Source organism: Colletes gigas, unplaced genomic scaffold (assembly GCF_013123115.1).
Source record: "Colletes gigas isolate AHSC1104 unplaced genomic scaffold, ASM1312311v1 Colletes_gigas_Sc00033, whole genome shotgun sequence".
In the NCBI taxonomy this organism is placed as follows: domain Eukaryota; kingdom Metazoa; phylum Arthropoda; class Insecta; order Hymenoptera; family Colletidae; genus Colletes; species Colletes gigas.
Window position 1 is genome coordinate 2,059,125 of NW_025106662.1, and position 71,430 is coordinate 2,130,554.

General features: G+C 35.1%; 6 protein-coding genes and 1 pseudogene across 13 annotated transcripts; 4 read left to right on the forward strand and 3 right to left on the reverse strand.

Moving 5' to 3' along the window:
• Nucleotides 1-3,456: 3,456 nt before the first annotated feature.
• LOC122402103 (phosphoribosyl pyrophosphate synthase-associated protein 2-like) lies at nucleotides 3,457-5,636 on the forward strand. 4 transcript variants are annotated; one of them, XM_043404642.1, is made up of 6 exons: nucleotides 3,457-3,652; nucleotides 4,008-4,097; nucleotides 4,166-4,574; nucleotides 4,645-4,917; nucleotides 5,033-5,179; nucleotides 5,287-5,636. In XM_043404642.1, the coding sequence occupies exons 2-6, from the start codon at nucleotides 4,021-4,023 to the stop codon at nucleotides 5,443-5,445; spliced, it is 1,065 nt and encodes a 354-aa protein (XP_043260577.1). In that variant the 5' UTR covers nucleotides 3,457-3,652; nucleotides 4,008-4,020; the 3' UTR covers nucleotides 5,446-5,636. The 4 variants fall into 4 exon arrangements, with proteins under 4 accessions (XP_043260577.1, XP_043260576.1, XP_043260579.1 ...); XM_043404641.1 differs by lacking the exon at nucleotides 3,457-3,652 and adding an exon at nucleotides 3,660-3,858; XM_043404644.1 differs by lacking the exon at nucleotides 3,457-3,652 and adding an exon at nucleotides 3,660-3,858 and having other exon boundaries at nucleotides 4,174-4,574.
• Nucleotides 5,637-6,003: 367 nt separating this feature from the next.
• LOC122402136 (dynein axonemal assembly factor 5-like) lies at nucleotides 6,004-9,773 on the forward strand. The gene is made up of 6 exons (XM_043404701.1): nucleotides 6,004-6,709; nucleotides 6,794-7,030; nucleotides 7,092-7,287; nucleotides 7,365-7,671; nucleotides 7,751-8,675; nucleotides 9,637-9,773. Exons 1-6 carry the CDS (start codon nucleotides 6,004-6,006, stop codon nucleotides 9,771-9,773), a joined length of 2,508 nt encoding a protein of 835 aa, XP_043260636.1.
• Nucleotides 9,774-16,992: 7,219 nt separating this feature from the next.
• Nucleotides 16,993-23,406, reverse strand: LOC122402079 (enhancer of polycomb homolog 1-like). The gene is made up of 10 exons (XM_043404594.1): nucleotides 22,998-23,406; nucleotides 21,916-22,054; nucleotides 21,586-21,827; nucleotides 21,102-21,358; nucleotides 20,876-21,011; nucleotides 20,479-20,781; nucleotides 20,085-20,236; nucleotides 19,865-19,999; nucleotides 18,814-19,785; nucleotides 16,993-17,399 (listed from the first exon to the last, which is right to left on the reverse strand). Exons 1-10 carry the CDS (start codon nucleotides 23,148-23,150, stop codon nucleotides 17,279-17,281), a joined length of 2,610 nt encoding a protein of 869 aa, XP_043260529.1. The 5' UTR covers nucleotides 23,151-23,406; the 3' UTR covers nucleotides 16,993-17,278.
• Nucleotides 23,407-24,549: 1,143 nt separating this feature from the next.
• Nucleotides 24,550-26,443, forward strand: LOC122402129 (glyoxylate/hydroxypyruvate reductase A-like). 4 transcript variants are annotated; one of them, XM_043404690.1, is made up of 5 exons: nucleotides 24,550-24,750; nucleotides 24,893-25,010; nucleotides 25,336-25,716; nucleotides 25,798-26,162; nucleotides 26,244-26,443. In XM_043404690.1, the coding sequence occupies exons 2-5, from the start codon at nucleotides 24,914-24,916 to the stop codon at nucleotides 26,373-26,375; spliced, it is 975 nt and encodes a 324-aa protein (XP_043260625.1). In that variant the 5' UTR covers nucleotides 24,550-24,750; nucleotides 24,893-24,913; the 3' UTR covers nucleotides 26,376-26,443. The 4 variants fall into 4 exon arrangements, with proteins under 4 accessions (XP_043260625.1, XP_043260624.1, XP_043260627.1 ...); XM_043404691.1 differs by having other exon boundaries at nucleotides 24,553-24,689; XM_043404689.1 differs by having other exon boundaries at nucleotides 24,550-25,010.
• Nucleotides 26,444-42,547: 16,104 nt separating this feature from the next.
• Nucleotides 42,548-43,930, reverse strand: LOC122402130 (translin-like). Of its 2 annotated transcripts, none has more exons than XM_043404694.1 (5): nucleotides 43,739-43,930; nucleotides 43,360-43,438; nucleotides 43,061-43,282; nucleotides 42,911-42,990; nucleotides 42,548-42,852 (listed from the first exon to the last, which is right to left on the reverse strand). In XM_043404694.1, exons 1-5 carry the CDS (start codon nucleotides 43,808-43,810, stop codon nucleotides 42,616-42,618), a joined length of 690 nt encoding a protein of 229 aa, XP_043260629.1. In that variant the 5' UTR covers nucleotides 43,811-43,930; the 3' UTR covers nucleotides 42,548-42,615. The 2 variants fall into 2 exon arrangements, with proteins under 2 accessions (XP_043260629.1, XP_043260628.1); XM_043404693.1 differs by having other exon boundaries at nucleotides 42,564-42,852; nucleotides 43,061-43,276; nucleotides 43,339-43,438.
• A 7,022-nt stretch (nucleotides 43,931-50,952) lies between these two features.
• Nucleotides 50,953-54,900, forward strand: LOC122402186 (regulator of telomere elongation helicase 1 homolog). The gene is given in 12 exon segments (XM_043404781.1): nucleotides 50,953-51,301; nucleotides 51,375-51,798; nucleotides 51,884-52,139; nucleotides 52,283-52,543; nucleotides 52,618-52,928; nucleotides 53,002-53,208; nucleotides 53,296-53,458; nucleotides 53,539-53,796; nucleotides 53,871-54,110; nucleotides 54,184-54,256; nucleotides 54,259-54,677; nucleotides 54,760-54,900. Coding segments are annotated over 12 exon segments (2,886 nt in total). The 5' UTR covers nucleotides 50,953-51,168.
• Nucleotides 54,901-55,770: 870 nt separating this feature from the next.
• Nucleotides 55,771-60,528, reverse strand: LOC122402112 (annotated as a pseudogene).
• Nucleotides 60,529-71,430: the final 10,902 nt, after the last annotated feature.

Here is a 71,430-nt window from a genome sequence, read left to right on the forward strand (position 1 = left end):
ACGGTATTCCTGGTTGAACATGAAACGTGTGTTGAAATGGACGGGACGCCTATCGACCAAGAAAATCAGGATGCTGATTTGAACTGGTTGTGGGTAGATGAAGAGGAGGAAAATAGGACACCGAATAATCCAAACATATACGAACAAGACGTTGTATGTCATTCGAATAAGGAATACATCCCATTCGAATATAAAAGGAAAGCTGTGGCGTACTGGAACAGCGGGAAGTCGAAGCGATTAAAATTAGACACCGTACGTTCCAAATTCCGTCACGTGAAATCCGAAAGAATGCTTCGTGAATGAGCTTTACAAGTTGAACAGGGTGGCACAAAAAAGGAAAAGATAAAACGTATTGCAGAGTATACATTTAATAAATTTATGGAAGCTCGGCAGTTAAGAGTAATTGTGCATGAAGTAGATCTACGGCGATGGGCTTTACAAGCGAGGGACATAGAAAATTTACAAACATTTAAAGCCGGATATACTTGGCTATATACTTTTAAAAAGATGTTTAGATTAGTGTCCAGAAAAATTACCAGATTTGTAACCACAAATATGGTAAATCGAGAAGACGATATTCATTTGCAATGCAGCGCATTCGTGAATGAAGTAAAATCATATATAGCCCGAAATGAACCACACAATGTTTACAATTCCGATCAAAGTGGTTTTAATTTGGAATTACATTCAGGGCGCACTTTGGCTGAAGAAGGTATAAAAATCGTAGAAGGAGGTGTTCAATCAGTGTCATCCACCACTCATAGTTACACCATCCAGCCAACCATTTCAGCTGATGGACAATTACTGTCACCATTATTTATTGTACTGAAAGAGAGTACAGGACATTTCGGACCGATTGTGGAACAACATTTATTTCGCCCTGACAATGTATATCTTGTAGCTTCAAAGTCAGGCAAATTAACTACGGACCATTTCAAGACCTGGTTAAGAGAGATTTACTTCGCAAATACTGGGGCCGCAACAGTTCTAATTCTTGATTCCTGGTGTGGTCACTGTAAGAAGACGGTGAACGAAGTTACTCCCGAGGGTAAAAATGTAAAACTTTTTATAATACCAAAAGGTGGAACAAAGTATGTTCAACCACTGGATGTTTACGGTTTCCGCACTTGGAAAAATTTCGTCCGCCGATTTTCCGATATAGTTCTCGTTTTAAATCACGACATGCTAGGAATAATATAATTAAACTTCAATCTCTGGTCCACAATCAATTTTCATCGCCAAGGTTCCAAAATTTTATTAAATACTCCTGGTATAAATCCGGATATATAGATGAAAAGCCAAATGCATTCCAGAATCCTGTTGAGTACTGCTATTCTGTTGAAAATGAGCCAACATGTCATAATTGCGGTGACGTGGCAATAATTAAATGCGCATGGTGTAAGAAATCTTTATGTTTCAAACATTTTTTCGACGAGTACCACTATTGTCGGAACTATATAGAATAATTGTTATACACACTGCATATATTTATAATTTATAAATCGCTCCACCTTTGCCACGATGTCATAGGTGGGCAATAAAAATAATTAATCCTTTCGTTGCTGTTAAGAAACTTGTTACTGTTATTATTACACGCTACTTATTACTGTATAATTTAGTGCAAGCCTACAGTGCTTCATTAAAATCAAAGTTAGAACGGCTACTACCATAATGGATGTGCGCGCAAGATGTAAATCATCAAAATCTGCAAAACTGTAAGAGGCAATTTTAAAATATTACATACCAATGGATTTGGAATAAAATGCTCGTCATTTTTTGTCAATATGAAAATTTCAATAAAATGAAAAATTAAGTTAATAAATTTTTTTTGTTATAAACAAATTGTATTTTTTGTACATAAGAAACCATCAACCTCGCCCATTAACAATTTTTTTGTATGTCTTTCCGTTTTCGAGATAGCCGTTTCGAGCCAAAACTTCAAGGGGTGGTTTCACCCCTTAAACTCGAGTTACCGCAGCTAAAAAAAATACGTGTTGATTATTTTTGGCTGCTTTATAAGGGTACAAAGTTTCATCAAAATCGAAGCCAGACCGTTCGCGATGGTTCCTTGTTGGCATACGATACCAAGACTCGATTAAAAAATTATAACTTTTAAATTTCAAAAATTGACCTTGAAAAAAAAATTTTTTCTTTAAGGTTACATTTGTTTTATCAAATAGTAAAACTTTTGCCAGAAGAATTTTTTTACATATTCACAAATAGAGGCGGTATTCAGGGTGTTCGGCCATCCGTGGGAAAAATTTTAATGGGAGATTCTAGAGGCCAAAATAGGACGAAAATCAAGAATACTAATTTGTTGATGGAGGATTCGTTAAAAAGTTATTAACGTTTGAAGTTCCGCCCGTACTGAATTTTTTTTCTAAAAAGTGGGTAGAATTTCGAGTGTATGTCTAATGACCAAAAATGATTGCAATTGACCCCTGCAACCAAAAATAATTTTTCCAAAACGATTTGAAATCTTTTTTTTCGCCGAAAAATATAGGCACCTACCCCCCTGTCGATTTCTCCAAAAAATTCGTTTTTCATTTTTAATAAATTTGTTTGACGCTCTACAGAAAAGTTGTCTAATACATTTTTGTAGGTACTCATGAGCTCTACTTCAGTAAAAAGTTTCATTGAAATATATTCACTATTGCAGGAGTTATAGCTGTTTAAAAATGGGACCATTTTTATGGTGTTTTCTTCACTTTACGGAGTTAAGGAACAACTTTTCGAACATTCTTGGTATTTCTCAATATTCTCCACTAAAATACGCGTTGTTTGCATTTCGAAACATTGAAATCCTCCAATCCGTTCAGAAATTATGATGTTTTAAACGTAATTTCATCTGAGTTTTGTGAAAACTTAGTTAAATCGATTCTAAGACGAATAGGAGCTGTTGAAACTAGTCGTAGTCGTTTCAAAAAATATTGAAAGAGAGATTATGTCACCTTCTTAACTGTTCTATTAGCTATACTAATAATCTATTTTTCACGTATGTACGATTTTTAGTGACTCATGATTTCAATACGTTATTCTCAAATACATTTAATGTGTTACATTGCATATTAAATTAAGATATATTAATGTATTTATTTCCAAATTATCTTCATTCTAAATGTGTAATAACAATTTCCCAAGCATAAATCTAGGAAGCGGTAAATCTTATAGCCTGTGTATGATTGTACATGACACACTGTAAAACCAATACAAAGACAAATTCCTTTAACACTTAACTGCCACGTCACCCATATATGGGTGACAGGATTTATCACTATGATACTAGAAAAATTAATTCTCAAGTTAAGACGTTGAGGGGAATAAATTTGGATAGAATTTGTAAATTATAACAAGATTGCAAAAATAAGTACTGAAAAAAATTCTAGGTTATGTAGCTTACAATGGATTAAAATCAAAATTTTACTTTTGCAGAATATTGTATGGTATTGATCTGGCAGTGAACGTGTTAAACTGTCTAGTTTATAATTATAAAACACTTCGTCGGTAGTAATACTCTATATTGTCCATGAAACAGACTAATAGAGTGTAGACATTTGATGACGGCCATATTAGCAAGGTCTAAAGTACGCATGTAGCAGAAAGCTCGCGCCTCGCGCCCCTCTAACTTGAGTATCACTAAGCTGTTTAGGAGGTCAGTAAATCGATCAAAGCTAATGCGAACAAGGTTTGGAGAAGTAATATTGTGTTCGGTTCTTCGTTTGTTTTTATCAAGTGGTTATATATAATTAATGAGCTTACTCAAATATTAAAATACAAATGTACAATATTACAAGTGCTGTATAATACGTAAATTGACATTAATGTTTAATTTATTACAGTTACTTTATAAATTATAAGGTACTCTTCATATAAACTATCTTATTGCGTTAATTGATTATAACTGTACTTTCTTTTACACTGCACTAACAAAAGAACTTTAGCTAAGTTTTTAAACAAGAAACCATATTACTTTCAAGATAAATTACTTTTATCATTTGATTTTTCAGAAGTGACTGTAAAATGGACAAATTAGTATCGTCGGATATTGTACTCATAGCTGGTAATTCTCATCCAGAGCTGGCTAATCTTATTGCCAAGTAAGTTTTCATGAATATGCATTGTTAATATTTTATTATATTGTACGTAATATTTTCCTTTTAAAAAGCCGATTAGGTGTCAAGCATGGAGGATGTTCTGTATACCATAAATCGAATCGTGAAACTATGGTTGAGATTGGAGATTCTGTACGTAGTAAAGATCTTTATATTATTCAAACTGGAACAAAGGATGTAAACAACAACATAATGGAACTTTTGATCATGGCGTATGCATGCAAGACTTCTTCTGCAAAAAATATTGTTGGTGTCATTCCATATTTACCTTACTCTAAGCAATGCAAGATGCGTAAACGTGGTTGCATAGTTTCTAAATTATTAGCAAAAATGTTGTGTAAGAGTGGTTTAACTCATATAATTACAATGGATCTACATCAGAAAGAAATACAAGGATTTTTTGACGTTCCTGTGGACAATTTACGTGCTAGTCCTTTTCTATTGCAATATATTCAAGAATGTGTATGTAAACAATGTGACTAGTTGTACCTTTAACAAATTTAATTTTTGAACTATATATTTGTCTAATTAGATTCCAGATTATCACAATTCAGTAATAGTTGCAAGAAATCCTGGCAGTGCGAAAAAAGCAACGAGCTATGCAGAAAGATTACGTTTGGGTATAGCAGTAATTCATGGAGAGCAACGAGAAGCAGAATCAGATATGAATGACGGACGCTATTCTCCTCCTGCTTTGGCTTCACGAACAATGGAGGTTGGGGTTGGTGTCCCAATGCATCCTGCGAAAGAAAAACCACCAATTAATGTTGTAGGAGATGTGGGTGGACGTATAGCTATTATGGTGGTACGTAAGTTTAGATATACTAACTCTACACTAGAATGAATTTTAGGATATTAGATTAAAAGATAAAGAAAACTTTCCAAGGGGGATATAGGTTTGAAAAGCTACTTATTTTTAGGATGACATGATAGATGATGTTCAATCATATGTAGCTGCAGCAGAAGTTCTCAAAGAAGGAGGAGCATATAAAATTTATGTTCTAGCCACACATGGTCTTTTAAGCTCTGACGCTCCAAGATTAATAGAAGAATCTCCAATTGACGAGGTAACAACATCTAAGAGTGTTATTGGTAGACTATGGATGTCTATGCCAATGCATGTTTTTATAGAAAAATTATTTATATTCGTAATATTATGTAACTATTATTGTAGGTTGTTGTGACAAATACAGTCCCTCATGATATTCAAAAGATGCAGTGCCCAAAAATAAAGACTGTTGATATCAGTATCCTGTTGGCAGAAGCTATTAGACGTATTCACAACAAAGAATCTATGTCATATTTGTTTAAAAATGTCACTTTGGAAGATTAAAAAGTCCGATAAAACAATGTGTCTTAAATACAGTGAGTTTCTGTGTCCAGGGACCATAATCAAGACATATCCATTAAGTTTTTTTATTGTCTTAAATAGAAATGAACATACTAGTCTATTTTAAAGATAATTGAGTTGTTTAAAAATTTCTAACTAGTTTCATCTATCACATACATACATTTCCTAACCAACGAGCCTGTGTAAGATACGTTGAAAAATATTGGGTTAACTTTTAATCCAGTGTTGTAAACTATACAATTTATTTTTCATATTCAAGAAACGATAAATGTGTTTCAAGATGTGAAGATCATAAATATATTATTCTAGACTCTAGAATCTAGAGTGTAAAATAATAATGTAATTTTAAAAGAAAATAGAATAGTTCTTTTTATTCCCTCTTATTTGAAAATGTAATTATGTCGTTGATAATCATTCAAATAAAGATAAGTGGATCAATAAAAATGTTGCTATGGAAATACACAGTCCATGAAAACAGTTTCAAACCTGTAAATTCTCTAAAGTTTTTGAAAGTTACCGTAGTCTGTAGGTTCTTTCAGAATGTCTGTAGAAACAGTAAATTACGAATTTACGAGGATTTGTGTTATGTTGCAATCGAGAGAGAAGTCACGAAGAATGCAGGGTTTAACAGAAATTCTAAATATTTTAAAATTACCACACCATCAAAGTGATGAAACATTACCCTTATGGGATGCTGTAAATAAGTTTGTATTACAAATTTTGAACGATTCTGCAGAAATTTGTCGTGACCGAACGGTAGAAATTATAAAATTATTTATATTGAATTTAACACCTGACGATAAATACGTTACGTATTTGCTTCCAATTTTATCTAAGAGATTGGGTTCTCTGGAGCAAATAGAAACTTCAGAAGAAGTTAGATTGAAATGCGTTACTTTATTAAAATTACTAATATTAAAATATAACAATTTATTAGCACCATATATCGATGACTTAGTAAACATTTTAACACGTACTATAGTAGATAATTATCCACTAATTAAAAGAGAAAGCTGTATTTGTGTATCTGAATTTGCTAAAAATTTACCAAGATACTTTTATATGCAAACTGAGAAATTTGTAAAACCAATTTTGAGTAATTTTACACACCAACATTATAAAGTTAGAATTGTTTCCATTACAACAATAGGAGATCTAATCCAACATGGTAAAAGTACATTTATAGAAAACGTGTCTCTGCCTCTAGCAGAAAAATTATTTGATCAAAATGGGCTTGTTAGAACAGGTACTTTATTAGTTCTATTTATTTCAACTGTACTCACGATACATAGTTGTTTTTATTTTAAATATAATTTATAATGTCTTGTAGCTGTAATAGAGGTAGCAGGATGCTGGCTTTTAAAATTAAAGGATCGATATAGTTGGTGGCACAAGATTCTACCATTACTTTTAACAGGCCTTCATGATGAGTTCAAAGAAATTAGGGAGAAAGCTGCAAATTTTTGGGATGCTGCTGGACAATTATACATACAAGAAAATGATAATGATGAAAAATTCAAGGATAAAATGGATTTTCTTATCAAAGATCCTGATCATTATCCTAATGGTACGTTAAACGTGTTAATTATAATTAAATATTATTTAGATTATTAATAAACCTTCTACAGTTGTAAGGCCAAATTTGGGATGTCGTGTCATAGCACAGCAAACTTTTAGTAAATTAATAAACGGAATTAGTTTAGAATTAAGTGATTGGATGGCAGACATAAGAGTACGATCTGCACAATTACTTTGTGTATTCATTTTAAATATAGAAGAAGGTGTAACGCAACATATTCAAAAACTCTTACCCCCTATATATCGGTAAATGTATCATTTTTAATTGAATTGTCAAATTTTCAATTTTATGTACTTTTAATTCACAATAAATTGTCCAATAGAGCGTGCAATGATGAAGACAATAGAGTTGTAGAAAATATTGAAAGAGCAGCAGAATATTTAGGATATTTTGTACATCCAAAAACTTGTTGTCATTTAATACTTCCTACCCTCCAAGAAAATCCATCTGCAGGTCACTTAAGAGTATTTTCTGCAATTTTAAGAGGTTTTGAACGTTATACTCTTCTTCCATTGTTGAAAGACATTGGAAAATTCTTACAACAACCACATATCTGTCAAAGTACAAAAGAGACATACCAAAAACAAATACTTTCTTGCTGCCGTTCTTTAATTTTAATCTGCAAAGAGGTTTGTCTCACATTTTATAAATTTTTGTATATTTAAAATAGTACTGTTTCTTATAGTTAATATATTTAAAAATTTTTAGGATTGTAAGCTTATATCAGAAGATTTATTCATAGCAATATTCACTGTTTTATCAATGGCAAAAAATCATTATATGGAACTAGAAGCAAAAGAATTATTGAATGTCCTTGCAGATATTAATTGCTATGATAATGTTGAAAAACTTTATAGCGAATACATTGGGCAACTAATTTCATCACTTTCTGATTATAAATCATGGTCAAAACATAGTCCCGAGTCTCAAATTTTCTGTGCATGTCTAATACATGTTAAAACAATTTTCACTTTTGATATGGACATTATGTTATCAATTCTAAAAAGTGTCATGACAAATGATGCTGACCCTGAATTGAGACTACAATATTTTACTGTATTATCGCAATGTTTTAATCAAGATTCTTCAGATAAAATAATAGATTCAAAATTATCATATCAATTTCTGGAAGACTGTATACTTCCAGGATTAATTTGGACCGTTGGAAGAGTCGCTGAAACTATACGAACTGCTGCAGTATCCTGTTTATGTGCATTCTTCGAAAAATATGAAAAAGATCTGTCGATAGAAAACACTCAATATTTTATGAAACATAATATTTGTCCAGTACTTGACAAAATAATCCCAGTCTTGATTAGTCTTGCAGATGATAACTCTAAGAAAAGTAGACTATATTCTTTACGAGCTATGTATTTAGTAATATGCATCAGAAAAAGATTTGACTATCTCACTGAAGAACACATACATAAAATCTATCCTATACTTTTGAAAAGACTTGATGATGGATGTGATGATATTAGATTAGCATCATTGGAAGCTTTAATAAAAGTTTGGAATTCTATACCTAAAAATTATGATTTACATTTCAACAAAGGGCACATAGAAATGTTATATACTACAACTGTAATATATTTGGATGACCCAGACAGCGAATTTCAAAATGTTATGTTAGGTAAGTACATTTATGTTAAGGGGTAAGACTTGTAAAAACCTGAAATAAAGCGTTTTTTTTTTGGATGAATGGAAAAGTAAGAGGATAATAATATTCAAGAATGTTATTAACCATGTCGTTAAGTGATACAAAAAAAAATTTATTTATTCAAAAATAGTGCAAAATGTCGACGCTGGAGCCATTCTCGCGAAGCGTGTTTTGAATTTGAGGCGCTCTATGGCACACAGTGTAATTGATGCAAATTTCTATCTGGAAAAAAACAAAAAATTTTCTCCTAATTTACATGAGTATAGTTTGAGAAATACGTAGGGGATCTTCGATAAGTTAATTTTAACATTATTTATTGACAAATGATTGCCCCATTTTTTGTATAAAATTGAATTTTGTACTTCAAATGCTCGCCAATCACACAAAAATTAATGTTTCAATAATCCCCTACGTATTTCTCTAGCTATACTCATATACTCAAATTCAAAACATGCATACTGCAGTCGTTTTGCACTATTTTTGAATAAATATTTTTTTGTAACATTCTTGAATATTATTATCCTCTTACTTTTCTATCCATCAAAAAAAAAGAAATCGCAATAAAACGCTTTATTTCAGGTTTTTACAGTGGTCTTACCCCTTAAGATTTTATTTTAACACATTCATGCAGCAGTGTTGGGTACTATTTGAATAAAAACAGCGAATAAATAATTAATTGTTATTCGTTATTCATTATTTCTTATTCGTGTTTGTCTCTTGACAAGGGAATACTTACATTATTATCTATTTTTTAATCTTTGTCTACTATACTTAGAATGATTTCCAGTTTACATATTTACATTACACATTTGTTATTTAATTAACTACTAACATATTCTTTCTTTTTTACTATATAGTGAATTATAATTGCACATATTTTCTTTACCTTCTCTATTATTTACAGAACCATCTATTAATCTAAACATTTTTTCAGAAAATTTAAAAGAATTAGCAAGAGTGCATCCAGAACTACTCTACCAAAAACTTCAAAACTGTAAAACAAATTTTAGGAATCAAGAAGGTATAGAAACACTTTTAGAGCATTGTTCATATATTTTAAGAGGTAATTAAAATCAATGAAAGTGATGCATTTTAATTAGAATATATTCATATATCCAAAATAAATATTAATGGAAAAATTATTTTGCATATTTCCTAAAAATATTTTAATATCTGTAAATGACAAATGTCACGGTTTTATTCTAATTAAGAATATGCATTATTCTAATTAACATATAATGGATAGAAATATTGGCACATTATACAAAACCTAGTCTATTAGCGACATTTGTTCGAAAAATTCCCTATTGTTATCTGTAGTCTGCTAATTATAATGTTACGCTATCACGTGAATGTAGGTTTAATGTACATAGCGTCACAACGGGAATTAATTGAAACCCGATTACTCACCGTAGAGTGCAGAGTCCTGTAACTGCATTCTAATTAAGAGCGAAATTCAAACAGACCAGCGTATTATAATGAACAATGCAATTGTATGCTTTTCAACGTGGGCGATCAAGCTGGGGAAAGTAGAGAGAAAGGAAGGCATTTCTTTGAGATACTTAGTTTATTTTCTAAAGGCCGTGTCGAATCGGAGTTTCCGTCATTCCTTCTTTTAGTTTATTACGGATTAGCTATTTCTGTTAAGAGTTGCGATGGTCTTGAAACACAACATTCACTTCGCGTTCCGTTCAGTTCTTTCCATGAGGGTCATAAATTTTCTTAAGGGTTGCTTTAGGCCGCTAGCTTCGTTTCCTCTCTCGACTCTCACGCTTTCTTTCACATACGCCCGCTTCGAACATGGCTGCGTAGCCTCCACCTTCACTCGGCTCGGGGGTGGATCGTGGATCACCGATGGGGCAGGGTACAAACCCCGATTGGACCAGGACAACCCAGAGGGAGGATCGAGAATTTTCCAGAAAAGTGACGAACGCCTAGGACGACGAGAGAATTTTCACGGAGAAACAGAACGATTTTCAATCTCAATCGAGTTGTATCAAAAAGTCGGACACTGGGTTAACGCCAATAATTAAATCTTGCTGAAGTACTTTGAAACGAGTAGTTTTGATTTTTGCGCGCCTCGTCGAGCAGAGCGGTTCAGCGCTCCATGGGCACCAACCCATCTCCTTTTCCTCAAAACCGAGAACTCGGGACGCAACAATAGTGTTCCGTCGTGATTCCGTCACATTGGTAAAAGAGAATTTCCCTAGACTTACTTGGTTCCAGATTCAGGAGTTAAAGTTCACTCGTAAAATAACGTAAAATTATGCTACACTACAACTTTTAAAATTACGATCAAAATTATTGAATAATGTCATCATAAAAATGACTTACCTTACATGAATATTTTCTATTTCGTTTAATAATTCGTCGAAATATTAAATCTTCACCCACTCCACTTATAATAATTAAATACTTGAATAATTAAAAACACGCGTTCACACTATTTATTTTGTCAATAAATTGGATTTTTGTATCGATACGAACAATTTACATATGTAAGTAATTTAAAAAAGTCCATGATTTAAAGAGGGCTGATATTAATGCTTCTCCACACATGGAAATATTCCAGTGATGCTCTCTGATCCAATTTAAATGTTGTGTGGTGTCTACTAGCGCTACCATGTGAGTGCTACCTAAAACATGGTTCCAATTCTGTACATCTAAGTATGTTGGACTCTTTGATATAAAGAGTTCTCTAGCCTCTAGCAGTAAATGTGCAATGTTGAAGGAACTGAAATATCTGCTTCCCTGAAACTTTACAATAGATCAGATAAGGACAATTTACTAATATTGAGACATGTTCGTACATCTATGGAAATTTAAATGTAAACTAAAATGAATAAACTAAGGGTACTTTAAAAGCTTGAAGGTATATTTCTTTTTGCAAAATAAAAATAAACATTTATGGAACACTGTATAAGATATTATATATATATATGAATTGATATTTACACAAAATAAAAAATAAGAGAATATGATTGCAATTTTTTTTTGCAGTTTATCTCGATGCACAACCGCATGTTAAAAAATATATAAAGAAAGTAATTTATTTGTTTGTCGTTTAAATAATTGAATGCACGCGGTATTGTGTGAAAATTAGTTTTTTGATTTCACTAGGTAGGATATCCTAAAAGAAATTTGTTTTACGCGATGTAATCAGAATTTATTTTTAGCAGAAATCTGCTGTCTTAAATTTTGTTTTTCCAGTCTATGTTCATTGCGAATGTTTTCTTGTTAACAGTATGTTCTAAATGCAATTACGAACCATCCCTTTGAAACAGATGTACGATTTTACAGAAAAGAACCTGTATACTTTGTTATCATGTAGCATGAAAAATGTACAGAGATGTGCAAATTATTAGACTCAAATTAAAAAATAAATAAGTAATGAAAGCTCCTTTTATAAGTAATGTTTTATAATGTATATTCAAACTTTACATTGACAAGTTTCTTTAGAAAGACATTTTATTACAACTACAATGTTTTCTTTATTTTCTTCATAACCACAACTTAGTAAAGCAAAATAACTTCTTTGTATTAATATGAAAATAGAACAAACAAGTAAAGTTTAAAAATATATTAAAATACAGCAAATATTGTTTAAGTTTGTAACAGTAAAAGAAACGCTCCGTAGAAAGAAAAAAGCAATTAAATGTGTCAAATGCCAAAGATAATTGACTTGCAAAACACTTTGGCTAGAAGAAAACCTCTTCTAATGAATCTATTATTGCAAAATTCCCAAATTATGAATTAAGAAACAAGAACAGTACCTTTAACCACATTTTTCTCATTTTTCTACAGAAAACTAATAAAAATGTGAAAGTATCATGTCGAGTCTAATACTTTGCACGTCCCTGTACAGTATAGTACAAGTAGAATAGACAAATGAAATAGACAAAGGTAAATCATAACCTGTTAACATAAGTTACGCAGAGAATATGTATATCGCATAATAAGTTTTGCCCTGACAAACTATCTTTTTCTTCATATATGTATATATATGTACAATAATCGGATTGTTTATAGTTTTGTCACTTTGTCAGAGTTACATAATTAGAATACATTTAATAGTCAAATTGCAACCCGTAGATTGATATATATACATTCAATTAGTTACATTACCTAATAGATTCAAATGTTAATCACATTAATTACGGATATTAATACTAAACAATAGTTGAGTTTAGATTTCTATACGTAATTTGTAGGAAACAGCTCATCTACCTGATAACATCTCTACTTCTCTATCGATATGGAACTGTAAACGAATATCATAAGCAGTTTCGATTGCGTTTAAAATGTTTTGCAGTTGGAAAGAGTTTTCAAGCTCGTTACTGTTAATTATAAAAAGCACATATCAGGAAGTTATAAGCACTAGTCAAAAAAGCGAAAAAATATAGGAATGTAAATTTATATATCAGATTTTGACGGTTTGTAAATAATAAATATAGTTCACGTTTTAATGTATATCTGATATTTTATTTAGACCAAATTAAATTTGATACATGTATTTAGCGAAAGGTGTTATCAGGGGACGAGAGAGTAGATGATGTTTGCATCGAAGAATAAATTAAAAGGTTGTCTAAATCAAACATTCTACATACATAGAACTTGATATTTTTCCCTTTGCGTTCTCCGATTATACAATCTCAAGAAAAATTCTCTATACTCTCGCCAAACTTTCATTCGAATCGGAGCTTTGGTTGGAGCGTTTTCCAATTAAATCTTCCTGTCGCACAGCGACATAGAAGTACTACTGTATTCACAGAATAAAATACACGTATAGTAGATACACCGCATTTCGACGTTTGTCGATATTATCGTAGAAGTTTTTAACACTCAGAACTTTTTAAGGGCCTCACGTTAATCATTACATCAGTAAGCTCATTCTTTCTTTGAATAATTTTTTTTCCACACGAAACGATATAATAGGTGTTGTTCGATCGCTCTAAACAGTTGCATTGATCCGGCTTATTTCTACTTACAAGATACAGTATTGTTTTCCGCGAATGCAACGAATTAGGTAAACACGAAGTCTCACAATCCAATTCGACCGAATTATATTTTTTTGCCCTTTATATCTCGTCGATTAACTACAGAAATTATTAAAATTTCCACAAATAATCAAGCTTTCTATAAATATTGTTACGTAATACGCCGACTACAGTTAGTTCATTTATAATAAATTGATTAAAATAATGATATCCGGCCTCTTTGCCTGTGGAATTTCGTGTTTGCCAAATCAGAAAATGTAAAGCGAACTCAGTCTTTGGTTGGAGCGATCAAACCTTAAAGATTTCCGACGTTTTATTTATAAAGTGGCTATTGGGTCAATATTTTTAACATTAATAAATTTTATATAAAAATTCATGTACCACTGTATTTCGTTTAAAGTGTTCCAACTAAAATAAACAAATGGTTGTTACAAGTACATTCTTGGAAATTTTTTTTCCGCGCAGTATCACTCGTGTTTCTCAAAATCATACATAGCAGACGAAGATTCTTTCCTTGACTTAGTAATGAATTTTATAAAGAAAAAAATGAACGTAAATGAATACAATTAAAAGATGTATAAAATGCTTCATGCTCGACAGTGAATTTGAGAAAAACGAGAGAAATAATCAGATATCTAAAGTATGTACAAATGTGGCAGAAATTAGATTTCACAAAATGTTATATAATATACAGGCGAGTGAAGTCTTAACAAAATAATAAGTCCTATCCAGGATAAAATTTCTTTATTACTCCTTCCCTAAAATTGTCCCGAATTCATAAATTTTCATACACATCGCTGTGTGCCTACCACAACAACATTAATTACAGTTATTTTTTCAGTTAATTACCTAAAAGTAAGAGATACAATAAGCGTAATTATTTTTATATGTACAATATATCTTTTTTGTTTGTTTCTTATTATGATTTCATGAAGTCTCCCTAGAATTTGCAACGTTTGCACCATTATATTTTATTTCTCTCTTGATTTCGCGTTACGGCTCGCGAAAGAACTTTTTTTTTTTATTGCATGCTTGAAAGAAATTTCTGTGCTTCAAGCCTGGAAAATCAATGACTATCTGATAAATCTTGTTCATGGCCATTTATAATAAGATTAAATTAGAAATCTTCAGTCCGAATGGCTAGCATATTGATCTTGATCAGTGCCTACAAATTTCAAATTACAACAGATGTTTAATGAAACCTTTGTCAAGTGACAATAAAAATTATGCGACGGATACTCTTGAATTTTATCAGCTCCAAACTCATATATTCGACAGTCTACTTTTATAACTATTACTATTTGTTTTTACATGCATTGCTTCTATCAGACACACAGAAATATGAATTATATGATCGTGCTAAAGAAAAATCGTTTTAAATAAAAAAACTTACAGTTGTTTCCTCTGTGTTTTAATTATTTTTTTAATGAAAATGTATGCTGAATATTGTCAATTTTCTTAAAAACTTAATTTCTGTTTGCTGCTTATCTTTTAATACTACACCTCGATAGTTACATGGAAGGTTGACAATAATGTAGAAAGACTAAGAGGAAGAGAATAACGCGCACAAAAATGAACACAGTCTCAGCAACTATTCGTATGTTTGTTTTTTCTAGAGGTAATCAAATTTTATCAGCAAAAAATGTAACGAAGCAGATGCTACTTATGTGTAAATGCCAATACACCTTAATTTCAATTGCTCTTTTGCTCATAAAAGCAAAAGTAACAGAATTAGTCTCATTTTTATGGCAATAGTATTTTTTGTTGCGATATTATATATTTGTTCTAAGTGGGGACTTAATAATTGTTTACTTGAAGCTTAAACATAGACTTAGCTATTGTTCTAACATTTATATAATTTGCCCATTTTTTTGTAAGAAATTCTACCGGTATTAATAAAAATATTTGAAATAAGTCACTTTACTCGAGTACTATTGTTGGAACTTTGCTGCAAAATATTTAAAAAAATTAACTTAATTAAATTTCTTGTGCAATATTAAAACTTATAACCAAGATTATTTTCAAGCCAATCCAAACATTTATGAGAAAAGGATTGATTCTTTCATTATTTGTATGGTAAATGAATTTATTATTTTTACTTCCATAGTTTGCAATTACTAAAATAAAAGATGTAAGAATTTCTAGATATTCCTTGTAAACATTATAAATCCTAACATAGTTGTTATGAATTTATCGCTTTGTAATATGGATTTTTATGATACAAGCTTCCCAAACGCAACATTAGAATCTAAATTTATATGCTATGATTGCATACAAAAAATTGATTCGTTACATATTAATAGCACAAAAATGTATGTTTCAACGGTTGATGAAATAATTAAAACTTTTTGTATCATTTGAGTAACTTTAATGCTAATTCAAGGATAATTATTGTTAACAATAGTTTCATTATTTCACAGCCTGGAAGCCTTTAGCAGATTACTACTTTGTAAAGAAATAAATTGAATAATATCTTATTATATTTAAACCGCGTCTATGTACAGTATTGAAATAATCATACAAATCCACGGTAAGTCAAATTATACTACTCTAAGTTCACTGAAATGGTCAATAATGTATTTGTTAACGTTATTTATAATAGATTTACTATACAGTTTCCATAGGAAGCAGCTCTTCTATTTCTGGCACACTTCAGTTTTTCAACAAAATTTACAACCATAAATGTACGCATAAAAGTGTTATTTTCAAAAATTTAGAGCTTGTATTGCAAAGGTGAATGTGATTTAAAATTAATTGTCTACAAAACTTTACCGTTTGTATCCATTATTACATATTCACAAATCTTCCTTCTAAATAGAATAACCAAATTAAATCATATAATACTTTGAAAAATTTAACAAGAAAGAGTCGAGTGTAAATCTTCGTCCAATATTTTCACAATAAAATAATTAATGCTGTGTCTGAGAAAGCTTGTGATATGATTGTAATAACTGCATCACAGATTTTCCAGCAGTATTACTTACGTACAGGTAAAAATATGACAATGGAGTTCTGCCAATTTTTCAGCATCTCAAAATCAAGTTATAATTGTTTCAAACATAAAAGTTCCCTTGCGTTAAACAAAATCATTCTTTCAAAGAAACAGAGGATATGCAAGCAATATTATTTCTGTATTTAACTTTCATATTTTCTGAAAGAATAATTTGTATCAAGAAAGAAATGAAAAATAATATTAATCAGAAACTAGTGCTAATGTAATGTATTTAAAAAAATAAACATTTTTTCTAAAAGTTCAATGAAACACTGTGATTGCATCGAGTAATTATGGTTTGTCAATGAGCAAGGAAACAATCGACTTAGAAAAAAGAATTAGAGCACGATCCTTTTGTGATCAAAAATAACGTGGTACTTGCAATGGAATCGATTCAATTTCATCATCATCGCCACAACAGGCAACTGATCAGAGCAGTTCTGCAATTGAATCTAGCCGTACCGCATTTCGTATAAACGAGCACATAGTATATGTCCAGTACCCGAAGTCAGGCAGACATAGACAAGGTAAAGTTAGCGAAGCCCCCACTGACGTATTGGCGGCAACAGGGGTGCTGATAGCAGGCATCATGTCACTTCCATTGCTAATGAATTTGTTTTGTTTGTCCGTACAAGCTGCTGCTGCTGCTGTGGTTTACCGTCGCAAGCTGCACTTTCCACTCCATCCACCTCCATATCCAAACTTTCACTATAATCAAACACATAATTGATAATAAGTATATTCAAACAAGAATATCATTTCGCTAACAAATACTAAATATTAAGATATTTTGAACGCAAAGTTTTAAACACAATTTCGTAATTCTTGATTATTGTCTTATTTTGGTACATAGAATCAATCCTTAGGATTTATGACATCTGTTGCCATACACATTGCACATTTCCATGTATCGAAACAAATATATCTAAAGTTACAATGCTTCTATGTACTTATAAGGGTACCCTACTAAGTTTAAAATCTTTTGATAGAAATTCCTCTGTTTTGCGCATAATTCTTTTCCTTTTTTTATCTTAATTATATTTTAATATTAAATTTAGAATCCTTATAAACAAAAATATTTTTGAATAATGTCATTAACATTAGGAATACTACAAAATAACAAGACTCTATTGAATTACTGAATATTTCTATTTGTTACACTATAATTTGAAAAAATGTTGACGATATCTTTAGAGAGGAAAAACTGGTGTAACAGTCAACATGTTAAAGTTATTTTACAGAATAATAGAAAACTATACAAAGAAAAGAATTATGTAAAGAACGCTTTTTATACCTTGGTTATCTGTACATCTATAACTGCAAGCTGCTTCCATTTTAATAGAATTTTAACAATATTTTGAAATGTTCATTATTTAGAGTCATTTAAATAAAAATGGTTGAGCGTTGAATCCTACTTTTTTTAAATTTGTTTACATGGATCATTACTTATAGTTTGAACTTGTTCAAAAAATGCTTACTTCGATCATAGGGTTTCTTTATTATAAAACCTTTCTTCAATTTGTTATACATTTCTTTTGCAAACTTGTAGGTTTTTTTACCTAACTCATTTATTTTTAAAAATATATATAATTAATACAAATCAGTATGGTGGCTTAAACGATTTTATGTTATACAGGATATTTCAGAAATACATGGAAATACCTAAGGAGCTGAATCTATATGCTAAACTAATGTTAAAATCGAAAGTATCCTGTGTATGCATATTTATTTCTCTCCTGTAACAATGATTATTTTTGGCAGAGCAATGAAGGGTTATGTTACTTATTCTAAGTTACTCGTATTCATGTTACTTGTATTAGGTAGCTGGAAAAGTTCTTGGTGATTTTTATTGATCACAATTTGGGTATTTTTGTGATTCAACACAATTATGAAAAGAAATACATAAATCAGTACCTGGGTACTGCATTATGCACACATAGGTTAAGAATACTAAGGTATATAGGATACATGTTAATTATATAGGATATGAAGTTTTTTACTCCTTTTAGGGTATAGATTCAGCTTCTTAAGTATTTACATGTATTTCTGAAACATCCTATATATTTTATCGTTTAAATAGGCGTTTTAATCGGTTTATATAGCTGCATGTATGCACACTCACCTATTACTATTAAGCGTAATTTCCCCGGACGTTGGGATTTGTTGCGCCTGACTTTGTGTTTGTTGTTGCTGCCTCGCGAGGCTAGCCAATTTGCTCTGCGCGATCAAGCCAGGTAACAGATTGGACGGCGGATGTTTTTGTGGCAGAACTATCGTCGATTGATTATTCACCATGTGAGTGCTATTTGAAATATTGTTAGAGTTGTTTATATGGGGCAACGGGCCATTCTGATGGCCATTACCAAAGTTTGTTATTGTTCCACTAGTTGTGGTACTTGCACTGAACACTCTGATTCCAGCACTACCACTGCCACAGTTGCCACCATTCCTATTATTTGTTGGACTAGTCAAGGACTTCGACAGAATGGAGGCAGTACTGTTATTGTTTGGCAATTGTCTGTGTTGTAGTTGTTTAAATTGATGGTTTGACTGTGTCTCGGAAGCAGCACTAGCACATTGCGTAGACACTGTACTCGATGTTGTTGCTTGATTGGTCGTACACGAGAAAGACAATGGAACTGTAGAACTTGTAGAAGTATTTATAACACTAGAACCACTACCACTGCACTGAGGCCGACTCTGTTGTGTTGCAGGCTGTGCAAAAAGACTGCTAGGTAGCGAAGTTATAACGAAATGTGAACTGCCCAGCTCATCTGTCCGCGGGGCGCTAGAGTTATTGTCCGACAGTTCACTAACACACGCACTACCGGTGATACTCGCTACGGCAAGGTCGAAATCCGACACAGAGTCCGTCAAGAAATAATCAGCGATATTAAATTCAGATGTGAAAGGTGGTTCGTCTCCCGCACGTTCCGGCTCTACTTCTACACAGATGGATGTAGCCTCGGGTGGGAACGGGTACGGAAGCGGTTTCGTTTGGGATACCGTTGGCTCTACATCCGAGTCCGTATCACTACTTTCTTCACTAGGACTATGCACTGACACAGGCGGCGTCTTTGGTCGGTAATGTAACCTTTGTTAAACATAAATATATTTAGTAAATCAAGTCTATTATAGAAACTAACATTCCTATACGTTGTTGTTTAACATACCACTCCTTTTTGACTGGAGTTGTTGACGTGGCAGTCGTATCAGAGTCTGTTGGTTCTCGTTTTGGTTGGTGTATCGTGAAGTCTAAAGACGACCACATATCATCCATATCGGTCGAACAACGATCCAATATTACTCTAGAAGTATTTATCATCAAAGATGATTATTAAAAAATTTCATTTTTGCATAACCGTTTGTGTCCATGTGGCACGTATATCATACCTTCCACCCCGACCAATTCGCCGCCGCGCAAAACCAATACACCTTGGCACTGGTTTGGTGATACTGGTCAGCGCAAACCTATACTTCTTATCAGCCAAGCCCCCATCGTTTTTATCACACCAAGGCCAATTTCCAAACCCACCTGATACAGGCTGCAAAGAGAAAAGCTCTATATCTACAATCCTGAAAAAAAGAACTTTAAGACTATTTCCACACTTTTACAATAATTCATGACGATTTTCATTGACACCCATGGTATAATATTAAGTAACATAGCTCATATAAAAGAGGTAAGTCCTGTTTGATTTAAATTCCGCGCCAAAACTTGTTCAACAATTTTTCATAAAAAATGCACACAGAAAAGATAAATTTTCTCGAATCTAATAGCACTCACTGGTAAATAAGTGCTATTTTTATTCCGTCGAAAAGCGAATTGACCCTCGTCAATGGTGTCTTCATCATCACGATCCGAGGGAACAGAGGGCTGAGAATGAGAATGAGATGGAAGCGGACTATCTTCGTCTGAGCTCATTAGCGGGTCCAGCCCGCCTCCAAGAACACCAGGCCGACTTCCTCGACCGCCTCCGCTACCTGTTCCACCACGTACACCATTATCTTCTAAACTTCCTCCCCTGCTGTCAGTTTTATGTTTTCGTTTCTTGTACTGTCTTTTTTCTTTTCTGGGTACTACTTCGTCCTAATTGAAATAAATAACATTTAATACACTATTGTAAATGCAACTTTTTTAAATGAACGTAATTATAAATACGCAAACGTTCGAAATCACTTACTTTACTACAAACTTTATTCGCCCAATTTTGATGAACACCAAACTGATTTGTAAATAGTGGAGCAAAAGCCGATCTCGGTGTCTTTAGCGCCGATACTTCTGCCAATATTTGTCCATTAAAATCTTGTGCCTGATACCTGCACATATTTTTTTTAATCGTACAATATTCAAAATTTGTTCTTATAAAGAGCAGAAACTGTATGAAATTAGAAAAATTGGTTTCAAACCTTTTCTCATAGACTTCGATCGTAAGGTGTAAATGTTCCCGCTTGGTTTTTTCTCTTCGTTTAACCATTTCAAGCAGAGTAACTGCTCTACTAAGATCCCTACGGAGTTTCAGCATTTTTTCATAACTAGTTTCGTCGTTCTTTCGATTTTTACGTGTTTGCATTTTTTCTGTTCTACGTCTAAACGCTAAATAAGGATTATTGGCAGCCGAACCAAACCGATGCTCCGTTTTCACTGTTAATAAAAGTGGGTGTTGCTGTAATAAAAAAAAAGTATATATTAGTAGAATTTTGATCAATCACAATTATAGATTAGAAATTATTATTACCAAAGAATTACATGATACGTTAAATTAATATAAGTTGTAAACAATTACAATACTTATATTGAAGCTGCAATAAACATAACCCTAAATCTTCGTAAAATTATTTTGACAATGGATAAATATAGCTATGCTCATTATTGTAATATATAAAAACTTACTGTTTTGAGACGTTTATTCAACCAGTAATCAAAAACAGCAATAATTAAATCATCGTCCTCTTTTAAAAGTGCTTTAGCTTCATTGAGAGTGACAACAGTCTGCCCTGAACTTTTCTCCAAACGATCCATCATTTCCTCGAATTGAAGTGGAGTTAAGTCCATTTTACGGCTTTGCACTGCAACCCACTTTTCGTCTTCTGAATCCATATCATAATCCGGAATATCTTGTTCCATTGCAAAAGCTTTAAAAAGAGTATGGATATTAAATTTCTTGTTTAAAAATAGTATTAAATATTACAAATCAGAATTTATTTAATTATATTTGCTTACGTTGCATATGTATAAGTTGACGAGGTAGCTTATAATCAGCTGGATATATCTTGTCATAAGCTTCTGCATCTGCCAAGTCAGTTACTTCGGGAGTAGGAATGATTAGACCCGTACATATTGCTCTTTGCAAGTGATGTTCCTGTCCAAATAAATAATACAACATAAAACTTCATATGAATTGTTTTCGATCTTTAGTCTTGTTTTACTTTATTGCAAATGACAGAAAGGGAACAAATTAAACACGATAAAAATGAAATTGTATAGTCATGACATTTAATAATATAGTATAAATGATATTCTTCAAAAATTTGTAAAATTAATTAGATGCATTGAATGCATAGAAAGAAATGTTCATATAAACATGAAAACTTTTAATAACACATAAAATATTTAAAGCAAAAATATAGATACTATCATATACATCTTTGTTATACTCGTTAGTCTCTTAATACAACTAATCTGCATAATTGGTAACTAACCATAAAAAACATATTTGTTTATAATATATTCATGAATAACTCGATTATCATAAACCTATACCAAAAACAAAAGATATATTGATTCTTAGTAATTAACATCATGACATTCACCTCACAGTATATTTCAAAATTATCGTTACACCAATAACGTATTGTCATCTTTCATAATTAACTTCCAGGAAGTAACATTGAATGATTGTTTACACAACAAAGAATAGTGAAATGAATTAACTACCATACAAAGAAAATTTAAAAAATCACAGGATGCTATAGAAACAAGAAAACAAGCCAAGAGTATAATATTTTCAAGTTTCTGTAAGCTGAACTGTAACATGGAAACATCATTCTTTGTTCTGTTATTACTTTGAAACAAGGTGCTGACAGCTGTCAATAACCTTTCATATAAGTACATCAATATTCAAAGAACAATTATAACGGGTAAAATAAAGTTGACAATTACGTTTAATGATAAAAAATAAAGAATTTTTGCATATAATAATGGTAAGCAGACTGCCATCTGCCGGTTGTTTACGAAGATGCGCTCGAAGGTAAGATGGCGGACGAGGAAAACATGCTGGAAGAAGGTTGAACAATTCGACTTACACATTCCTCCTCCTTTTCCATGCCGCTGGGCATTTGGGGCACAGCACGATTAATAGCCGAGTAATCTGGCAGATCCGGCAGTTCCTCAGCCATGTAAATCGGCATGGGCTTGGAAGCGTCCAGGGCACGGGCCCTGAACGACAGCTTGCTCATCTTGAGGCGGCTGGCTCGCGTGTTGACAACCGAGTTGGCTGGTGTCGAGCCGTGAGGCCAGTCGGGTCGGCTCGGGTCTCGGGTTTGCGGAACGTGAACCTGACTGGGCCTGGCTGGGGGCCCTGCGCCCGTAATACCCGGCACAGAGAGCGGTCAGGGCCTCATCGTTCTCCGGCCATCGCGCTGGAACACGGTCACTCAGTCACCAAACGAGATATATCACTTTGAAAACATGTTTGCGTGACACGGTCCCTGCTCAAAGCCATCATGGCCGACGCACAGCCATTTAACACGTTCAGCGCGAGCAGTTCCACGATGCGACGTACGTCGCGCGGGAATCGGCTCACTGCCGCCACCGGTCGACTCGTGAGCGCTCATTGGACGTTCTACGTTACTACTAAGCACAAGCCTCGTACATACTGTGCTAATTTACACTAGATGTTTACGCTAAATGCACACGAGCGGTGCATCGCAGTTGCGTTTCAATCTTTTTCCTTATTTTGCAATTGAAAACAACTAAGCCAGACATAAGAACGCTGGCCCTATCTGTCTTTGTTGTTTTAATAGCAAAACAAGGAAAAACGCATACTAAGCACATTGATTACAGTGATTCTCGCCCGCCTAAAATAAAGTTACCAACACTGTGGTTCCAACACTGAGTTTTGGATTTTCTTCTAGAATAATAAAAATCACCTTGGACTATGCAGGTAGGTACGTACTTGGCATTAACGACACAGTTTATACAGTTGGTCCACTCCACGCCGGCTTCTTTGATCATCGTGTCGTCAATTTAGCCATGTTGTTGGTGTATTTGCGGGAAATTTTGAAGAACTTTAATGTATGTATAATAATAGTACTAACTATAATAGAATCGATATGAAGCACTAATTTCATAAAAAAAGATTTGGATAAGGAAATAGTGGCATATTTTTAAATAGATTATAAATTTTATTGTACATGAATTTAATCGTTATTTATAAATAGAATGTACTCTATTATTTCGTGTAACCAACTGCATAAAATAAAAACAATTATACAAAGAATTTGTTGCTTTTTATTTTTTTATAATTTTGGGTTGCTCCACAGACCACAATGCTAATTACGTTTTGAAAATACACGATGCTATTTGAGGATTAATGTGACTACCTTTTAGAATTGAGAAAATTTTGTTTTCGAATAACGAATAAAAATGTTAAATTCGCTCGTAAACTAGTTTTCGTTCACGATTTTGCTCCTCTGAATACTGGTTTAAAAAATTCGTTAACAGATTCTACTTTATAAACGAATTTATGAATAAGACGTAGTGTACGTAGAAGTTAGTTTACGAATCGATCGAAAATTTGTATTCATTATTCATGAATAAAACTTATCCTACTCTGTCACCCTTACTGTATCCTGATATCGTTATATTACAATTCCTCTTATTTCATAGTCATATTTTATAAGAAAAGAATATTTCCATATTGATTACAAACACCTTTTATTTGTGTGTAGTGAATTTTACAAAGGCAAATAAGAGAGCAATGAACGATTTTCAATGTGAGCCACTGTAGATAGTAACGCAAAGTAATATTATAAGAAAGTTCTATCAAAAATTTAGGTTAGACGCATTAGTACAACGTGTTAGAGTCTACATACGATGTAACGTCAAATTTTCGATCATGACAGTTGCGATAAATTAGAATAACAAATAAATCGTTTAATATTATATTTAACTGTCAAATTGTGTTCGTCAAAACTAGATCATATTTTCGCACATCGGCATGGCACATACCATTGCAATTCTATCCGTGATTCCTAGGTTATCTTACCATCTTCAAATGCAACTTCCAAAGTCAACGATATGCGATGTTTCGCTAGGTATTATTTTTGACATATACTTCCTCTCATGCTCGTGGAGCTCGAATTTTTCGGCTCATGAAAGCTCTACCAGCGAGCACGTGTCGAGATGTACTACCATTATGATTCCTTGTACACTGAATTTGCGTATATAATATCTATGTACAACTTGACAGAACACCCACGTTATTCAAATATTTAATGCATATTTTAAATACACGCTTTTTCAATAATCCATGGATTATTATTACTGCCTTTTCGTTGAATAAAATTCGACATTCGCTGAAATTAGTTTATTTTCGTGTATTTTCTTTTCATTGTACTCAATGTTTTTCTTTATATTCAGATTCAGACAAAAGTAATACGTTATCGAAATTAAAAAATGCGGATATAGTGGTGACTGATTGTGATTTATTTTTACCATATATGGATAAGTTACCATCTTTAAAGTGGGTACAAATGACATGGGCTGGTGTTGAAACATTAGCTTCACGTTTGCAAAATATAAAACATAATTATGTCGTCACACGGTTTTCTGATAAAACCTTTGGTTTTGCTATGTCTGAATATGTGGTAGCACATATATTTAATTTTGAACGTGATCAAAGGCAACAGTATGAAAAACAAAATGATTGTCATTGGGAAAAGAATGGAAAAATTTCTGATCACAGATTGATTTGTGATCTATCTGTAGGAATTTTAGGCTTAGGAAATATTGGAAAATCAAGTAAATATGTATCATGTTCTTCATTGTCGATTTCTGACAAAAGTACTTGATTTTATATAAATATACATTCAATTTTTGCAGTTGCACAGAGATTGAAAATGTTTGGGGCTACTGTGTGGGGTGTCACACGAACACCACTTAAAGAAAAATTAGATTATCTGGATAAACATAGGACAGTTGAATTTTTATCTGACATGCTCATACATTGTGATTACATTGTTAATGTTCTACCATCCACATCTAATACTTTCGGTTTACTAGGTGGAAATACACTAGAAAAGTGTAAGCAAAGAGGTAGTGTCTTCATCAATATAGGTCGGGGTACAATTATTAATGAATTAGATTTATTAAATGCTCTTCAGCAACAATGGATTTCTGGAGCAATATTGGATGTTTTTGAACAAGAACCATTGCCAAAAGACAGTAAATTGTGGTTATTACCACAGGTAATTTTTGTTTACGTTGTAATATAAAAGACAACTATAGGCATTAATTAATTTATTTTAATTAATCACATTTTTATATAGGTTACTATCTCACCACACATTTCAGGCGTAACTCGTCCCCAGGATGTTGCAAGATTTTTTGCTGAGAATTATCAGAAATTCATTAAAGGCGAAACTTTGTTAAATACAGTAAATACTCAAGAAGGTTACTAGTTATTCTTTAACTACGGAAGGGATTTTTTTTCAACACAATTTATACAGTATGACAAGGAAGTGAAATAATACAGATAATGATTACTAATGTATAGTAATAATATGTATCATATAACGATATCATATAATGATACATATTATTAGTATTATAAAATATTCTTACAAAATATTTACTTTGTTTCTTGAAGTGCCAGACATGGAGATTCTTTCAAACTTTGTACACTGAAATCATAAATAACTTGCACTATTTTATTTACCAGAATTCTTCCAATTGTTCGTACTCTTTCTTAGTTAGTCATTTTAATTGTTTTGACAATATGGTGATGTATTAGATATGCACATACTTATGTTTTCATTCAAATAACGTTCAATATGAATATTCTGTAATATCATTAGAATATCTTTGAAACTTTTTTCAAAACCTTATACAAATGACAATCAATTTCTAATTACTTTATACATATTGTGTTTTTAAATGAGATTAAAATGAGTTATTCAGTCATTATAATATATGTCAAGTTATGTCAAGATTTTTTTAATAAATGTTCATCACTTTTAGCAATAATAAACTATATATGAATTATTAACAATAATTAAATATACGAGACAGATTATCCATATCACATCCTTACTTGAGAGTCTCTAACGGAGTATTACCCCGCCATCTGTGCTTCGTGTACTTAACCACGCTACCACTCGGTATTTGCATGAAATACATTCATGACAACATGAAGCTTTGATAAACTTTCAAATAGAGATGCCAGAAAAGCACCGCCGGGTGCACACGCACACATGCCAGATACGCGTACGTGAGCTCGTGGAGTTTCGGAAAGTCGACAAAGGCAAACTGACGCATGGCCTCTTTCTCGATTCTCCGAAGCTGCCCGAAGTAATTTCGGATCGCCTCGTGGGAGTCGAGAGAGAAAGGCTCACATTTGCCTTCTCGCTCTAAACAACTGAAATCCGACCTCCCGTCAACGGCATACGATTTAGATTCTCGAGCCGAGATTCTCGACTGCCCAGGCATTTTTACTTTCCGACCTATGTAGGCGCACATAAGCAAAGTACCCATAATGAAAAAAAAATTTTGTAAAATTTATTTTACGGAAATACACGTTTTAAGACCTCCTGATCATATTTTAATTATTGAAAAAAAAGAAATTTTTTTTATTCCCATGTATGAGCACACATATGTATATTATTATTACGATTGAGTATAAATAGCTAAATGAATTTAAATGAAACTTTACATTTAAGTTTTATGTTCTCATTTCAAAGTCCGGTTAGACTTTGACTATAATCAGTCCATGGATAATAATGATTATACCTCTTGTTTCATAGTTGTTCCGATATATGTATAGGCATAATGTATAAAAAATCTTTTAAATGTTTCATATAAATCTTAGGACGAATTAAATTTTATATATGTTATACAGACGCGTAGAATGGAATTAGGAATTAAGAAATACGTAGGGTATTCGTATACATGCTTTATTCCCGTTCTTTCAGCGTCGGAAAAACAAATGAGCCCGTCCTGGGCCTAGACCCTCGCCTTTGTCGTCAGCCTTCTCCCCCATCGGTAGGGGTGGGAGTGTTGACGGACGAAGGCCAGACGCGGTCCCTTGCCAGCGCCACGGCTTGGGCCTCGCCTTTTCCCGACGCCTTACATATAAAAAAAATTATATAAATTTTTCTCTATCTTCTCTAGAAAAGAAAAAATTAAATGAAATCTTATACATTACATGCTTACTTAAATCGCATTGAAAACGAATACCACAAATGTTTTAGAATAATGTGCAAAATGTGATTACGATTTTCGCTAAGACAAATTGAAAACTCGGTTCTAACAAGGAAAAGTTGGAATGGTACCCGATTTTGGGTTAGGTTTTACTTTGAGATATTAATAAAGTTATTACAGATACTTATCTTCAGAAATAGAAATACATTCAACAACCAGCGTGGCGTGAATGACAAGGTATTTGCCTGCAAGTTCCGAGCTTCTTCTGCTCTGCAGGTTCAAACCCTGCCAAAACAAATCCTTTTTTTTATTTTTTCAATCATATTTTAATCGTACACTAAATGTGACATTATATTTTTGTCTGACCTTCGAATATTTTTTTTTTTAAATTGAATTTAACATATGTTATTTTCAATGTACGAAGTACATGAATCTGGATGGTACTTTTCGTAAAAACAGTGAAAACATAACAATTTCAAGCACCACCTACATCTAATGACAGTTCTGTTTTCACAGAAATAACAAAATTTTGTATCTAACTCTGATGGAAAGGCCGCTTCATTTACATTGATAAAATGTGAACGATTTTCGGATAGTCGTACCTTGTAGCTCGTACTTTTTACCTTATACTTCAGGTAAAAAGGGATATAGCTGGGAAAAACAGTTTTATGACATTACCTGCTAACTTATGTTACTGTTCTACAATGAAACGCTATGTTTTGTACCTTTAAAAATATTCGACTATGTCCTTTTAAAATTTAAGATACAACCCATACTTTGTATTAAACTGGCAAACGGGATCACTTTTCCTTTGTTTCTAGTTAGTTCTATTTAGTTTGTCATAACAAATTGATACGGTTATCTCAAAACAATCGAGGAAAATCATTATTAATTAATTTCTGCAATTATTAATTCTACTGTTTTGTTTATGTTATAAAAGTAAGAACTCTTCTTATTGAAAAATACCACAGCGTGCACAATACTGGTAAAGAGTGGAATCTCATTTTAATTTATTAATTTTCAATCTTAAAGTATTTTGATTTTGAAAAATCGTATTAATAATATATGTACATTGTTGTATGACTAACTCATAAGCCAACATAGATACCGCACTAGAATCATCCTTACACAAACATCCCAGTCATAGGTTCCAAACTCCAGTCTTTCTAGCCTCCTGTACCCGCTTACTCATCCTGTACCCGGTTACTCACTCCGTACGCCACCATTGTCACCCTCAAATATATAAACGACGCACATTTTTGGACTCAAGTCAGATCTCTGTACTTAGTTTGTACTTACTAACGTGCGGAACTTGCCGTAACGATCGAATAAAACCACCAGTCTCTCTAGTAAAGTGTTGTTCTTAATCCCGCAACCCGGGATCCAACAACATATGCACGCTCATACATGGGACTAATAAAAAAAATTTCTTTTTTTTCAATAATTAAAATATGATCAGGAGGTCTTAAAACGTGTATTTCCGTAAAATAAATTTTACAAAATTTTTTTTTCATTATGGGGGGTACTTTGCTTATGTGCGCCTACATAGGTCGGAAAGTAAAAATGCCTGGGCAGTCGAGAATCTCGGCTCGAGAATCTAAATCGTATGCCGTTGACGGGAGGTCGGATTTCAGTTGTTTAGAGCGAGAAGGCAAATGTGAGCCTTTCTCTCTCGACTCCCACGAGGCGATCCGAAATTACTTCGGGCAGCTTCGGAGAATCGAGAAAGAGGGCATGCGTCAGTTTGCCTTTGTCGACTTTCCGAAACTTCACGAGCTCACGTACGCGTATCTGGCATGTGTGCGTGTGCACCCGGCGGTGCTTTTCTGGCATCTCTGCTTTCAAATAACACCCTGTAAACATATTCTAACCTACCATGCATGTTAATTATAGATAAAATACTTTGTGTTAAATGTAAAATAAGAAAAAGAAAATGAAGAATCCTGCGAATGATCATACAAAACCTTTTCGTTTTGTTAAGGTTTACATAAAACAAATTAACAGTGTTAGTAGATTGTCATTTCAAAACTTAATCAGTAATCTGTACTCACCCGAGTTATTCTTCTTCATTATTTAGAAATCCAGAACAGTCCTGAAATAAATTAAATATTTGCAGTATTTTCTCATTTATATTGATCCCAAGCAATGTCACCAGATTTGGCATAATTGAGTGCATCGACGTCGACACTAGAAACGATGAACTTCCTTAGCGTGCTTCCTAACGCAGTGGTGGGGATAGCAACATACTACTGCATGTATACTACCGCAAGAGCCATGTATACGTGATCTCGGCACTTCGCGCTATTTCGGGAAATTGAGAAAGAAGGCGAGTGTCAGCCTTTTCTTCTTGCTCTTGTAATAGCTGAAATTCGGCCTCGCGACAATCGACATAAAATTGCAAGTTTCAATTGCCTCAGCATTTTTAGTTTCCGCCCTATGCATGTAGATATAAAGGAAGTACCATAATGAAAAGAAAATTTCGAAAATTTGTTTAGCGGAAATACACGTTTTAAGACCCCCTGATCATATTGTGACTATTAAAAAAAGAATATGTTAATAGATTTCAATGAAACTTTACATTTAAGTTTTATGTCCTCGTTTCAAGATCTGATTACATTTTGAGCGTAATCAGTTCACGGATGATGATGATTATACGTCTTGTAGTTTTTTAATTATTCCGATACATATATGTATATTATTTATGAAAATATTTTAAAACATTTTATACAAATCTTAAGACGGATTAGGATCAAATAAACTTTATCTCTATCTATCTGCTGTTACAACAATGACTCATGCAGGTTGGTGACAGTGTTTTGTTTATACGCCTCGCGGGTCATAGGGCCGTAAAAATGACGAGGAAGAAAAAGCAAAGACATATGTAGATGTACATAGCCTAGTCCCCACAGGTTTTAAAAGAGCAATAATTAAAAATAAAATTCTACTGCACGATTAGCAGTCAATTTAATGAATTTTAATAAAAAAAAGCAAGACGAATGTGGAGGTTTTAATATACAGCGTATGCTAATGTTACAAATAAATAAAGACTTTTTACATTTTCCTCCTGATGGAAGGAGGGAAATTAAGATCCATCAGATTTCCATTGAACGGTAACGTCCACATTATTGTTTTCCCAACATTTAAATTATTTTGTCCTGTAAAGTTAAGTAAAATATATAACATCTAATTTTGTGTAACTAATTAATAGGTTTATTGAAAAATGTAGCGGGAAAAGTCAGTACTAATCTATTTCTGTAGTAATTAATTCTTCTATTTAGATTATATCTTTAAAAAATATTTCCTTTGAATGAAAGTTCTTACAGCGTGCATGGTATTGGCTAAGAGTGGTTTTTCATTTTAATAAATTTTATTTATTTCAATTTCTAAATATTTATTTCTTAATTAACCCTTTACGAGTGAGACAGCTTTAAACAACATTATTCTAAAATATTTATTATATACGTCTTTAACATGGTTTAATATATAATATATAAGATATATAAATAATATATATGTATCGGAATAATTAAAAAACTACAAGACGTAGAATCATTATTATTCGTGAGCTGATTACACTCAAAATCTGATCAGACCTTGAATCGAGAACATAAAACTTAAATGTAAAGTTTCATTGAAATTCATTCTGCCGTTTAGACACAAACATATTAATAGCATACGTACATGGGCACAAAAAAATTTCTTCTTTTTTAATAACCGCAATGTGATCAGGAGGGTTTAAAACGTGTATTTCGGCTAAAAAAAAATAAAAAAAATTTTTTTTCGTTATGGGACTTCCCTTATATCGTATGACGATTGTTGCGAGGCCGAATTTCAGCTGTTACAAGAGGTAGAAGGAAAGGCTGACACTCGCCTTCTTTCTCAATTTCCCGAAGTAGCGCGAAGTGCTGAGATCACGTATATGTGGCTCTTGCGGTAGTATAGGTCTGCTATCCCCACCACTCCGTTAGAAAGTACGCTAAGGAAATTCATCGTTTCTAGTGTCGACGTCGATGCACTCAATCATGCGAAATCTAGCCTCACTGATCCTAAACCTATTGAAAAACTACCTAAAAGATAGGTAATCGCATTATCAGTGTTGCCAGACTGTAGAAAACAAATATTCCTTTCAAATAAATAAAAAACTCCTCTATCCACTCATCTTTATACATATACTCGTCTCGTCTCATAACAACATAATGTTCGCTTGTTTTGCTTTTAAACTATTTGCAAGGAGTAGTAACTTATTGTCTGAGGCGCCTATATGTAAATATGTGGCCTAAGGGAAAAGGAGTTTGAGTATGGCTGACTTAATGTATCAGTCTTTGAAGTGTCTTATTTTTTTTTCTTATTATTATTCAAACTATTCAAATAATCAAAAAATCCGAACTGTGCACCCAACTCCACTTTACACGCCGTTTCTTACAGCAGTGGGATAGCACCCTTAGCCGCGTGCGTACCTGTTTACAAATCCGTGTTGGTGTATTGACATTCTCGCGCGCATTTGTAATGGAAACGAACGAGAATACCTGTTTAACGTGCAAATATTGCGCTGCTACTAGGTTCCTCTCTCCCAACAGTCTTGGCAACGACAATAACACGAAACGGTGTGAATAGTAAATCGTGAAATTTGTCGTGGCGCCCGTTTCACCTCTCCTGTAGTTTCCAGAATTTTCTTGCGCAAGTGGATCAGACGACGAATTCAAGCCGCAATCCGTTCTACCAAGAAATCCCATTGAAATGAAACGCAAATAGTTCGCATAGTCGATGTAGGGTCGTCATTCGAGTACGTGTAGTTCATATATCCGCGTGATTGAATGGAAGTAGCAAAATGTCTCCGCCGTTAATAAATATATAAAAAAAACTCCTTAATTGGAAGTTACGGGATTTAAAGAAACAAATGTAGCACAAAAAAGAACAAAAAGTTATTAAGGCCACTTTTTCAAAATTTCAGTCACGAATCTTTTTTCAAATGGAACCATATATTTCCTCTTCCATACTCTTATAAATTATTACAAATACAACGACGTGTGGTATTGTACTATAAATTTCAATTTTTGAAAATTTTGATTTCAAATTTTGCAAGAAATTTTGTTCTCGCCAAATAATACAATCCCAGGGGGGAGGGGTAAAATGAAAGAAATCCGGTGGTGGAAAAGTAAGGTCCACCCTACTATATACATCTATTACTTCTAGTCCTAAAAAAACATGGCGTAACTCACTAGGGGGCTGGATAGTTCCCGTTGAGAGTCACTGTTTTAGAAAACGTTCAAGCATCCGACAGAAGAATCGGCCAGTCTCCTGGACTTCCGCTATTTATATCGTTGATTTGCCTCACGAATCCTGTTGAACCCGATCGCGGCTCTCCCGAGCACACGAACGTGGGCGTGAACTTTTCAATAAAGTCAGCCTCTCTCTGGCGAATACCTGGTTGAACGCGTCTATCGGGATCAATGACACACGCCCGCAGATTCCCCGGAGGTATCCTCTACGAGATACGTAGAGGCATCCTGTAGAATTCCAACCACCTTCCTCGACTTCACAGCAGGACCTACTGGTTTCTATTTATACATCGCGCGAGACCTTGCAGCTTATGGCTCACGCGCTTACGGACTCTGTTCCGGACCGGATGAAAGCGCTGTCGCGACCCAGACGACGCACCGCGACGTGCAGTGTTTCGATTTCGGTTAATTACGATGGATTGTATCTAATTTTGTTGTATAGCTTTTTACTGCCATGCCCCCATAGCTGGATCCCCTAAGTCCAGATCGGTTTAAGGATTACTTTATAGGGTCAGCTGCCCCAGTATGGAATACTTTTTTTTATACATATATTTCACTTACTTGCAGAACTTTTATAAAAACATAGATATTATTCATTTATAGGAAATTTTATGCTCTTTTGTCTGGTAACAGTCAAATTTTAAATATAATAACGGTTTAGGAAATGTTTACTTTTTTTACTGAAGTCCTCATTTTCCATAGTAGGCTCATAGTGTTTATAATATGGAATACTATATTTATATATATTTATATTAATATATAATTATATGAAATATATTTATATTTATATTTGAAGAAATAATCGAGCTAACACAAAAGTGATGCACTTACCTTATTATGTATAATATTAAGTCAAAGATCGCTTTGCAAAAACTGAGACTGCGATATTTTCTTTAATATTCTTTTACGAATACGTGTTGCTTTGGAATTCGGGCATATGCACGTCAGTTGCAATAATCGTAATCAATTGCATTAATCGCCAATAGATGGCAAAATCACGATTCTTTAATATTGTTGTGTTCTAAATTAGGAACGTATTCCATATTAGGGCAACTGACCCTACATTAAAAGTTTATTTCCATGCGCATCATGGAACCAAATGCATTCCCAAGTTTTGGTGGAATAATTTGTTTTGTTAGACTATTGGAATTGCTTGAAAAATTACGAAGACCGATTTGTGACGTACTCTGAATAAAATTGAAGCATGGAAGGGCCCCGTACTAAAATTTTTTGTGCACAGCCCTGCAACTTTCTAAGACGGCCCCGGCCTCGCGTGTACGTTCGACAAATTTGTGCAAACTTGCCGACGCAGCACGTCGATGTGAACTGTACTTAATGCCCAGCGTTCACAACACCAAACACGTGAAATGCATCGGTGTAAATGTCAGGGTCATCGGTATAAGTAGCAGCCTTTCAGACGAATACCGATTAAATGCCGACGCTTCCACTAGATTTATACTGAGAGAAACCATTCTAATTGCATAATTTGCAGCTCGAAGCAGGCAAATATGGAATCATAGTTAGCCAGGATAACAGAAACCGCTGCTTCCGCTAAAAATCTAGTCGCCATTTTTAAAGTTACCTCCGAAAAACGTCGAGTTAATTCAGATTTGTTGTAAAAACCAGCAATTTACACTCTTTATATACTAATAATAAATTCAATATAAAAAATGTGTTTATTCTATTGTTATTCGAACAATTTTGTCACTGATCGGAAAACGAGCAATTACAAGATAACAAACGTTTGTAGAGACAACGTGTGCACTTTCTCTCTCGATTATTGTCATCGATTATTAACCTTGAACTTGACCTTGGGCGTGTTCTCGACATACAAAGTAGCACGAAGATGATCGCGTCGAACGAGCCCTGACCTAACCTATTCTAGGCTATGTCTCCGTTCTCCGTATACAGACAAAGCCTAGGAGAGGCTAAATCAAGTTACTCTGCTTCGCAGAATCAATCGTTACGGGTGTCATCTTGTCGGTATATGTTTCATCGAATTCCGACGGTCGTCCGAAATATTTGCGGCTAAGAAACATTCTCCGCAGGATTTTTCCTTCGTGCAACTATTACTGTCCGCTTCGAGGCTTTCGATTTAAACTTTTTCATTATCGACGAATCCATCGAGGTTCGCTCGTTTCAATATTTTAAAATCGTACGGACAAACTCCCCGCGGTATTTTTATTTCCGCTATCCTACGTTCGAGGTTTTTGATACAAACTGTTCCGCTCCATCGAGGTTTTCGATATATTTCGAATCGTACGGGAACGCGGCGAAAGAAACCGTAATTTCGAGATCGACGATGGCTGCGACGAAGTAAAAGTCGAATTGTGGCGCGCAGAAAAAATTCGTGGTGTCGGTACACGCAGTTTTTTGAGGAGCTCTTTTTGCTGCAGTGGTCCGGCCGGTACAAAGAAAGCGTGTCACGCCTAAAAATACGCGGGGCGCGCAGGTAGATGTGAAAAGGTCGTAGGGGCCCGGGAGGGGAAGCAAAAAATAAAAAACGACGAAGGAATTGCACAAGAGCAACGATTTGGTAGTCAAATCGCCAGGCACGTTCCCGCCTCTCTCGCGGCACAGGTACTTCTCTCGCAGAAGTAATACGAAAGCCTTCTTCGTTTAAGTGTTTTTTTCTTCTCTTCCCTCGTTCGGGCCGCCTCTTGGTTATTGCACTTGAATTGCCTTTTACCGTATCGTTCTTAATCCCCAAAATTGCATCTCGAAACACCAGACGTATAGTTTGATACAGAAAACAGTCCCTTACCGATCGCGCGATACGGTTTTATCATTTACTTTCAATTCTGGACTAAAGCTTCTCTTCTCGATCTTCTTCTTCGTTCACCGCCGCCTCTTGGATCTTTACTGCACTCGAATTGCCTTTTCCTAAATCGTTCTTAATCTCGAAAATCACGACTCGAGACACCAGACGTATAGTTCGATACAGAAAACACTCTTACCGATCGTGCGATACGGATTTAACTTTTGCGTTCGATTCTAAACTAAAACTTTTCTTCTCGATTTTCTTCTGTCTCCTCCGCCCGACTCTTGGGTCTTTTCCCCGTTATTGCACTTGAATTGTTTTCTCCCGTATCGTTCCTAATCTCCAAAATCGCGACTCGAAACACCAGACGTTTTAGTTCGATGCAGAAAACACTTACTGGTCGTGCGGTACGGTTTTAACTTTTTTCTCGGTCTTCTACGTTTCCCTTCGCCACCTCTTGGGTCTTTTCTTCGTTATTGTACTCGAAATGCCTTTACCCATATCGTTCTTAATCACGTAAATCGCGACTCGAAACACCAGACGCATAGTTCGATACAGAAAGCACTCTCTTACCGGTACGGTTCTCTACTTTTGCATTCGATTTACACCGCGGGCTGAATTACTCGCGCGCCGGCTGGAGCGTACCAGGCACAGAGGCATGTCCGCGAGGAATTTCAATGCGCCATGACTCGCACAAGTGCGGAGAATTCAACGTCCGCACGTGCAATGTCCGACTGTCGGGGCTGTTACATAAATGAAATCGCCGAGGCACTGGTTATTTCGTTCATTTCCGAGTGCTGCTTCACTTTCTCCGGCAACGTTCGCGCACCCAAAGATACGAAGCGGTCCCGTCGCTCAAGAAAAGGAACGATTTCGTCTCGGAGCCGTTCTTTCGTCACGAAACGCCGGTCAACCGGATCCTGGAGCGTTCACCAAAGGAGAAATCGTGTCGATTTGGTATGGCCGTTTACTCGAAATCGGGCTAGTGAATATCGACAGGCTGGAATATTCACTATTGTCGAACCAAGGAATTCCGTGCGTCGAATATCCACCGCGGCTGCTTTCCACATTTTTCGACTGTCGACGCAGAGGTATCGTCTTGAGGAATTTGTCGCTTTCTCCGCGGGTCGGAGGCTCCGTCGCGCGCATCGTGGCGAACAGTATAATAATCGGATCAAGCGGCAAATATCGCGACGAAGTTGTTGATACGCCGCGAATCGCTTATTCCGTGAAAAGTAAAATGTAAGGAACGGACAACGTAGGCGATCGGTATACGTGGCACAGGATTGGCCGGGTGACATACCTCGACACGACACACACCGGTGTGTTCGCACATCGGCAACCTGTGCACCCACTAACCACTAACCGGCGAACCACGGGAGGCCAAGATGTGCGCGCGCCAGGATAATATATGTATCTACGTGCGTTAACCACGTGAGATCGGCCAGCATCTTTCCACGGGCCTCTTTGGTGGGGACTTAACCTATGGACTGCTCTTTCTCTCCGTCTTTCTCGCGCGCGAACCTTGGATCCCCGGGAAATCGCTAGAATCTTAAGATCGCCGGATCACTGCGCGGCCACCGGCTGTGCGATCTACACTGCGCAGCATAATTATACCGCCGCAGATATAGCGATTCTCGAAATTGATCCAGTGCTTTATTACAGGGTCGGTTGCCCTAATATGGAATACGTGTTTTTACGTACATGGAAATATCGGTTTTTGACTTTCGGTCAGGCTGGTCGCAAGCTCGAGGAAAGAACGTTCCAAACGTTTTGCTCGATTTTCTCTTCGATTACGTTGTCGAGGAGAGAAAAACGACCCGCAAGCGGAAATAAAGGGCAACTGCGTCCGCAAATTATACTCCTGTTGAGCTCGACCCGTCGATCTATAAACGGGGTATCGGTTCTTTTCACGATCGAGGCTCGATCGCGTTGCTGACGTATTCGTTTCAGCCGTGGCTCGTTTCCTAGCGCAGTCAGCTTTGTTTTTACCGCAGACGATTCCTCTGTTATTTACTCGGCGCAGTAGGTAGCGACGGTGTCTCGTTCGCCAAGGTAGGCGCCCACTTTTGTATTCGCCACCCCGTAGACGGCGAGTTCTCACTCGGCATTCTCGGCAATCTCTGATCGACGAGTTTTTATGAAGGTCGTACGAACTACGTGAGCCGTACCCACTTACCCAGCTGCATCGCGATGCGCGTGTTTATGCTATTTGCGGCCGAGCCGGACGTACGAAAAATACGCCGACGTTACAGGTGTAACGAATTCGGAAAAAATGCTTTCACCGACCTTTTTTTTTCACCACCATTATACACCGCGGGACAAAATTGTAGGACGCTTTGCATATACTCGCGTCGATATTTAAGTTGACACGCTCGAATTCCAGCAACGTATCGCTAATTGCTAACGCGATATTATTTAGTTCTACATTCTAACTCGTACCATACATTTTCTGTTACGTTTAAGTCCGAAGACTGAAGTTTTGATAACATTAGGGCAATTATAAACCAACCACAGTCTGACAATTACGGCCTTGTGTTCCAGACCGTTATCTCGACAGTAATGGCCAATTTTTCGGTACATTGTTTCAAATTTTTTTTTAAATATCCAAGTATATCCACTTATTTATAATTCTTTCGATAAAAATTCAACTCCTGCTTTGTAATAAAATGTTCTTTCTCCTTTCAACACTACTTAGAAATAATACAGAAATATGTGAAGTGTCATACTTTGTTCTACTATACGTTTCATCATCCATAACTCGAAAATTAAGGTATGCAGAACATTTGTTCGTACGACAGTTTTTAATCATTTTAGTGTGTAGATTCATCTCTTTAGACATTTACATGTATTTTAGAAACACTCTGTATACTTTCACCTATGACGTTCCCCATTTTAATATTGCTTCTGAATCTGTCCTTGGTCGAGCTACGTCGCTCGTTCAAACGGGAAACCGCGAACCGCTAATTTTCGATAGCAATGTGCGAGACGTTGTTGACCGATGCGCGCAATTGATTGAATAATTACGGTTATTCCAGGGATAGCCGTTCCAAATACAAGGGCAAACAGGTTGCGCTTAGTTTCATTCTTTTGTCCGATGGCATTCGGCTTGCAATCAGCAGCGCGATGCTTTATCTTACGATCGCTGGTCAATATTTCGAATTCCCATTTGCAACGTCGAAGATGAAAATGGCGGCGGACTACGATAATTTATTAACTAGTCCGGCAAGTCAAACCTGTTGGTTCCCCCGCAGACGTGTGTTGCGCGTCCCGTCCGAACGCGTGGAACTGGTGTTCTTTGATATCTTTCTGTAGAAAATTGTCCGCTAAGTCTTCCTGCTTTGACCATTCCCTAATTTCAACTTCTGAATTCACCGGTTGAATTTCCTCGGTTTCCGTCTGACGCTTAACTTTAGGGTAAGGTGCTCGAAAATTGTCCCCTTAAGGCTTTTTGGTTATCGTTCGAAAATTATGTATATACAAATCTGAAACAAGTTGTAGAGTAACTTGGAAGCCTTAGTTACGATGCCCTGGTATCGACTTGTCGGAACAGTTTATACACACAAAGTAAGAAATATATGTATATGTAAAAGTATGCATTTTTCAAGCTTTAGAAAGAACGTTCCCTATTTCGTTTTTTTAATTATAGTACTGATATTGTCTCCATTAATTTACAATTTATATTAGACAGTTGCTTGATAATACGCAATTACAGTAATGTTTAATAATACGTATCGTGTAAATGTTAATTAGAAACATTATTTTGCCTAAAATTCTCGTGCGTTAGTAGATCGAATAGATTACGGAACCAACTGCCGACGTGTGAGCGTACCACTTTTCCACCCTTTTGATACTCTTTAATAAGTTATAAATATGACCATATGTGTAAAAAAGTTTCATTCCATCGGCAGTTCACGAGCTGGAAGGACACCAGGAAACCGAATCTCGTCGTCCGACCTCCAACCCCTTGCTAACCATTGCTGGCCAGTGTTTACCATTTACTAGTAAAAGATGACCAGTGGCAATTAATTATTTAAACTTGCATACCATATTATTTTTATTTATTTTATTTTATTGCTTGAAAGTACGCTATTTGGCTATTGACCAGTTTCTGCTCTATCGGTATATATCTTTCTGTATTTGACAATTTATTTTATTTCATTATGTTAATGTGGAGTTAGGTTTATTTTCATTTTATTTTGGAAATTTTCAACTTGTTTCCTTCGTCCCTGCTTCGGTCACCGCTACTTCATTCAATGAAACATGTGATCAGCTGTGTGGCTGATCCAAACGATCTAGTTGCCTTTCCCTGGTAGTTTGATTTAGGGAAAATGGTTCTTCGCTGGAAGGTGTACGACACCGTTTCCTGCGGAAACGCATACCTTCTGGCGAAAGTCCTTGTCTTAGGATCCTTCTCTTTGTCAGGCGTCCTAAATCGGGTTCTTTTGGTTCCCGGCGAGATGCGTTGGAGAAATAGGGAACCAGTTTCAGGAGCGTGAACTCATTTTTCCGTAGAATCGACTTACCAACAAGCAGATGATTCAATCCTAGGATTTGCACAGTGCAACATCGCGTCGCGTATCTCTCAATTTTACCTCGTTTTCTTTGATAAAATAATTGCTTGGTAGAACTAAACGAAGATATCGAAGGAACTTTGATTCCTTCTATCTTCCAAGTTTAGTAATTTAGAATGTAAAAGGGAGATCGATAGAACTTGGATTCCATCTATCTTTCTTCGATAGAAAAAAGTCCTTTGTCGCGGATAACACCGAGTTAATGGCTGCGAATTTAAAATAGTTTTAAATGATTTTTCTACATATGCTAACTTTACCGATTCTCATGATTGAAAGTATATAGTTCTCGGTGGCACTGTACATTTAAACAAAGAGGTCACTCTATAACCATCGATTTCTTACGAAGTCGATACTTCAGTTTATGCAAAACCAAATTTCATGTACTCGAATATTGAAACGATTATAGGAAATGCGATTTTAGTGTTTGGCTGCATCGTCGCTTTCTAACAATAAGCATTACATTTGTAAGAAATGGCAACCTTGCGCGTGTTACTAATGGCAACCCTGTACTCGCTGTAAGGGAAGAAATTTTCTGCGTTTGCTAACTTTACCGATTTCAGTAGTTTAATTGCAATACTTTTCAAGATCACCATTCTATAAGGGAGGAGGTCGCTCAAAAACCACTAGTTTTTTTACTAGGTCGGTATTTCAGTTCATATGGTATTATACTATTTCAGTATTATTCCAACTTCCATAATTGACGGAATTTTTTCCATTCTTCTTTTAAAATATTTTTAAGGTAGGTTATGTTTATTTGTTATTTTATGTTTTTTGATCTCTGTCCCCAAATAATCCAACAGGTGTCCGATTGCATTTAAATAGAGACACTAAGGTAGAAAGAAAGGAATTTTTGAACACTTGGTCCTATTAAAAAATCCAGTCCTTTCCCTGTCCTAATTTTTTTGCATTATTTTTTTAATTACTTTTAAGAATATTCATCGATTCTTGACAGTTTCTATAAATACTAAATTCCCTACTTCTGATACCACCATTAAGATCCAAACCATGACGGATCTACCATCATGCTTTACAGTTGGTATTATGTTTTTCAAATCTAATGTGCCAGTGTGCCGCTTTTTCTCTATCCTTATCCTTTGCCACTTTCAACTGCTCCAAAGATATTAAATTTACCTTCGTCTGTAAGTAATATTCTTTACAAAAATTGTTTATTCTCTCGTTTATGCTTTTTTGCAAATTCAATTCTTTTTGGTGATTTGATGCCACTAATCATAAGTAAAGGTTTTTCCACGATACACAACTATGAAATCAACATTTTTTTTTAATTTTTCGAATATTTTCAAGATGTACTGTTGTACTTCCTAAATTATTTTCTATTTGGATGATTATTTTTGAAACAATTACATTTGAATCTTGTCGAATTATTTGCAACACAAATCGAATATCCCTATCACTTAAAATTTTAAGTTGACCGCCACGTCTCTTTTTGTTTTTACAGCTACTGATTATTTCAAAATTTTTTATTATGTATCGAAGAATAGAATTCTTCAATTTTCTTGCATTGTACTACAAAAGACAATTATTGGTGTTCATTAATTTATATTACAAAGATTATTATCTTACCACATATTTCAGCCGAAAATGTTATAAACTTTTTTACTGATAATTATCAGAAATTCATTAAAGGTGAAACCTTGTTAAATACAGTAAATTTTCAAGAATGTTATTACTTATTTCAAAGATTTATCTATAAATGGGATTTTTTTTCAACATAGTTTATACAGTATGATATATATAACGAAAAAATGAGACAATATAGATACTAATAATCATATATAGAACTTAAATGATATTAATGGAATAATAGTTATTTCAATAATGTATATAATGATAAATTTCTTTAGTATTATAAAATGTCCTTACAAAATATTTACTCTGTTTCTTGAGCAGCAGGGCACGAAGATGGTTTTAAACCTCGTATACTGAGGTCATAAACAACTTCCTCTATTTTTTTAATGGAGTACTTCAAACTGTCAAAACGTTTCCTTAGATTGTCATTTTTAAAATTTAATAATCTGAAACCTACGTTTAGTTCATTCACAAATCTTGCAATCTCTATAGGCCGATTGTAATCACCATTAGTAACACTATTTACAGCAAAACGACTCTGAAACATAACAATTCAAATGAGTAATAACCATAGTTAAATTATAAATTATACATACCAATTCTGTAGATAATTGTAGTAAACCCATTAAGAAATCTTCCAAGTCCAAGTGAAAACCATCTTCTCTATTATTTTTGACTATATTTATAATATAAATTTAATATAAAAGAAAAGAAATATAAGTAGACATGTATTATAAATCACATACCTCCTAACATTGCTGCAACAGTTTCCTTAGTAACCAAAACCTTAATTTCTAAATATATTACTAAAGATGCTAAGAAACATAATTTTTGTGTAACAAAACGCCAGTGGTCATGAAACCTATAGTATTGATCTTTTGGTACAGCTTTTGCAAGTAACTCATAACTTTTACGTACATCTTCAAATATTACTCTTGCTTTTGCACAATATTCAGATACAACTGTGAATAAAAGGAGACATAATTGCATTGATAATATGAAGATATATTACGTATGTACATACTTATGTTTTCTTCCAAGTTATTTTCATTATGAATATTCTGTAATATCATCAGAATATCTCTGCAACTTTTTTCAAGATCTCGTACATTAAAACGGATTTCCTTCAACAAAAGAAAATAAATATTAATTTACTTTACATATGTTATGTTTTTAATCATGATTATATGATTATGACATAAAGCTTTCATGAAGTTTCAGATAACGATCTGTCAACATACTTTAACCTACAATACATATTAACTATACATAAAATACTTTATGTTGATTGTAAAATAAGAAGAAAATTAAGAATCTTGAAAATGTTCATACAAAAACGTTTTACTTTGTTAAAATCTACATAAAACGAATTAACAGCATTAGTAAATTGTCACTACAAAACTTAATCAGTTAACTGTACCCACCTCACGCAATTCTTCTTCATTACTTAAAAAGTCATGAAATGAATTAAATATCTGCAGTATTCTCTCACTCATATTGATCCCAAATCTATTGACAAACTACGTAAAAGATAAATATATCGTGTTATCAATAATTTACCAAAACGAGATCTTATCCCTGCATACAAGATTAGTGACTCCCAATCAGTATGGCCAGATCGGGCAGTGTGGCCAGATCGGGCATAATTGAGTGCATCGAAATCGACAACAGTGACGACGAACTTCCTTAGCGTCTAACGGAATGGTGGGGATAGCAGGCATACACTACCGCACGAGCCACGTGTACGTGAGCTCGGCACTTTGCACAACTTCGGCAAATCGATAAAGAACGCTAGTGTGAGCCTTTCCTTCTTGCTCTTGTAAAAGAGAAACAGCTGAAATACGACCTCGCGATAAGTGGCATACGATTCCAAGCCTCGACTGCCCCAGCATTTTTACTTTCCGACCTATATGTAAGGTATAAGGAAATTTATAAAGTATCATAATGAAAAAAAATTTTGAAATTTTTTTTTAGCGGAAATACACGTTTTGGGACCCCCTGATCATATTGTGACTATTGAAAAAAACGATATTTTTTTTTGTTCCTATGCTATTAACATGAATGCATTAACCCTTTTAGTACCGAACGACGATATATCGTCGTTCGCTATACTTGCGAAAAGTGCCAACGACGATATATCGTTGCGTATACGATGGTGTCTTATTCTTCGCATTAGGAGAAAGCTCTGTCTCAAAAAAAATTTGTAAAACATTATAAAGGGTTTAATTTTATTGCAAAAGCATTTAAAAAATTATTTTTTAGAGGCCTTTTTCGCTCGGGCGAACCAGCAACTCAACACTACTTTGTGGCGGAAACGTATGTATTCTGGAGTCGTCATATTATACAGGGTGTTCGGCCAACCCTGGGAAAAATTTTAATAGGAGATTCTAGAGGTCAAAATAAGACGAAAATGAAGAATATCAGTTTCTTGACTGAGGCCTCGTTAAAAAATGATTAACAATTAAATTAAAAAATTTCAAACCGTACTGGAAAAATTATCTTCGATTGCAGGGGTCAATTACAATCATTTTTGGTAAATACACATATCTCCGAATTCCTACCCACTTTCGAGAAAAAAATTCGAGTGGGTACTGAACTTTTTAGATGAAATTAAAATATTTAAAATCACACTAAAAAAAATTATATTTAGTTACAGGGGTCAATTACAATCATTTTTTATCATTACACATACCCCCGAAATCCTACGCATTTTCGAGAAAAAAATTTCTAACCGAAAATCTAATTAGTAATTAGGTACCTAGATTTTTCGACGAAAAAAAAAAAATTTCAAATCGTTCTGGAAAAATTATTTTCGGTTGTGGGAGTCAATCACAATCATTTTTGGTGAATAGACATACCCTCGAAATTCTGCGTGTTTTCGAGAAAAAAATTCAGTACGGGCTCCACTTTAAACGTTAATAACTTTTTAACAAAGCCTCATCATATTTTGAATTGATTATTTATTAAAAAATCATTGAAAATCAAATACTTATACTTTATGCTACGTGACCTATATAAAACTGTGATCAAACAACGATTATTCTTATGCGTAAATATTGCTTGTAGAAGAGAAACTTGTTTCTATGTTTTTTATCATATTTTATCATTATGTTATTTATACGATTTGCAATAAATATTGAAATGCAATTGCCATTACTTTATTCTTTCTTTATTTCGTAATATGCTGCTTTTTGAATTTTGTAAATATCATTCTTAGTTTGTTTTTTACGAGCTTTTTCTCTAACCATAACAAATTCGTCAAATTGGCTCGGTATTCTTCGCATAGGCACCCGTTTTTCGCTCGGTACTAAAAGGGTTAAACGACTAAGTGAATTTCAATAACGAAAAAAATATTTCGAAATTTTTTTTAGCGGAAATACACGTTTTAGAACCCCCTCATCATATTGTGACTACTACAAAAAAACATATTTTTTTTTTGTTCCTATGCTATTGACATGATTGCGTCTAAACGGCTGAATGAATTTCAATGAAACTTAACATTTAAGTTTTATGTTCTCGTTTTAAGGTCTCATTATATTTTAAGCGTGATCAGCTCCCATATAATAATGATTATACGTTTTTAGTTTTATAATTATTTCGATACATACACATCATGTGTAACAAATTTTTAAAGCGATTTATATAAATCTTAAGAAGGATTAAGATCAAATATATTTTTCTCCTATCTTTCCTAGACAGGAAAAATTAAACGAAATCTTATGCCTTGCATACCTACCTAAACCACATAAAAAACGTATTCCACAAATATTTTAGAATAATGTTGTTCAAAGCAGTCTTACTCGTAAAGGGTTAATTAAGGGTTAATTAAAATGAAAAACCACTCTTAGCCAGTACCGTGCACGCTACAGAAATAGATTACTACTGACTTTTCCCACTATGTTTTTTAATAACCGTATCAAATTGTTACACACAATCAAATGATATATATTTGACTTAACTTTACATAACAAAATAATTGTAACGATAGGTAAAACAATAACGTGCACGCTACCGTTCAATGGAAACCACGGGAAGGTGGTGGTCACTTCCATCAGGAGGGAAATGTAAAAAATTGTTATTTCTTTGTAACATTATCACATGCCGTATATTAAAATGTTTTTATTAATGTAATGAAATTACAATATAATGAAAAACTAACTCGTGAATGCATTAATTTTTATTAATATACACACGAGCCATAAAAATGGAAAAATGATATAATTGTTTACATTTCCAAAGGATGGGATGTCGGGATAGGACGTTTGCGATTAAGCTGGCACGTTATGTCGTGCATTGTTGCTCTTACGGTACCGTGACGTAAGTGTAACAAGGCGCGACATTCTACGTCATAGCCACACTATCTACAGCAAACAATTTCACTAACTAAAAATATACGGCAAAATATAAGCAAATAAATGAAGAAAAAAAATGATAGTTAGAGCAAGCAGAATAGTATTTACAGCAAGCGAAATACGTAAAAAAAGTAACAACGCGAGACAAATTGAACGACTATTTACATATTAGCGATGTCCAAAAAAAAATATTTTGGACATCACTAACAAGACTGCGGTTGCAATGTAAGCGCTTTCGCGTGACGTTATGGCACATACATGCATCACACCTTGTTGCGCCTACGTCACGGTACCGTTGACGTAACAAGACCAGTCTACCGCGACGTCGCATGAAAACGTTTATACTGTCATTGCAGCCTAATAGTACGAATTTACTAAAGAGCTTTTCTCTGGAGAGAAAAATCTCTCTAGAGAAAAGCTCTGTAGTAAATCGGTACCTTAATTTTCGTCATATGACGTAGCGGGAAAATTCTCAAAGTTATTGTCATATGTTGCGTTTAATCTTAAATTACACTTTTGCTTCTTAGCAAATCTATGATATAAATTTTTGGAATACAATAGAGCTAGATGATCGTCATCTACCTCCATGGGTTGAGAGTTTTCCCTCTGCGCCTTTAACGAAGATTTCACAACGCAAATAGAGTTGACGCTGGCCGAAGAAAGTTTATTCGTTTCTTTGTTTTTATGTCAGGTAACATGGAAAACAATCTTTCTGCATCGGCATTGGAATTTGGAAGTGATCTAATTGTATTTACTAATTTCATCAATTCAGGAAATTTAATTTTATAGTCCAAATTTCGCGTTAATAAAATTGTTTTCCAGAAACCATCGAATTTCATCTCGATAAGCGTCTGTCTACCTTTCGTTGTAAATTCCAAAGGCAATACTGACCATTCTGTTTGCAGTCCTTCTTCGTCGAAACCGCCGAATTTCTTAGCGATTAAGAGAACATTTCTGAAGGAAATGTCTCTATTTGTATCATTTAATATAAAAGTTGGTTCAAAAACATACAACATGCTAAGAAATTCGTCATCGATTGCCAATCGATGACGAATTTCGTTTGCAGCTGTAATATAAAACATTAAACAATTTTTCCTTACGGTTTCTACGATGTCGGACTTGCCTTCTGCATTCAGTTGATGCAGAAAATTAAGACACTCTGTTCCTAAATTTATGCTATCAAATGGAAGTTGATTTTCGACTACAGAAAAATTCATCATTCTTACTAAATCCATGTGTTTCAAAAGCTGCGGTTTCAGAAAATTGCGTAATATATCGCATAAAAGTTCTGCCGCAGTCTTTTGAAGCAAATGAATTCTTGTCTCTTGAGTTTGAAAGAAAATGTTAAATTTATAAAAAAACTCAAGAGCGTAATTTAGAAAATAAAGATATGCTTTGGCCTCTGGATTTTGCATCGAGATTAACAGACGTTCCCCGGACTCTGATTTCTCGCTTATTGTCAATTCTTGCAAAAAAAGCAATACAGAGTCCCAATTCTCTAAAAGTGTAACTACGGATGTATAATGCGATAACCATCGCGTAGAACACAATTTTAAAATTTTTCGGTCGGTTATTTGAAAACATTGCTGAAATTCGCGGAATATAGCCGAACGTTTGGGACTACTGTATATGTTACTCTTTTTATAATTCTCAATGTGACACTGAGAATCTGCGTGATTATAAATCGTCGATAATCGACATGAAAATTGATTGTTGCAAACCGAACAGAACCACGAATAAGGGTCGCCGTCGACTTTATGCAACCATGGCTTGAAATAATCATTCTCAAGCCATTGAGGCATAAAAGTCCTTTTAGAAGTACTATTTTTTTTATGACACCCAGATTCTCCGTGTCTATACACGTTTGAGGAACCGCAAGAATAAGACTTATTGCATAAAGTACAATAAAAACGACTTCTATCATGGGGTACTGCACGTATCCATGATTTAAACCTATGATCATTTATCCATGAAGATAAAAAACCGCGCTTACACTTATTCTTCGATTTCACAACCGTTTCCATAATATATAAGCAGAAAAGCGAAAGAACAGAAAATTACAGAAATTACGCGAAAGCTTTTTTTCAATTTAAATATCTCAGAATGACCTACGGCACGTACCTTTAAATTTGTCCTGATGTTCGTCCTCGTCGACCGAATTCAACTGACTCAAGAGAAACAGCAGTGGCTCGAGCACGTGGCGATAGTGTTTTGTTTATACTGCTCGCGCATCGATGGGCCGTTGAAATGCCCGGACGAAGAAAGGACGTAGATATATATAGCACAGTTCCCATAGGTTTTTAAAAGGCAATAATTAGAAATAAAGTTCTATTGAATGAATAGCAGTATATAGACGTCAATTTAATATATTTCATTTTGCAGAAATGAATTTAGAGGGGAATCAAAAAAAAAGGAAAGAAGAATATAGACGTTCTAATATATGCCATGTGATAATGTTACAAAGAAATAACAATTTTTTACATTTCCCTCCTGATGGAAGTGACCACCACCTTCCCGTGGTTTCCATTGAACGGTAGCGTGCACGTTATTGTTTTACCTATCGTTACAATTATTTTGTTATGTAAAGTTAAGTCAAATATATAACATTTGATTGTGTGTAACAATTTGATACGGTTATTAAAAAACATAGTGGGAAAAGTCAGTAGTAATCTATTTCTGTAGCGTGCACGGTACTGGCTAAGAGTGGTTTTTCATTTTAATTAACCCTTAATTAACCCTTTACGAGTAAGACTGCTTTGAACAACATTATTCTAAAATATTTGTGGAATACGTTTTTTATGTGGTTTAGGTAGGTATGCAAGGCATAAGATTTCGTTTAATTTTTCCTGTCTAGGAAAGATAGGAGAAAAATATATTTGATCTTAATCCTTCTTAAGATTTATATAAATCGCTTTAAAAATTTGTTACAAATGATGTGTATGTATCGAAATAATTATAAAACTAAAAACGTATAATCATTATTATATGGGAGCTGATCACGCTTAAAATATAATGAGACCTTAAAAAGAGAACATAAAACTTAAATGTTAAGTTTCATTGAAATTCATTCAGCCGTTTAGACGCATTCATGTTAATAGCATAGGAACAAAAAAAAATATCGTTTTTTTCAATAGTCACAATATGATCAGGGGGTCCCAAAACGTGTATTTCCGCTAAAAAAAAATTTCGAAATTTTTTTTCGTTATTGCAATTCACTTATTGTTAGTCGTTGAGGAACAAAAAAAATGTCTTTTTTTTCAATAGTCACAATATGATCAGGGGGTCCTAAAACGTGTATTTCCGCTAAAAAAAAATTTCAAAATTTTTTTTCATTATGATACTTTATAAATTTCCTTATACCTTACATATAGGTCGGAAAGTAAAAATGCTGGGGCAGTCGAGGCTTGGAATCGTATGCCACTTATCGCGAGGTCGTATTTCAGTTGTTTTGTCTTTTACAAGAGCAAGAAGGAAAGGCTCACACTAGCGTTCTTTATCGATTTCCCGAAGTTGTGCGCAAACGTCGAGCTCACGTACACGTGGCTCGTGCGGTAGTGTATGCCTGCTATCCCCACCATTCCGTTAGACGCTAAGGAAGTTCGTCGTCACTGTTGTCGATTTCGATGCACTCAATTATGCCCGATCTGGCCACACTGGGCCGCGGCGCGAGTATCTCCACTCGCGCCGAAACCCACCCCACCAATACCCTCCCGGATTCCGCCACCTTTCGGGCGGCGGAGAGGGGACACCGGGCCCACACCGACCCCAGAAGTAAAAATGCCTGGGCAGTCGAGAATCTCGGCTCGAGAATCCAAATCGTATGCCGATGACGGGAGGTCGGATTTCAGTTGTTTAGAGCGAGAAGGCAAATGTGAGCCTTTCTCGCTCGACTCCCACGAGGCGATCCGAAATTACTTCGGGCAGCTTCGGAGAATCGAGAAAGAGGGCATGCATCAGTTTGCCTTTGTCGACTTTCCGAAACTCCACGGACTCACGTACGCGTATCTAGCATGCTGAGTTTGCACCCGACGGTGCTTTTCTGGCATCACTGACTGGGCACAACGTGTTTACATCCCCACTCCTGTTGCAGTCCGGCGACTCACAGGTATTGGTCGATAACGGTGACGAAGATCGGTGACGGGTGACAGTGAATTAGCGGACTGCAGCAAGAGTGGGGATGTTAACACGCTGTGCCTTCTTATCGTAGAAGGACGATACAATAATACAAATACCGTTTTTTAGCAATGTATTAAATTAAATATATTCATTTTCAAATACTGCTCTATTCCTCTTTTAATACTATTTTGTTATAATAGAAGAATTTATTAAATTTGAAATATGTCGAATTAAATTTCATCATTATATACAGTTAATAGTAAATAAGTTTAGTGCAGAGTTTTGGTGGGAATCTGCGGTTAATGTTCCTGTTCGTGATAATTACACAATATTTTTTATGTTAAAGACATTTCCTTATAAGTACGGAAAAAATTCATAGCAATACAATGCCTGAAGTCACAATTAATAATGTCATTATTAATTTCCCTTTCAAACCATATCTTGTTCAAGAAGAATATATGGCGAAAGTAATAGAGTGCTTACAGAATAGTAAGAATGGTGTTCTAGAATCTCCAACCGGTACAACTCAATCTTACTGTTTCATATTTACATATTATTGAAACATTAATTCTAATTAACATAAATATCACAGGCACAGGAAAAACTCTGAGCCTTTTGTGTTCTTCTTTGAGTTGGTTGTTAACAAAAAAAGCTCAATTACAAGCACAATCATTGGTCGGTGGAATAGAAACACCAAATTGTGGAGGACATTTCATTAAACAATTAAATAATGGACTTAAAGAAGCTACAGGCAAGTCAGATCCTTCTAGTAGTTTTAACTGGGCAGCGCCGAAAATTATCTATGCATCCAGAACGCATTCTCAGCTCTCACAGGCGATGCAAGAATTAAAAAAAAGTTCTTACAAACATGTAAGTGTAGCTGTACTGGGGTCAAGAGATCAACTTTGCATTCATCCAGAAGTTTCCAAAGAGACCAACACTTTGAGTAAAGTACATATGTGTCATTCTAAAGTAAAGTCTAGAACATGTTTTTATTATAACAACGTTGAAACAAGGTAAAATGTTTTGCTAATATTTTGTAAGTTTTAATAAATATTTGTTAGCTTTTCAAAAGCATTAATGGAAAACAAATGTCTTTAGAAAAGAAGATCCTTTCTTCAAACGAGAATTATTAGATATAGAAGATTTAGTAAAAGCTGGTCATAAATTCAAATGCTGTCCATACTTCTTATCCAGAGAACTTAAACAAAATGCAGATATAACATTCATGCCATACAATTACTTGCTAGATGTAAAATCACGAAAATCCCAAAATATAGATCTGCAAAACAGTATTATTCTTTTAGACGAAGCACACAATATTGAAAAGATATGTGAAGAAGCAGCATCGTTACAAGTAATACATTAAATATGATAATATGTAACAGAAATCATTATACTATATATACGAATTATTTATGATACACATATGTGTTTAAAAAATATTAAAGTCTGCCAAGAATAAAGAAGACGTATGAATTTTATACAAAATTTTTCTAGATATGTAGTACAGATATTGCAATGTGCATTGATGAAATAACAGCAGTAATGGAAGATATGGTTAACAATGTTGAACAAAATGATCTTTTTATGGAAAATTCAGGAAATGTGCAAAAAGATTTTACTGCAGATGATTTATGTATTTTGAAAGCAATGTTTTTGGAATTGGAGAAAACCATCGATTCTATAAAAATCAATAAACGCGATGTGGGAGATACGCTTCCTGGTGGATATATTTTTGAATTACTAGAAAAAGCACAAGTACTTATGAACTAGTTTTTGAATGCATCAAATATTTTTATGATATTTATATTTCATCATAGTTTACTTGACAGTTAACCCATGGCAAGGAGCAACTAGTAATAGAGAAATTAGATAAAATTGTATTTTACTTAACAACTACAAGTGCCTCTCCATTTACAAGGAAAGGCAATGCGCTTCAAAAATTTAGTGATTTGCTAAGAATTGTGTTTAGCAGTGGTAATAGCTTACACTACAGGGAAAAAGTCAAACAATGTTATAAAGTATATATTCAATTAGAGGAACAAAAAAAAAATTATAAACACGATGTATGGGAAACGAAGAAAACCATTTTCAAAAATGAAGGCAAAGTTATCAGTTATTGGTGTTTTAGTCCAGGTTTCAGGTAAAATATGTATTATATTATTAATATGCTGTTTTATTTATTTTAACTATAATGATACATATATTTTATAAAGCATGCAGCAGTTAATGGAACAAGGTGTACGCTCAATGATATTAACAAGCGGTACGTTGTCTCCATTAAAACCTTTTATATCCGAACTTGGAATACCAATTGAAATCCAATTGGAAAATTCGCATATTGTAAAAGGAGATCAAATTTGTGTGGGTATTCTTAGCCAAGGTCCTGATGGTTTCGCTTTAAATTCTTCTTACAACACAAGGTATTTTGATTAAAAATACATTCACAATATTGTGTACATATTGTGAATATATTTAATATATTACTCAGATTATATAACTTCTTTTAGGAATGATCCAAAATATATAGGATCTCTTGGACGAACTATATTTAATTTTAGTTGTCTCATACCTCATGGTCTATTAATTTTTTTTCCTTCATATCCAATAATGAAAAAGTGTAAAGAAGAATGGCAAAACACAGGTTTGTGGACAAAAATTGCAGACCATAAAGTAATTATTTTTTATATTTATGTAAGATATTATTATACAAATTTATATGTGTAATAGAACCATTTTCTTATATTTACTAGCCTATATATGTCGAATCTCAATATAAAGATGGTTTCATAAATGTTTTAAATGAATATTGTGAAAAAATCAAAGACCCTTCTTGTAAAGGAGCTATCTTCATGGCAGTTTGTAGAGGCAAAGTGAGTGAAGGACTCGATTTTGCTAATGCAAATGGTAGAGCTGTGTTAATTACAGGTCTTCCATTTCCACCTTTGAAAGATCCAAGAGTTATATTAAAACAACAATACTTGGAAGAAATAAGAATTAACAACAAAGAAGTAATTAAAATTTGAATTTATATTAAAATATCGAATAGATTAAATTTTGTCTTGTATACTTTAACTCTTTGTAGGCTTTGTCTGGGCAAGAGTGGTATCAACTCGAAGCATCACGAGCTGTTAATCAAGCTATTGGTCGAATAATACGCCATAAAAATGATTATGGTGCTATTATTCTTTGTGATTGTAGATTTGAGAATCCAGGTTTCAAGAAGTATTTATCTGCTTGGCTAAGGCCTCATATAAAAAATTTTACTAATTTTGGAGTAATTACAAAAGATTTGAGAGATTTCTTTAAATATGCAGAACACACTGTAAGTTTTCTTTCTTTGTTTGTACAAGTATTAATGCAAATGTAACTATGTTCGCTAAAAATTTTATTTTTAGTTACCCCAACCAAATATGCAATTTAGAAATAATAGTATTTCGTTACCTGCAATGGCAGCATCTTTTGATACAACTTGTCGCGAACTGCACAAAATCCTTTGAAACACAAGTCTAAAGTAACATCTTTAGTAGAGGATACTTTTAATATAGATTTATATACTAATGAAAATAAAGAAGCTGGTAAAACAATTGATGTAAAGAAAAAAAATTTCTCTGAGCTTTTAGCAACAAAGTCGAAGCCTATAATTAATTTTAGCGATTGCAAATTAAAAGAAAATTATGTTACCTGTGAACTAACAAAGAATACCACAGAACCAGTTACAAAAAAAAGAAAAATAAAAATGTTACCTATTGAATTCAATGAGTGTTTGTCTGGTCCTTCTACGTCGTCTGCGTGCACAAACAGTATAATCAATTTAAAATATTCTCAACAAATTTCTGAAGAATCGAATGATACTGATAAAAAATCTTTAGGCAAAACATATTTAAAAGCGGTAAATATGCAATTATAAAATATTGTTTAAAAAGGAATATTTTACAATTTAAATGTCACGTACATATACAACGTACTTTTAGGTAAAACGTTCTTTATCGGAAGCTGATTACAAAACATTTGCAAAAATGATACAAAATTATACGAAGACAGGTAACCTTGAAGAGTTGCTGAAAATACTTCAAAACATATTTCCACAGAAAGAACGGTTTCATTTGTTATAGGTACTTTTTAACATTAGTATGAGAACTAATTACATCATACTGCTAATTATCGATAATTCAAAAAATATATGAATTTTTAGGGTTTAAACATTTTTAAAAAAACAACATATAGTTGCATTTGATACTCATATTGCTCGTTTAAAAAATGTGCAGTTAGAAAATTAAAACTTCCAGAAAATGAAAAAAATGATTATTAAAAATATGATACAAGTAAGTAGTAATGAATCACAATATATTTTATATTCTAAATAATCTTTTTAATCACGGAAACCTGTACAAATTTCCAAAATTTTCAATTATTTGTTTATATCCAGAAGAAAACAGAGTACTACAAACTGAGTGTAAATTTATACATATTGTTAAAATATCTTTTTCTTCTTTAAAAAATGTTGCGTTGAACTCCTTGTCGTCACTCCGAACTTATACATTTTGATACACGGAATCATAGTGCTCTCATCGTAGAATCGCCACTTGAATCGCTGTCAAATATAAACATCTATAACATATTAACGGTTACTACTCTCTACGTTACAATACCTTTAAGAAAAGGCCTTACGCCATTAGATTCGTTAATCTCGACACATGCGTCTTTTTTCAGAAAGGCGTTGACGCTAACATATGTAATATTTACAAACAGTTCTTATTATTCTTATAAAGAATCAAATATTATAAAACAACCATAAACCATTTAAAAATACAATATAGTTTCATTATAAATTGATTTAATTTCATATTTATGTACATGTATGTTACATTTTGTCTCCCACTATATATAACATTTGGAAAAAAATATTTTAAAGCACCAAGTACGGAAAATTAATTGTAGCAAATTATAATATTTGTTATTGAAGATTATAATAATATTTAAATTATGTCAAGTAATACATACATTGCTTTAAAAAAAAACCATTAATATCCACATATTCGAACATGTATTTTTTCATCATTATATGTATTTTTTAGACAAATACTAAAGTACATCATTCATAACGTACGTCGACATCGGAATGTCTTCTATCTAATATTTTTGTCTACATGCGTTTAATGTATATTTTTCTCTCTTTTGTTATAAATCTTGACATGAAAATGAATTAAATATTACTTTAAAAAAAAATATATATATATATCACTTATTTTGAATTAATGTGTTATTTAATGAACATATAACATTAATGTTTGCCTTATACATATTGGTTAAAAATTGCAGTTTTTTACAACTGTGTGGTATGAACTCCACTTGCATCTTTATTATTATCAGTTTGTGTTTTTATAAGTGCATTAGTCACGATTTCTTCATAGTAGTCTTCAAACACACGTCTATTATAAGTAATGAGTATTAAAAACTGAGCTGCTATAGCTGTCAGCTCCTCTTGAAGCGATGATAGCCCTGGTGGTACTTGTAGTGGTTCTGAAGATTTAGACAGCATTATCTTTTGTAAAAATTGTCGAATTCTGAAATCTGAAAATGTATAAAAAAAAGAATAAAATAAAAAAAACCAATTCCAATATTCGAATTATAAAAATTTTGCATGCAATACTCACTTATAAGGTGCCTATTTTATGTTCTGGTTTAATAAGTTCTAATATTTGTCCTTCTAATAATATTTCCAACTCTGGAGATAATTGAGCAGAATCGATCTCTTCTAATGTCGTTCTTACGTCTGCTTTTACTTGCAATACAATATTCGGCATTACAGTTTCCAAATCTCTAATAACAGTATATGTATAAAATTCAACTTATAACTGTGTTGTTTGTGTATACAATTGTAAATCATTTTGTACATACTTATTTGAATGTACAGAATCCAACAGCACAGTAAGATGTTGTTTAATATTCTTCTTGAACCTTGATACTCCATGAATTGGTGCACCCACTGTATTGTTTACTAGCAATATCACAGCGCCTATAATGCTTAATCTACTGGTCTTATCACGCAATTCTAGTAACCTATCCTGATCAAGTAATAAAGTCTAAAAGAAGCATATAAAATAAAATAAATATTTGTAAGATTATTAATGTACGTAATGTAAAATGAAAACATGTGCCATTCTAAATGGATTGCCTGTAATTTAATATTCTTAAACATACTTCTGTTTCTGGAATGAAATCCCACTCTAGAAGATCAAGATATGCTTCAGTTAAAAGACAATGTGTGATTTGTCGTATATTATCAACATCTACTGAACTGTCTGTAACTTTTGTAGGATCGAAATGTCTTAATAACCACTTTCTGTATAATTCAAACCATTTGCACAGATTTGAAGAATTCGGCAAACTTTGCTTTCTCATATTCAATACTCGAAGCAACTATGTTTGGTCTCATCATGGTAATAGTAAAATTTGCCAGATCAAGTTGCATTAACTGCAATATTTCCATTATACCTTTAAATATTTCAATAACATCTGTTTTTTGACTGAGCTCTCTAATCTTTCCATCTCTTACTGGTGCACATACTTTACTCATAATTGAAATCACATATTGTGCATAATGATGGAAATCTAAAACACCTTTTTCTGCTTGTTGTTTGATTAGATCTACATCAAGTACTTCTTTTAAATTTTCTCGAATTTTTGCATGGTGTGGCAATACCAATTCATTTAATATCTATAAAGGAAAAAAGGAAAAATTATTGAAAATTGTACAAACCTTATGCTACTTTAGAAAATCAGTATGAATATATTACTTCTTTAATTTCGTTTAATAAAACCATCGCCTGTGTATAGTTTGGAGGATCTTCAGCCAATTGCTCGGCTAATAGATTCCAAAAAGCTGTATGCATAATTTCTTTGACTCTTTTGTAAAATGTACCATCTTTATGCTCAAACTTCTGTAATTGAAAATTTTTGTCCATTGCAATTTCGTGAGCCAAAGTCATATTTTGCATATCGTTAACAACTTTTATAATTTCTTCAAGGGGAACAAATTTTGGCGGCGATGTTCCTACTAATCTGGATGTCGTCAAATTTGAAGTTTTTTGCCTATATAATAGGAAGTACATTACAAACCACACTATTAAAAATTTAAATAATATTTATTATACAATGAATAAATGATAATTTGAATAACAGTTGAATTTACCCTGTCGCAATACCCTCTTCTGGATCAGTGTTAGAATTAGACTGACATTCTAAAGGTGCAGATGCACTGGCCTCGTTTATATACATTTCTGTTCTTCGTTACGTTCCATTTTTGATTCCTTTAAAATACATCTTGTTATATTACAATATTTAACAAATATTATGTTTACTGTAACAAATAATACAGTTGATATTATTAAAACATTAAACATTATCATATTGAAAAAATACAACATTAATAATGAATATAAATTAATTGTTTAAATCAAATAATATATTAGTGATAAACATAAATATTCAAATTGGGAAATTTTATTCACACATAACTCTACAGGGTGCAGTGAATAACATGTACTAGCGGGCACATGGTGGTTCCTTATGAAAAAATAAGAACAAAATATGAAATAAAATTTTTTCATTTAAAGCTTTGATTTCGAGAAAATTGAGTTTGAAAATCCTATTCATACGTATGCTGTTACGGCTAAGTTGCGGTTCGTTGAGCATCGTATAACGCGTACCGTTTTTATAAACAATAAACCCAGCAAAAGTTACAGAGTTCAAGAAAAAAATACACAGAAGACTTTTAACGAACAACAAAGCATTGTTTATTATAACGTAACGTAATCTAACAGTATACGTACGAATAAGATTTTCAAACTCGACTTTCTCGAAAACTAAGCTTTAAATGAAAAAATTTTATTCCATATTTTGTTCTTATTTCTTCATAAAGAACCACCTCGTGCCGGCTAGTACATGTTATTCAGCCGCACCCTGTATAATTAGAAAATATAAATAGGTATAAAAAGTACTATATATGTTAACCATTTAATACTCCTGATACACAAAGGCACACTACAGATCAAAACAAAATACCAGGAATGAAACTTAATAACGCCATTGATCCTGGAAGTTTGCGACTAATGAAGAGGCAGCAAAGAGTAATACCCCATATTACTCCAGCGCCAACCAAAATTTTATTCCTAATAAAATAGCGTTTAATTGTGTGCATAATAATCAACTTTATTTGAAATTAAGTAAAATGGTTTTAAAAAATAAAATTAAATTGTAACTCTACAAATTTCAAAAATAAGAAATTTTCAGTTTTATACATATATAATTATAATCTCATCTTCTGTTTAAAAAGTAAAAAGATTAAAAAATGAAATGAAAATGATAAATAAAAATACCTAAGAAATACATTTCTTTAAGTGAAATACCTATTTATTACGAAGTAGTCAATTCAAATTTGCTTCCAAAAATGACACTACATTTTATTCAATGAAGATATATAATTATATATTCACATAATATATATTATAAATTATTAATGTAGGAAACATACCTGTCTGGCATGATTAATATTAGACTTAAATGTTTTGTTGCAGCACAACCTATACTCAGAAGCAGCTGGCAGTTGAATACACTGGTTAATAAAGAAAAGGAGGTCAAACCTTGTCTATAAAAAGAACATCCACAAGGTACATATAAGAATTACCCTTCCTAATTGATTTTAAAGAAATGGCATAATATTTTTTGTATTTACAATAACTTGCCTTATACTTGTGCGTTATGCGTTTAATATATAAGATATTTCAATTATCACTATTAACATATTTGATATTGTAATGTACTTTGTAAATATTTAAAATTTTTTCTTTAAAAAAAATAAACAAACAGAACTTTCTATTCATCTCTTAATGTCATTATAATTACAATTTTTAAACAGTATCTATTTCAATACCTTTGATTAGAAATACAAAATTATTTTGAAAATTGAAAGTTTAAATATTTACGAATTACATACGTATTTTTCTTATCGCGCAACACTTTTTAGACAGTTCAATACAATTACGCATTTATCAATTTGATTACAAACAAAACTGAAGTAAGTTTTGTCCATAACATGACTCTAAACATATCTTTTCGTTTAATAACTGGGAAACGCTATGAAGTTGATTATGTAGCCGTAATTACTTCTAATTTTCAATGTAATTACAAAGACATAATTGCACATTTACTAGAAAGTCAAAATGTATAAAATGAAATCTTACCTGCTCAATATTTTACTAAAATATTTGGACACTCATTATAATAAAGTTCGTATTTCTATGGTAAATTTATTAATAATTTTATATACAAATCATCATGTCCAGAAATCAGTAACGTCCCAAACAGCTGTGTATTGTGTATTTACAACTTTCTAGCTAGGTGATGTTCAACAGTGAAGTTAGGCATGAATTCTGTTTCAAACAGTAGCGTCATCTGCAAAATGTCTTTTTTGCAACGTTACCATTTCTCATAATTATCTTCTATATTCATTTATATTTAACTGTTAAAATATGTTTACTATTTAAAATATCCTAAGATATATAATTTGATCAGTGGTGATTTAACAAATTAACGTGTCAATAATTTGTTATTTTTATAATTTTCTAAAATTTAAAGTATGATAGCTACACCACACAGTAATATATTACTCTGTAATTACATTCTAAATGCTGTTTGAATGCATTTTTTATTTATTTAGGAAGATGTGTATAATTTTTAAGCAACTTTGAAATAATCATAAAATATACATTTGTGTCACAATAGATATAGAATAAATCCATTTTTATATGTTAAAGTTGGTTGCATATTTTGATATGTATATGTACACAAGTTAAAAATTCGTAATCGTATCGTCGCAATAATACGCATGAAATCCGAAAAGTTTTAAGATATACGCAGAGATGCCCAGAAGAGCACCGTCGGGTGCACACGCACACATGCCAGATACGCGTACGTGAGCTCGTGGAGTTTCGGAAAGTCGACAAAGGCAAACTGACGCATGCCCTCTTTCTCGATTCTCCGAAGCTGCCCGAAGTAATTTCGGATCGCCTCGTGGCAGTCGAGAGAGGAAGGCTCACATTTGCCTTCTCGCTCTAAACAACTGAAATCCGACCTCCCGTCAACGGCATACGATTTGGATTCTCGAGCCGAGATTCTCGACTGCCCAGGCATTTTTACTTTCCGACCTATGTAGGCGCACATAAGCAAAGTACCCATAATGAAAAAAAATTTGTAAAATTTATTTTACGGAAATACACGTTTTAAGACCTCCTGATCATATTTTAATTATTGAAAAAAAAGAAATTTTTTTATTAGTCCCATGTATGAGCGTACGTATGTACTGTCCTCCGCTCACTTGAAGTCCCGCGAGACGGCACAGGGGCAAGGGGAGTCGGACCGCCCATTTATCTGTCTTGCTCACTTGCTCTCAGGCAGTCCACATGTGTGTGTAACTGCCGCGACGAATAGCGAGCTAGAGACCAATGTGTGCGTGGGAATACGTGTGCCCCTTCTACTTCTCCCGCATTCCTTCCGCGGGACTCAAGTGAGCGAAGGACAGTAGATATATTATTAATACGATTTTTGAAAATCAAAATACTTTAAGATTGAAAATTAATAAATTAAAATGAGATTCCACTCATTACCAGTATTGTGCACGCTGTGGTATTTTTCAATAAGAAGAGTTCTTACTTTTAACATAAACAAAACAGTAGAATTAATAATTGCAGAAATTAATTATTAATGATTTTCCTCGATTGTTTTGAAATAACCGTATCAATTTGTCATGACGAACTAAATAGAACTAACTAGAAACAAAGGAAAAATGATCCCGTTTGTCAGTTTAATACAAAGTATGGGGTTGTATCTTAAATTTTAAAAGGACATAGTCGAATATTTTAAAGGTACAAAACATAGCGTTTCATTGTAGAACAGTAACATAAGTTAGCAGGTAATGTCATAAAACTGTTTTTCCCAGCTATATCCCTTTTTACCTGAAGTATAAGGTAAAAAGTACGAGCTACAAGGTACGACTATCCGAAAATCGTTCACATTTTATCAATGTAAATGAAGCGGCCTTTCCATCAGAGTTAAATACAAAATTTTGTAATTTCTGTGAAAACAAAACTTTCAGTAAATGTACGTGGTGCTTGAAATTTTATGTTTTGACTGTTTTGTGAAAAGTACCATCCAGATTCATGTACTTCGTACATTGAAAATAACATATGTTAAATGTAATCGGTTAAATTTAACTTTAAAAAAAAATATTCGAAGGTCAGACAAAAATATAATGTCACATTTAGTGTACGATTAAATATGATTGAAAAAATAAAAAAAAAGGATTTGTTTTGGCAGGGTTTGAACCAGCAGAGCAGAGAGAAGTTCGGAACTTGCAGGCAAAGACCTCATCACACACGCCACGCTGATTAGTGGTGAACATAGTTCTATTTCTAAAAATAAGTACCTGTAATAACTTAATAATATCTCAAAGTAAAACCTACCCAAAACCTGGTACCATTCCAACTTTTCCTTGTTAGAACGAGTTTTCAATTTGTCTTAGCGAAAATCGCATTTTGCACATTATTCTAAAACATTTGTGGTATTCGTTTCAATGCGATTTAAGTAAGCATGTAATGTATAAGATTTCATTTAATGTTTTCTTTTCTAGAGAAGATAGAGAAAAAGTTTATATAAAATGTGAACGATTTTCGGATAGTCGTACCCTGTAGCTCGTACATACTTTTTACCTTATACTTCAGGTAAAAGGGATATAGCTGGGAAAAACAGTTTTATGACATACCTGCTAACTTATGTTACTGTTCTACAATGAAACGCTATGTTTTGTACCTTTAAAAATATTCGACTATGTCCTTTTAAAATTTAAGATACAACCCATACTTTGTATTAAACTGACAAACGGGATCACTTTTCCTTTGTTTCTAGTTAGTTCTATTTAGTTCGTCATGACAAATTGATACGGTTATCCCAAAACAATCGAGGAAAATCATTATTAATTAATTTCTGCAATTATTATTCTACTGTTTTGTTTATGTTATAAAAATAAGAACTCTTCTTATTGAAAATGCCACAGCTTGCACGATACTGGCAAAGAGTGGGACTCTCATTTTAATTTATTAATTTTCAATCTTAAAGTATTTTGATTTTGAAAAATCGTATTAATAATATATGTACATACGTACGCTCATACATGGGACTAATAAAAAAAATTTCTTTTTTTTCAATAATTAAAATATGATCAGGAGGTCTTAAAACGTGTATTTCCGTTGTGGCGGCCAAGGCACCACATACGCCTTAGCCGTTCGAAGCCGCTACAATGTATGGTTGCACACGAGACGATGGTTGCACACGAGACGACCAGAGCCGCGTGAGCCGAAAAGCCGTTGTCGTCGTCTCTGACCGTCTTTTGTTTTTGAAGGCCTCTTGGTACGGTGGCGATGATCGTACCAGAGAGTCGAGCGTAACCCGCACCACGAGTCACGTCGTTGTACGACAGCAACAATACAATTGTGCGGAAACGGAACAGAGCGGAGTCATTATCTTCCCGATCCCACACCGTAAAATAAATTTTACAAAATTTTTTTTTCATTATGGGTACTTTGCTTATGTGCGCCTACATAGGTCGGAAAGTAAAAATGCCTGGGCAGTCGAGAATCTCGGCTCGAGAATCCAAATCGTATGCTGTTGACGGGAGGTCGGATTTCAGTTGTTTAGAGCGAGAAGGCAAATGTGAGCCTTCCTCTCTCGACTGCCACGAGGCGATCCGAATTACTTCGGGCAGCTTCGGAGAATCGAGAAAGAGGGCATGCGTCAGTTTGCCTTTGTCGACTTTCCGAAACTCCACGAGCTCACGTACGCGTATCTGGCATGTGTGCGTGTGCACCCGACGGTGCTCTTCTGGCATCTCTGGATATACGTGACATTGTCTTCCTTGGAAGGTGATATGAATCATTGTTGTTCACCTTGAGCTTGACAAATATTGCATACGTTCCAATTATAGTCGACTCTAGTGCCAATAAATGAACTCGGTTAAGCGTTCTTTATCGAGTAAAACTGATTAAATTATATTTGGGATAATACAAAATAATTTTTACGACTTGTTCATATTATTTTTAAACTTACCAACTATGTAATTATTTTCAGGGAATAAAATAATAAAATATCCTTCATTTGTTTTGTTTGGGAAATTACTAGAATTTATTATGGTACGCCTGACAGGCATTTTTACTTTCCGACCTATGTAGGCGCACATAAGCAAAGTACCCATAATGAAAACAAAATTTTGTAAAATTTATCCTGATCATATTTTAATTATTGAAAAAAAAGAAATTTTTTTTATTCCCATGTATGAGCACACATATGTATATTATTAATACAATTTTTGAAAATCAAAATACTTTAAGATTGAAAATTAATAAATTAAAATGAGATTCCACTCTTTACCAGTATTGTGCACGCTGTGGTATTTTTCAATGAGAAGAGTTCTTACTTTTATAACATAAACAAAACAGTAGAATTAATAATTGCAGAAATTAATTAATAATGATTTTCCTCGATTGTTTTGAAATCACCGTATCAATTGGTTATGACGAACTAAATAGAACTAACTAGAAACAAAGGAAAAGTGATCCCGTTTGCCAGTTTAATACAAAGTATGGGTTGTATCTTAAATTTTAAAAGGACATAGTCGAATATTTTTAAAGGTACAAAACATAGCGTTTCATTGTAGAACAGTAACATAGTTAGCAGGTAATGTCATAAAACTGTTTTTCCCAGCTATATCCCTTTTTACCTGAAGTATAAGGTAAAAAGTACGAGCTACAAGGTACGACTATCCGAAAATCGTTCACATTTTATCAATGTAAATGAAGCGGCCTTTCCATCAGAGTTAAATACAAAATTTTGTAATTTCTGTGAAAACAAAACTTTCAGTAAATGTACGTGGTGCTTGAAATTTTTATGTTTTGACTGTTTTTGTGAAAAGTACCATCCAGATTCATGTACTTCGTACATTGAAAATAACATATGTTAAATGTAATCGGTTAAATTTAACTTTAAAAAAAAATATTCGAAGGTCAGACAAAAATATAATGTCACATTTAGTGTACGATTAAAATATGATTGAAAAATAAAAAAAAAGGATTTGTTTTGGCAGGGTTTGAACCAGCAGAGCAGAAGAAGTTCGGAACTTGCAGGCAAAGACCTCATCACTCACGCCACGCTGATTAGTGGTGAACATAGTTCTATTTCTGAAAATAAGGACCTGTAATAACTTTAATAATATCTCAAAGTAAAACCTAACCCAAAACCTGGTACCATTCCAACTTTTCCTTGTTAGAAACGAGTTTTCAATTTGTTTTAGCGAAAATCGCAATCACATTTTGCACATTATTCTAAAACATTTGTGGTATTCGTTTTCAATGCGATTTAAGTAAGCATGTAATGTATAAGATTTCATTTAATGTTTTCTTTTCTAGAGAAGATAGAGAAAAAGTTTATATAATTTTTTTTATATAAAATTTAATTCGTCCTAAGATTTATATGAAACATTTAAAAGATTTTTTATACATTATGTCTATATATCGGAACAACTATGAAACAAGAGGTATAATCTGTAAGGAGTGTATGTGTGTGGCTAGGAGAACCGTTATCGTTTGCGTCGATAGGAGTGTTTAGTCTAACAATAAGCTAGAGTAGGTATCGAGTGAGGTGTTTAGGTTTAAGCTGAAATACGTTTTAGAGACTGCGTCTCGAACGTGCGTTTTGTTTAGATCATTATTATAAGATAGGAATAAGGAAGGGTCGACTTTGACTGCTGGAACGTCACTCTGTATCGAACGTTAGTCGAGAGCAATCACAGTTTTACGTTTACGTTTTATGTCTTTCTTTTATGTTCTTTATGTTAAATAGTTAGTAAATATTAAATAATATAATTACATCGTTACGTTTAGTGTTCACGTATTTGAATCCGTCCACACGCCTTTGAAATGAGAACATAAAACTTAAATGTAAAATTTCATTTAAATTCATTCAGCTATTTATATTCAATCGTATTAATAATATACATATGTGTGCTCATACATGGGAATAAAAAAAATGTCTTTTTTTTCAATAATTAAAATATGATCAGGAGGTCTTAAAACGTGTATTTCCGTAAAATAAATGTAAGACATCGGGAAAAGGCGAGGCCCAAGTCGAGGCGCTGGCAAGGGACCGCGTCTGGCCTTCGTCCGTCAGCACCCCCACCCCTACCGATGGGGGAAGGCTGACGACAAAGGCGAGAGTCTAGGCCCAGGACGGAGTCATTCGTTTTTCCGACGCGGAAAGGGCCAGAATAAAATATAGTTACCAATACCTTGCGTAGTTCATTGTTTCCCAATTCCCTTTTTCGCGTTCTGTCTAACAAGTCAGAAGTGGGATTATCACGCGCAATTGGCCACTGAGTCCAATATTCGCGTTATTTTTTTGTGAGAATAACGTGTAATACGTAGTGCGAGTGCCGAAAAACTGAAGTGCGAGACTTTTTTAAGCCGTACGTGCGTCGTACTAGTGACACGTGATACACTGTGCAAGTGCCGAGAAAACTGAAGTGCGAGACTTTTTTAAGCCGTACAGGCATTGAGCACAGGCAGCATGAGTGAGATCGGAGGCCGATCCCGCTACGGGTCATGCTATTCGCGGCGCGGAGAATCGCGACATAGTTCGCGAGGTTCGCGATACACGCCCCCGAAGGATGACCTGAGGGAGTCGCGTCGTCGTTCGGTCGTAACGGAGGACGGCCGGTCGTACAAGGACGCGCGGAGTAGCTCCAGCGGATCGACGCGTCCTTCGCGCGACCTGACTCGCCGTTCGCGGGATCGAACGGAAGAGCGCCGTCGGGGCTCTCGCGAAAGGTCGCGACGCGAAGAAAGCCGGAGCCGCCGAACGCGGAGACATTCGCGTGACAGGTCGCCGGATCACCGGCGGGAACATTCTCGGGATTCATACCGAGCGCGGACGCGATCGCGATCCCCTCCCGAACCGCGAACGCCGTGCACGAGGGAGAGTTCGGCGATCGAGGAACTGAAGTTAACGGTCGCGAAACTCCAGGAGGAGTTGAGGGTGACCAGGTATCGGCCGGCGGTACTACAAGAGCACCTTGTACCGAGGTTCGACCCGTCGGACGATAAGGGCAACATCGAGCAGTGGGTGCGAGACGTGGACCGCATCGCGCGACGGGGTGGTTGGTGCGACGACGATATCGTATGCAATATCGCGCGCCAGCTACGCGGACACGCTCGTCAGCTGTTCGACGAGGAGCAGCGTCGGGACCCGACGTGGGGGTCCTTGAAGGCGACGCTGGTGGCCCGGTTTAAGAAGCCGGTGCCGTTCGACCGGTTGCTGAGGGAGGCTGCCCTCTATAGCGCCGTGCCTGGACAGAAGCTAGGGGACTTCTGTTTCAATAAATTGGCGAGGTTGAGGGCTCTGCAGGTGGAAATTCCCGATGAGTTCCTGAGGGACGCGATCATTGGGAGCATCCGCGACGAGGCCATTCAGAGGACCATCCGCTCAAACAAATACGCCACGGTCGACGATCTGTACGTGGCGATGGGCGAAATGGGCGCAATGCCGAGGGCGGACGCAAACCCGCCGGGGAAAACGTCGCGGCCCGTGGCGCGTACGCTAACCGCCGTACCGGGACCCTCAGGGTTGCAACAGCAACAGCAGAGATCGGGCGACGGAAAGCGGCTGAGCGGCAGGGCCGTGTGTTACAATTGCGAAGGGGAGGGGCACTTATCGAGGACGTGCCCGAAGCCTAAGCACGTGTGCTCCTCATGCAAGAGGGAGGGACACCGGGAGCGGTACTGCTTTCGGGTGAAGGCAACGACTAACGCGTTACAAGTAAGTACAATTCGAAATAAATGGATAATGCATGCTAGGGTGAATGGGCGGAAGGTGCAATGCCTTCTAGATTCAGGCAGCACGCACACCCTGATACGGAAATCGACAGCCATTCGATTGGGAGTCCGAATGGTCAAGGGACCCTTCGTACGAATGCGAGGCTACCTGAGCCTAGGGTCGTGCGAAAGCTTGACCGCGGACATAATGGTCCGGATCATGGAGGCTTCGGCCGAAGTCACGGCGATCATTGTCGATTCCGAAGAGACCCTGCATGAGGTCATTATCGGACAGGACTTCATTGATCAGGATCATGTAATCCTGATTAAGATGCACGATCGAGTTATCTTGAGGGAACTGCCAAGCGTGGAGAGCGAGCGGCGTTTCCTAATGGACGTATGCGCGACGGAAGCTGTTATCGAACCAAGCAGGTTGGATTGCGGTGAGATCTCGGAAGAGGATCGTATCTGTTGCGCAAAGTTAATTCAAGAATTTGGGGACCGAGTTACGACATCGATGCGCACACTGGGTAAAACGAGCCTCGTGAAGATGGAGATAAGATGTACAACCGACACGCCGATTGTATATCATCCATACCAGATGGCTGCCACGGAGCGCGCGGCAGCACGGGAAATCGTCGAGGAACTACAGGAGAACGGGATAGTTCAAGAATCGACGTCACCATACGCGAGCCCTATTACGCTCGTGAGGAAGAAGACGGGCGAATACCGGCTCTGCGTGGATTATCGGCGATTGAATGCGGTCACTGTCAGGGATCAATACCCCCTTCCATTGATCGAGGACCAGATAGACCGATTGGGGGGCTACTGCTACTTCACGGCTATTGACCTGGCTTCGGGGTACTACCAGGTAGCTATGAGCGAAGACGCGATACCGAAGACGGCCTTCGTTACCCCCGACGGTCATTACGAATTTTTGCGGATGCCTTTTGGGCTTACCAACGCACCGGCTGTTTTCCAACGGCTTATAAATACGGTACTAGGACCGTTACGGAACGCGATTGCCTTTCCGTACATTGACGATATAATAATTCCGTCGAAAACTGTCGCCGAGGGGCTGGAACGCCTCCGTCTCGTTTTGAGCAAGTTGCGCGCGGCTAACTTAACCATCAAGTTAAGTAAGTGTTCGCTGTTGAAGACGAAGATAAATTTCCTGGGAAGAGAGATAAGCGCTGCAGGGGTCAGACCCGGGGAACATAAAATCGTTGCTGTTCTCGAAATGCCAGAACCGACGAATGTTCGAGAAGTACGACAGTTCCTGGGTCTTGCAGGCTATTTCAGGAAATTCGTTAAAGGGTACGCAAGCCTGGTCACTCCTTTAACGGTACTGACAAAGAAGCACGTGCCATGGACCTGGGGGAAGGAGCAGAAGAGGGTTGTGCGTACCGTAAAGGAAATGCTGACAACGAGACCGATTCTGGCTATTTTCGACAGTGCGAAGCGAACGGAATTGCATACCGATGCCAGCTCCTTGGGTTTAGGGGCAATATTGTTCCAGTATTCGACCGATGGGACGCGGCAGGTAGTCGCGTACTTTAGCAAGCAAACGACGGTCGATCAACGAAAATACCATTCGTACGAGCTGGAGACTATGGCGGTTGTGCTTGCGTTACGGTATTTCCGAGTCTACCTGCTTGGGATGCACTTTACGGTCATCACGGATTGTAACGCGTTGCGAACAACGTTTACGAAGAAGGACCTGATTCCCAGGATCGGGCGGTGGTGGTTGGAAGTGCAGGACTTCAAATTCGACATCGAGTATCGGCCGGGCTCGGCGATGCAACACGTGGATGCATTGAGCCGCAACCCGATACCAACGGTCGACGTATACCCCGTGGACATCACCGAAGCTGATTGGGTTTTGGTAGCCCAAATGCAGGATGAGCAACTGGAGCGGGTACGGAAGATTTTAACGGACAAAGTTCGCAACAGCGAGACGAAGCAATATTTTGTGAACTATGTCCTGAAGAAAGGGAGAGTCTGTAGACGTCTGGAAGATGGGAATGCACCCTGGGTGGTGCCACGTGCAGCGCGTTTTCAAATTTGCAGACTGTGTCACGACGACGCAGGGCATTTGGGGCTCGAGAAGACACTTCGACGCATTCGGGAAAACTACTGGTTTGCAGGAATGAATGCGTTCGTGACAAAGTACGTTAAGGCGTGTCTGAATTGCACGTACTACAAGCGGGCCGTAGGACGGAAACAAGGCGAGCTGCACCCCATTGAGAAGACGCCGGTGCCCTTTCACACTCTACACGTCGACCATGTCGGGCCGTTCGAGAAGAGTAAAAAGGGAAATCGTTACCTGCTCGTCATTGTGGACGGCTTTACCAAATTCACGGTCGTGGAACCGGTAAAGGACACAAAGGCCAAGCGAGCGGTAAAAATACTCCTGGATATGCTACACTTATTCGGCGTACCTCACCGAATAATTAGCGATAGGGGAACTGCATTCACAGCGCGATCGTTCCAAACGTTTTGCAAGGAGTATGGGATTCGCCACGTGCTGAACGCGGTGGCTACTCCACGGGCAAATGGACAGTGCGAAAGGTATAATCGCACAATAGTTGCGTCACTGGCCGCTACAGTAGCGGGAAGGGATCCAGCGCATTGGGATCAAGAAGTAAAAAGGATTCAATGCACCCTGAACACGACGCACAACAAGGGCATTGGAACGACGCCGATGGAGGCTCTGATCGGATGCAGAGTGCGGTTCCCAGCGGAAGGATGGATCTTGCAGGAGTTGCAAGATGAGGTTCAACGCTTGGATCTGAATGAGCTCCGAGAGAAGATATCGGAACACATTACGGAGGATCAGCGTAAGCAGAAAGAGAGGTACGATCGACAACGTCGAGCGGCGAAAAAGTTCCAAGTAGGGGACGTTGTCATGATTGAAGTTACCGCAGACCAGCCGACGGGGGATAGTCGAAAACTCCATGCGCGGTTTAAGGGTCCGTTCCGAGTCGTCGCGGTGCTGTACAACGATCGTTACGAAATCGAAGACCTAAGGGAAGGAGGTCGTCGAGCGAAAACGGTTGCGGCGGCCGACCGTATGAAGCCGTGGGTGGCGGCTGTCGAATAACGGAGTCATGGGACACGGAATTCGAAAGGTAAAACTGGTGCAGGTATCTGGCAGAATGTAGAGGCTCCTTTGGGGGAGTTCGAGACATTTCAGGTAGATAGGCACGAGTTGGACAAGGCGCACAATAGCGGGTGAATGGTGTTGAAGGTCAACTGGGTACTCGCTGTAACGGGGTCGGGCCTGCAATGGCAGGTACGGAGTTTAAATCGACAACAAGGACTTCCATGGGCACGGAAAAGACAACGCGTCATGGCACCGTGAGGAAGTAGCCGTTGTGCGTGTGATGGAGGTCACACCACGACGAGCCTAGACAACTGCTGGAGGGCACTGTCTGGGATTTGCTGGAACAGATAAAACTGACTTATCGCTTTTGGAAAGTATTTGGCTATCGTGTGCGTGGTGGAGGTCACACCACGATGAGCCCTGGCAGATGCTGGAGGGCACTGTACAGACTTTGGTAGAAGTGATAAGGCTGGTTTGTCGCTTCTGGAATTGGCCATTGTGTGTGTGATGGAGGTCACACCACAATGAGAATTGACAGTCGCTGGAGGGCACTGTCTGGAATTTGGCAGAAATGATAAGAATGGCTTATCGTTTCTGGGAAAGAGTTGGCCATTGTGTGTGTG

What these genes read in the sequence shown, in the direction of transcription:
- LOC122402136 (XM_043404701.1), top strand. Translation starts at nt 6,004, where the DNA reads ATGTCTGTAGAAACAGTAAATTACGAATTTACGAGGATTTGTGTTATG. An exon ending in CTCTTACCCCCTATATATCG is followed by an intron (nt 7,288 to 7,364) that starts GTAAATGTATCA and finishes ATTGTCCAATAG; the next exon opens with AGCGTGCAATGATGAAGACA. An exon ending in ATTTCAAAATGTTATGTTAG is followed by an intron (nt 8,676 to 9,636) that starts GTAAGTACATTT and finishes ACATTTTTTCAG; the next exon opens with AAAATTTAAAAGAATTAGCA.
- LOC122402130 (XM_043404693.1), bottom strand. Translation starts at nt 43,810, where the DNA reads ATGAGTGAGAGAATACTGCAGATATTTAATTCATTTCATGACTTTTTA. An exon ending in TGTTGCAGCAATGTTAGGAG is followed by an intron (nt 42,991 to 43,060) that starts GTATGTGATTTA and finishes TTATAAATATAG; the next exon opens with TCAAAAATAATAGAGAAGAT. An exon ending in TACAATTATCTACAGAATTG is followed by an intron (nt 42,853 to 42,910) that starts GTATGTATAATT and finishes GTTATGTTTCAG; the next exon opens with AGTCGTTTTGCTGTAAATAG.
- LOC122402079 (XM_043404594.1), bottom strand. Translation starts at nt 23,150, where the DNA reads ATGAGCAAGCTGTCGTTCAGGGCCCGTGCCCTGGACGCTTCCAAGCCC. An exon ending in TGGAAAAGGAGGAGGAATGT is followed by an intron (nt 22,055 to 22,997) that starts GTAAGTCGAATT and finishes TTATTTGGACAG; the next exon opens with GAACATCACTTGCAAAGAGC. An exon ending in TCAACTTATACATATGCAAC is followed by an intron (nt 21,828 to 21,915) that starts GTAAGCAAATAT and finishes CTCTTTTTAAAG; the next exon opens with CTTTTGCAATGGAACAAGAT.
- LOC122402103 (XM_043404642.1), top strand. Translation starts at nt 4,021, where the DNA reads ATGGACAAATTAGTATCGTCGGATATTGTACTCATAGCTGGTAATTCT. An exon ending in GACGTATAGCTATTATGGTG is followed by an intron (nt 4,918 to 5,032) that starts GTACGTAAGTTT and finishes ACTTATTTTTAG; the next exon opens with GATGACATGATAGATGATGT. An exon ending in AAGAATCTCCAATTGACGAG is followed by an intron (nt 5,180 to 5,286) that starts GTAACAACATCT and finishes CTATTATTGTAG; the next exon opens with GTTGTTGTGACAAATACAGT.
- LOC122402129 (XM_043404689.1), top strand. Translation starts at nt 24,914, where the DNA reads ATGGCACATACCATTGCAATTCTATCCGTGATTCCTAGGTTATCTTAC. An exon ending in GATATGCGATGTTTCGCTAG is followed by an intron (nt 25,011 to 25,335) that starts GTATTATTTTTG and finishes CTTTATATTCAG; the next exon opens with ATTCAGACAAAAGTAATACG. An exon ending in AGGAAATATTGGAAAATCAA is followed by an intron (nt 25,717 to 25,797) that starts GTAAATATGTAT and finishes CAATTTTTGCAG; the next exon opens with TTGCACAGAGATTGAAAATG.